The sequence below is a fragment of the Pan paniscus genome, chromosome 1, assembly GCF_029289425.2.
Source record: "Pan paniscus chromosome 1, NHGRI_mPanPan1-v2.0_pri, whole genome shotgun sequence".
In the NCBI taxonomy this organism is placed as follows: Eukaryota; Metazoa; Chordata; class Mammalia; order Primates; family Hominidae; genus Pan; species Pan paniscus.
The window spans coordinates 439,449-511,537 of record NC_073249.2 but is presented as its reverse complement, the minus strand read 5'-3'; the positions used below and the strand labels follow the sequence as shown (position 1 = coordinate 511,537).

General features: G+C 38.3%; 4 protein-coding genes across 4 annotated transcripts; 2 read left to right on the top strand and 2 right to left on the bottom strand.

Annotated features, from left to right (window-relative positions):
• Positions 1-11,848: 11,848 nt before the first annotated feature.
• LOC100970663 (olfactory receptor 2T29) lies at positions 11,849-17,851 on the top strand. The gene is made up of 2 exons (XM_057302858.2): positions 11,849-11,895; positions 15,258-17,851. The coding sequence occupies exon 2, from the start codon at positions 15,268-15,270 to the stop codon at positions 16,213-16,215; it is 948 nt and encodes a 315-aa protein (XP_057158841.2). The 5' UTR covers positions 11,849-11,895; positions 15,258-15,267; the 3' UTR covers positions 16,216-17,851.
• Positions 17,852-37,602: 19,751 nt separating this feature from the next.
• Positions 37,603-39,325, bottom strand: LOC100970998 (small ubiquitin like modifier 3). The gene has a single exon (XM_003815308.6). It carries the CDS (start codon positions 39,240-39,242, stop codon positions 38,931-38,933), a length of 312 nt encoding a protein of 103 aa, XP_003815356.1. The 5' UTR covers positions 39,243-39,325; the 3' UTR covers positions 37,603-38,930.
• A 3,653-nt stretch (positions 39,326-42,978) lies between these two features.
• LOC100971558 (olfactory receptor 2G6) lies at positions 42,979-45,048 on the top strand. Its single transcript, XM_003815310.5, is given in 1 exon segment — positions 42,979-45,048. A coding segment is annotated over 1 exon segment (951 nt). The 5' UTR covers positions 42,979-44,097.
• A 24,388-nt stretch (positions 45,049-69,436) lies between these two features.
• On the bottom strand, positions 69,437-70,384 carry LOC100971901 (olfactory receptor 2T29). Its single transcript, XM_008968261.3, has one exon. It carries the CDS (start codon positions 70,382-70,384, stop codon positions 69,437-69,439), a length of 948 nt encoding a protein of 315 aa, XP_008966509.3.
• Between the last annotated feature and the right edge of the window lie 1,705 nt (positions 70,385-72,089).

Below are 72,089 nucleotides of genomic sequence, written 5' to 3'. Positions count from 1 at the left end.
TCATAACAGTCGTGTGCGATAATGGAGACTTAGGAAAGCTTAACCCCCTCAGCATGTTTCTTCTGAAACTGGGAAAACCAGCAAAATGGTTATAAACTTGTCACTAACCTTTAGTTTGCCAGATGTATATCATGCTACAAAGGCAACTTCTGTAAATCTATGAGCATCAGATCACTATCATTTTCATTAACAAAATAATTCATGGGTCTAGTATTTCTGGAACGTGAGAAATTAGGAAAGAAATACATTTGTTCTAATTAATATGCAAGAAGCTGAATCTCGAGCTGTATCGTGAAGCTGTTAATTTACTTCCCCTTGGCACAGCCCTGAGCTTGCCTGATTTACCGACAATGAATGGAAGCCAGGTGTTCCCATGCCTATCGCATCTTCGAGAGAACTGTCAAGTACTTGCTTTACGTGACACATTGGCTGAACACTTTTGCTTCTCACTGAAAATTATTCCTGCAGTGCATGAAAGGAGTTTGTCTGAGTTTGTGTACAGAGATCTGAATTTGGAAGTAAATCCCACCAAGTGGTGCAGAAATATCACTTGTAAGAGGGGGTTGTTAGAGGTAGGTAAAATTTCGTTTCAGAAATTGCTGTAATTAAATGGGCAAAACTGCTCAAATGGACACCACAGATGACTAACAATGTTCTTATGTTGTCATTATATTATTTAATTATATTATTGACCTCAGGAACGTGTACAGAGAGGGATTGCTGAATTATATAGTAGCTCTATTTTTAATCTTTATAAAACTGTCATACAGCTTTCAACACAGGCTGTTGCAACTTACGTTTCTACCAGCAATGCACATGTACAAGGGATCCATTTTCTACACACACTTGAGAGCCCTTGTTATGTATTGTCTTGTAATAGCCATCCTAGCAGGTGTGAGCTGATAGCTCATTGTGGTTTTGATTTGCATGGCCCTGATGATTAGTGATGTTGAACATCTTTTCATTCACCTGTTGCCTACTTGTATTCCCTCTTTGGAAGAATGTCTATTCACACTGTCTTTACCATTTTTAAGTTGGGTAATTTGATATTTGTTAATGATTTTGTCAGTTTCTTTTATATTTTGGATGCTAACTCCTTATCCAAAATATGGTTTGCAGATATGTTCTCCCATTGCCGAGATTACCTTTTCATTTTGTTGTTTCCTTTTCTGTGCAAAAGTTTTTGTATGTTGATGCAGTCCTACTTGCTTATTTTGCTTTTGTTGCCTTAATTTTTGTGTCATAGCAAAAATATCACGGCCAAGATCAATGTCAAAGAGCTATTTCCCTATGTCATCATCCAGGACTTTTACAAGTCCAGGTCTTACATTTAAGTCTTCGATCCATTTAGATTTGGTTTTGGGGGAATAGTGTAGGATAAGAATCCAATTTCGTTCCTCTGCATGTATGTGTCTGGTTTTCCCAATGCCATTTATTGAACAGACTATCCTTTCTTCATGCTGCATTTTTGGCACCCTCATCAAAGACTAATTGACCATATAAGCATGGCTTTATTTCTATAATTTGTAATATAGTTTGAAATCGGAGTCTGAAGCCTCCAGCTTTGTTCTTTTTATCAATATTGCTTTGGCTATTTGATATTTTTGTGCATTCACAAAATTTCTAGAATGGTTTTATTCTATTTATGTAAAAAATGCCTGTGGAATTTTAGTTGGGGTTATACTGAATCAGACATTTTCTGGAGTAATATGGACATTTAAAGAATATTATTCTAACCCATTAACATGAGATATCTTTCCACTTATTTATCTCCTCTTTAGTGAACAGATCTTTCACTCCCTCAGCTGTATTTATTCCTATGTATTTTATTCTATTGGATGGTATTGGGAATGGTATTCTTTTCTTAATTACATATTTGGATGGTTCCTTTTTGGTGTATAGAAATACAACCCATTTATATATGTTTATTTTGTATCCTGCAAGTTTCTTGAATTCTTTAATTCTGACGGGATTTTGGTGGAGTCTTTAGAGTTTTTTATATGTAAAATCATGTCATCTGCAAACAGATGGCAAGATAATTTAACTTCCTCTGATTTGAAAGCCTTTTCTTTCTTTTTATTGCCTAATTGCTCTGGCTAGTTTCCAGTATTACGTTGAATAGAAGCAGTGAGAGTGAGCACTCTTGTCTTCCTGATCTTAGCTGAAAATCTTTGCTTTTCACCATTGAGTATGATTTAGCTGTGAGATTTATTATGTAAAGGCACATTCCTTCTATAACAAATCTGAGTTTTTATCATGAAAAGATGTTGAATTTTATCCAATGCTTTTTCTATGTCTATTGAGATGCACAATTGTTTTTGTCATTTATTCTGTTAATGTGGCATATCATATTTATTGATTGGTGTATGTTGAACCATCTTTGCATCTGTGGGAAAAAAACTTGGGACCCCAATTTCCTATGCCAAAAGGAAAAAAGATATTAAGCTGAAAGCTGAGTTATGCAAGAAACTGCATTTCCTTTGGTTTTTGTTTTCTTTTTGTTCCTAATCAGTTAACTACAGATAAAAGGTTAGAGTAACAGGCAGTAACTCCACATTCTCCTTACCTGACATAAAGTGATGATCCTTCTACTGAGTGTGAAAGGAATACATAAATGACTATTCACCTACCTGCTTCTTTGCTTCTTTTCTTCTTGCAACCTGTGGATTATCATACTCTCCCTCTTTCCCCTCTAGCCTGCTTTCCCCTTTAAATATTAAAGTCCTCAAAATTATCTTTAAAGAAAAGCACAGACCACAGACTGTTTCTGTAATTCTGTGTTCTTTTTTCCAAACATGTCCTTTACCTTGGTGAAATAAACTTTCAATCTGATTGAGACCTGTCTCACATACTTTTGGTTTATACATCCTAGGAATAATCCCACTTGATTATGGTGAAGTATCCTTTTAATGCACTGCTTAATTTGGTTTGTTAGTATTTTGTTAATTTTTATAAAAAATTATGAAAGCTGTTTATCAGGAATAGTGACCTATAATACTTTGGGAGTTAGTGTGCTTATCTGGCTTTGGTTTAAAGGTGATGTTGTCTTCAGTAAATGAATTTGGAAGTGTTTTTCCTCTTCACTTTTTTGAAAAAATTAGAGGAGGATGTGTTAGTTCTTTAAGTGCTTGGATGAATTCACCATGAAGTCTTCTAGTGTTAGTCTTTTCTTGGGAGATTTATTTATTTATTTATTTTTTTGAGACAAAGTCTCACTCTGTCGCCCATACTCGGAGTGCAGTGGCATGACCTCGGCTCACTGCAACCTCCGCCTCCTGGGTCCAAGTGATCATTTCATGTGCTGAGTACTCTTATACCTACTTTCTTAGCAATTCTCAAGTACATAATTGTTGGAACTGTAGTCAGCATGATGTACCATAAACCTCGTGAACTTATTTCTCCTGCTTAAATAAAATCTTGTATCCTTTGATCCACATCTTATCTTTCCTTCCTTGCTCCAAACTCTGGTAACCACCATTTTACTCTTTGATTCTATGTGTTTGACTATTGAACACTTCACATATAAATGAAATTGTGCAATATTTGTCCTATGCCAGGCTTATTTTATTTAAAATATTGTCCTCTGGGCTTATCCATATTTTTCCAAATTATAGAATTGTCTTTGACTTGACAAACTGATCATAATATGTCTCAGGTATAATGTTTTGGTTTGTTCTTGCTTGGGTTCCTTTGAACTTTATGAATCTGCATGTCTCTATCACTCACAAATTTAGGAAATGTTGTCATTTTAGCTTTCTGTTTTTCTCTCTTCTCCTTCTGTGAATGTCATAATGCACATATATAATTGCTTGATGTTGTCTTATAGTTTCCAGATGCTTCTGCATTTTATTTTTTTGTTCCTCTAACTGTATGATCTAAATTCAAGTTCATTGTTTCCTTTCTCTGTATGATGAAATATGTTATTAAAGTACTCTATTGAACTTCTCACTTCCGTAATTGTATTCAGAATATTTTACAAGTTTTACACTAAAGTTAATGAGATTTACACACCTCCATTACAGTACTGGAGTGTTCCAAATTTGTTTGTTTTTGTTTTTTTTTTTTAATCATTCTTGGGTGTTTCTGGCAGAGGGGGATTTGGCAGGGTCATAGGACAATAGTGGAGGGAAGGTCAGCAGATAAACAAGTGAACAAAGGTCTCTGGCTTTCCTAGGCAGAGGACCCTGTGGCCTTCCGCAGTGTTTGTGTCCCTGGGTACTTGAGATTAGGGAGTGGTGATGACTCTTAACGAGCACGCTGCCTTCAAGCATCTGTTTAACAAAGCACATCTTGCACCGCCCTTAATCCGTTTAACCCTGAGTGGACACAGCACATGTTTCAGAGAGCACAGGGTTGGGGGTAAGGTCATAGATCAACAGCATCCCAAGGCAGAAGAATTTTTCTTACTACAGAACAAAATGAAGTCTCCCATGTCCACTTCTTTCCACACAGACACAGCAACAATCCGATCTCTCTATCTTTTCCCCACCTTTCCCCCTTTTCTATTTCACAAAACCGCCAACGTCATCATGGCCCTTTCTCAATGAGCTGTTGGGTAAACCTCCCGGACGGGGCGGCTGGCCGGGCGGGGGCTGACCCCCCCACCTCCCTCTCGGATGGGGCTGCTGCCAGGCGGAGGGGCTCCTCACTTCTCAGATGGGGCGGTTGCGCAGAGACGCTCCTCACCTCCTAGACGGGATGGCGGCCGGGCAGAGATGCTCCTCACTTCCCAGACGGGGTGGCGGCCGGGCAGAGGCTGCAATCTCGGCACTTTGGGAGGCCAAGGCAGGCTGCTGGGAGGTGGAGGTTGTAGCGAGCCGAGATCACGCCACTGCACTCCAGCCTGGGCACCATTGAGCACTGAGTGAACCAGACTCCGTCTGCAATCCTGGCACTTCCGGAGGCCGAGGCTGGCAGATCACTCGTGGTTAGGAGCTGGAGACCAGCCCGGCCAACACGGCGAAACCCCGTCTCCACCAAAAACACACAGTCAGGTGTGGCGGTGCACGCCTGCAATCACAGGCACTCGGCAGGCTGAGGCAGGAGAATCAGGCAGGGAGGTTGCAGTGAGCCAAGATGGCAGCAGTACAGTCCAGCTTCCGCTCGGCATCAGAGGGAGACCGTGGAAAGAGAGGGAGAGGGAGAGCTAGAGTGTTCCAAATTTGACTACAAATCTTCTCAGCACAAGAATTCTTTCCTTTTATGATTTCAATGTCTTTATTATATTTCTCATTTTGTTTATGCATTTTTTCATTAGCTTTAGATCTCTGTTATTTTGAAGCTCTTTGATCCTATTTAATATGATTTTAAAATTCTTTGTTAGGCAATTCATAGATTTCCTTTCTTTGGGGTTGGTTAATGGAGCTTTATTACTTTGGTGGTATTTATTACTTTGGTGGTATTTATTACTTTGGTGTCACATTTGCCTGATTTTTTGTGACTAAAGTAGCTATGCATTGATGTGTGCACATCTGAAGTTGCAAACAGCTCTTTGGTCTGTATAGACTGGTTTCAGTAGGTAAAGACATTCTCCTGTTGTTTCTCTAGGCTAATAGGAATTACCTCCAGGACTGCAGTTGAGCAGGGTTAGAGCCATGTCATGTGGCTACTGCTCGGTCTCCAGCAGAATTTTCAGTTGGCAAGCTTATAACCAGAGGTTGTTGAGTTGAGTATAAGTCCTGTCTGGTCCCTTGGTAGAGAGGACTGCCTCTAGTACCTTGGTCAATAGGGCTATCACTAGGACACTCTGCTTCAGGGTTCACATTTGGTTCTGTAGATGGCATGCCTGTTACCAGGTACAGAAATGGGTGTGGATTCTATTGAGTCCCTTGAAGGACTCCCATTATATTGGTGGGAAAGTCTCTGGGCAAGAAGGATTGTCCCCAGACCACAGTTGAGAGGACCTGGAACTGAGTCTCAGGGCTGTGTCATGGATCACAGCTGAGTCTGAGGTCTTCTGTCCTGCATGGATGGGTGTACCTCCTGCATAGTCCCTGTAAATGTAAGATATCCCCAAGCTGTGGCTGAATGGAAGCTGGAGCTGGATAAGAGGGCTGATTCAGGATCTCCAGCTGGACTGATGTCAGCAGTCTTGTTTACAGGGGCATCGCTCAATGTGTCACCCAGGAGGTCACTGAGTGGGCAGGACTGCTTTTGAACAATGGAAAAGGGTGCCAAGTAACAGAGCTGCTTCAAGATTGGCAGTCGGATGTAGTTTTGAGAGCCTGCCTCTAGGTGCATGAACAGGGTTGCCTCCTGGCAGGTCTCTGTGCAGGAAGGTCTATTCCCAGACCATGGCTGAGGGGGACTGGAGCTGGGTCATGGACTGCTTCAGGGTTCAGAGCTAGAACTAAGGTTAGCAGGCCTGTTACTTGAGGTACTGGTCAATGTGAGTGCCCCTGGGCCCCTTGGCAGATGGTTCAGGTGGCAGGACCAATGCCAAACAGGGCACTAGCTGAGTCCAGAGGGATGTTATTTCTGTGTCTGTAGCCAGGACCACAGTCAGTGAGCCTGCCACCTGGTGTGGCCCTGCCTTCTCAAAATAGCTCTCTTCAGTGTTGGGATTCACCACAGTTTTGACACTTCCTGTCAAGATCCAGAAGTTCCCACCAAGGGACTTTTGTGCCAGACAGGCTGCTATATTATTGCTGCTTTGAGCGGATACGATTATAGGAGCTCCTCTTCCACCATCTTGCTAATCTTTTTAATCTCTTTGTATTAAGAATATTTCTCTAGCACATTATTCAACTTAGATTTTACTCAGTTAAAACCTGTGAAACCAGACAGCAAGTTATCTGCTGTCAAAATGCAACAGTGACACTCACATATAGGATAGACATTCCTATTCCGAAAAAGAGAAATTGGAAGTTAAATAGAAGTCATGGAGCCAACGCAAGCCTGAAACCTGGCAGGGCAAGTTTCGTTAGATTTCAGGACTTGAGGTCCTCTTTGGCTTGATATCCTGACCTCCAGTCCATAAAGGTGGTGGCCCCTCTTCCTTTGTTCTGTGCATGTATCTTGCATTTCTTTATATCTCTGATGGTGCCTTCAGGATTATTTACAAAATTTTTGACATGTTTTATATCTTTGTGTTTGTTTAATTCTTAAAATTTTATTATATTTGTTGCTTTTATATTTTCTGTTATATATATATATAAAACTGATATCAGAGAAAATGTTTATAAAAGCAACAAAAATAAAATTTTAAGACAAACATAGTATAAACTATAGATATTACTGAGATCAGTTATAATATAACTTACATATATAAAGATAATGCTTTTGCCTAATTTTATTTTTATACTTATCTATTTTTAGGAAAAGCATATGAAATCAACACCCAGTATATTTCTTGATGGTGAAGCACTAGTTAATTAAATGAAAGGGATTTTTTTTTTAATTTTCAGAAGTAAATCTCAGTTTTTAGAAAATAATATACTGTATTAATGCATAAAACAGAACTACATATCTAATAAAACACTCAAATGCAATAGATGTTACTACAATGTTGTAATTAGTAGCAGAGTTTTTAAATGTAGAAAAAGGTAGAACTTAGCCCTAAGCAAGGTTTCCAAAGTAAATATTACTGTCAAAAAAATATATATATATATCAATAGCTTTTCTGTCCCAGTTAATACTTATTAAGTATTTTTAAATGAAAAAATATTCTCTTGAAAAAAGTCTAATTAAAAATATTTCAGAATAATCTCAATAATTATTGTGGAAGAATTTTATTAAAATTATTTTAAAATCCAGACTTGACCTCTAACCATTTGAATACCTGTGAGACCTATCATGCTTGTCTATAAAAATCTGCAACATTTTAACAACATCGATTCTTCCCAAATATATTTTATTGTATTCTAATCAATACAATTAGTTAGATCTTTTGAACTAGATCTTTTGAACCTAGCCAAAATAGATCAACTGAAAGGAAAAACAAACTTAAAAACTTGACTATTTTGAACATGAAAATACAGGAAGACAATTGTTTCACTAGAGGTTTAAAATTATCATGAGGGAACACCCAATAAAACAAGATACTTTAAAGGAATTCAGTGAAAGACCAATGGAAAAGAAGAGATAATGTGGAAACTTAGCCTCCCCTGCACTGGCTTCTGGTATAAGATGTTGACCCTCCTTCCTTGTGTGATCCCGTTGTTTCCTCCACACACACTGGTTCTCAAACCCATGATTTCAGGACTGCCTTCTCTTATGAACTCTGGATTCGTGTATACACTAGCCTTGCATAATCTTCATGTAGATGTGTACTGGGCAACTGGAGTCCCAAATTTCAGTTTCAGCGTTCCATGCCAACCTGCCCAGCCCCAATATTCCTGTGTGTATAAACGACAATCCAACTTCGCCTCCTCCACCACACCCCTTGCCCAGACACCATATGTCTCATCAGGACTAGCTCAAACCCTTTCCTGCATTCTCGCTCAAGCCTTCTCAGTGATAATCATATACCTGTTCCAAATGTCTTTCCTCTCTGTCCGTCCTCCAGTGATATCTCAGAGCGGGATTAACCGAGAAGCAAGGAGAGTCAAAGCTTTGGGGCCCTTCACTCTCTGGAGATTCTCTGAGTGCTGTCTGTTGCTGGGAGTTGTATGGTGCGGTGGGGTGGGGAGGGGAAGCCAGGCTACAGTCAGAACAGACTGTGAGCATGCCTGGTAAACTTCCTGAAGAGTTCTTAGAAGACGGGGGCCAAACATTGGCTGAGACTTCCTTTCTTTTTCTAAGTGCACATGCACTCTCTTGAGTGCCGTGTATACTTTTGTCTTCCCTTTCTTAAACACACCTCTGCCTGTCCCTGGTCCTTCTCAGGACCATCATGATTTTATAGGACCTATTCCTTGGTTCCATTTCTAACCCCATTTTCTGTTTTGCAAACTTTCTCACCTCAGTCTGGGGCCACAGATCTTCTTGCTGCTGTTCAAACGTTGCAAGTTACTTTCAGTCTCCCAGCTTTTAACTTTCTCTGTTTCCTCTGCTTAAAGCATCTCTGCCGTGTTGTTTACGACTGACTCCATTGCTTCATTTATGGATCTGATGAAATTTCACCTTCTAAATAAAGGGCTCCTAACTAGCCTGTGTTAAATCGATTCGCTGATCATTCCCATCTCATCTCTCTGCCTTTTTTATTCACTGTGACTATTAATACTTGACATTTCATTACATATTTATTAGTTTATTGCCTGTATTTACCACTAGTATATAAATGCTGTGTGGGAAGAATCTTTGTTTCAAACATCATAAACCTAGATAGTGCCTGGAACAAACAGTAATTATTTTTGAAATTAATGAATAAAAGAAAATATCATTCAACATTGGAATTTAATTTTTACTTAAAAGCAATAATGTTAGCAATTCACTGCATATCACACCCAAAGAAATTATTTTTGTATTATAACTCAAAGGTACCAAAAAACCTCTGAAACTCATTAAAAGTGTAAAGGTAGATGCTTTACATAATCCCCAAATGCATAAAGACTTTGTAAGCACAAAACAGTTAACGAAATTATTAAAGTTAATATATTAAACAAAATACTTTAAAAAATTCGGATGAAACAAAATATCAGAATGAAAACTGAAATAAAAATATTTTAGTTGATACTATTCACAAAGAGTTACTTTTTTTTTCATTTTTCTTTTCTTTTTGAGACCGAGTTTCACTCTTTTTGCCCAGGCTGGAGTGCAATAGCGTGATCTTGGCTCACTGCAACTTCTGCCTGCTGGGTTCAACTGAGTCTCCTGTCTCAGCCTCCCAAGTAGCTTGGATTACAGGCACGTGCTACCACGCCAGCTAATTTTGTATTTTTAGTAGAGATGGGGTTTCACCATGCTGGCCAGGCTGGTCTCGAACCCCTGACCCCAGGTGATCCACCCACCTCGGCCTCTCAAAGTGCTGGGATTACAGGTGTGAGCCACCGCATCTGGCCAGTTACTATTTTCATAACAAAACCACATTTATATTTATAAAGAAAACAGTTCAATGAAAAAAATGTGAAAAGAAAATACGATTCACAAAAGCAGTAGTTACATGGATAAACATGAAAAGTTATATAAACATATTAATCAAAAAAGACAAGTTAAATAATGATACACCTATGAAATTGACCAAGAAGGAAGAGACACACAATTCGGAGCTGGTGCAAGTGGAGTTTAATTCTGCAGCAAAATTTGAAGAGGCTTTTGGGAATGTAATTCAATGTTGTGTATTAAGTTTGTAACACTGTATACCAAATGGTAGATTGTCTTAGGGAAAAACTTAGAGTGTTTTTTGTATAATTTGTTTTATTTCTGCATAATTTATAATGTTGAAATTTTTAATACAATGTCACTATTCACTCTTAGGAGAAGATTGCAATTGTGATATAATTACTTTGATAGACATGAACTCCAGTAGATACTCTCCAGTCATATACAAACATTACATATTGCAAACTGAAGAGATGTAACACAGAAGATTGGTTAGAGGTGGCAAAGGGCTATAGGGAAGGCTGGAGAGGTGGGCAGGGGAGTGTTGTCATCCAAGGACCAAGAGTCCTCACCACTGGAGCCCCATGTGCCCCTCACTGCTGAGCTGATGGGGACTCTGCACTCCAGGGCTGCTGAGAGAACCCTGCCCTGGTGATGTGCAGCAACCCAGATGCCTGCATCTCACCAATATGACTGAAACTGCCTCTCAGGTGCTGAAGTCTGAGGCCCCCCATGGTCCCTGTTGCTTATAGCTGCTGACCAGCACCCTCATCAGAAACAGGGAAAAAAGTAGGGTTTACTTCTTCCTCTCACCCTGCAGTGTCCACCCACAAGGGCCTGCACTCTCAGAGCCTTACGAAAAGTGAAGTAGCAAAGAAGTCAGGACAAACCACGTGCAGGCTGCAGCACTGTGGGTCAGAGACTCCAGCCCTCAAACGTGCACCTAAAAACAGGACACTGTCTAGACAAAGGTGGTCACGAAAAGACCTCCAAGACGTAGGAAAATGGTCAACGTTTTTGCAGAGCACGCCTTTAGAGAAAAGTTCAGAGGAATTTGGCTGCAAGATCCATGATGGCGCTGCAGTTTCTTCTGTCTTCTTCCCTGTTTTATTCCAACAGCCTAATACATGGTATACACTCAATAAATATTTGTAGTTTAAAGGGAAGATATAACATTTAAAGTATTTTTGTCTGGTTTATTACATTAGAGTCGATTTTAAAATTTTCATTCAACCAGTTTTTTTTAGATTTTTCTATAACTTTAATGTCAGTATTCAAAACAAAAAGATAAAAATCAAATGCAACACTAAAGCAATATAGATTGCAAGTGAGTGAGAGGGAAACAGTCTACAATCAGTCCTAATGAAGAGGGAGAAAGACGAGGAAGTGAAGATGACTTCAGTTTTAGTTTTAATCAAGGTACTGATTTGTGGAGGTAACCCTCTGAGTTTCAGATTCCATACCTGTGAAATGTTAGAAGAAAAATAACAATATCTTACAACATTTACTTGAATGTTAAATGAAGATCACACATATATATGGAATATATTTTGTAACGTGGAAAAGGCTAAAGCTGTATATGAACTAACTCCTATATTTCAGAGATAAGATTTTGATGTTGAGATTTGAGATTATTATTATTAATATTGCTTAAGAGTTTGCATTTAATAACAGAGGTAAAAATTGTAAAAGCTATTAGAAGAAAACCAGAATTGTTCAGGAGAGATACCTACTGACTTCTTTAGCTCTCTTAATTGCATTCTTCTTCAACTCCCAGAGGTGATGTATCAAGAGAAAGCTTTCAACCCCTCCCCTAGCGGACACGGTAAAACCAGGCACGTCACTTTCTTACTCCTGTTAACCTGGCCACACACCACCAGCCCATCTAGGTGAGGTTCAAGACATCATCTGATGGTGAGTTCGGCCAGACAGACAGGAGGTACTAGCAGGAACAAAAGGGTCATCACTGCTCTCGACTTGCTCTGCTTCTGAAACGTTCTATTAGTTCTTCACAGCATTTCCTCATTTTTTCTTTATCTGTTTTTAATGGAGAAAAGCAAATGTTATTCTTTCTTATAACTTCTATACAACACTTATTTACTGTGACATAATGGTAAATGGATTTTTAATTTCCAATTATTTATGGACATAATATATATTCTATATTTTTGGATTTTCATACAATGATGTATTTATTTTCCTGTCACTGAAGTTTTATAGAGGAAAAGTGACTGATTTTCTTTTGAGAGGGGATGATTTCTGAGGGTAACAAAACACTAGAAACAATGTCTCAATCATTTTATGTTTCCTTGATGAAACCCACAGAGGGTGGCCTAAACCCAAAGTGTAGACTGCAGAGGGAGGATGGTGTCCCTGAGTGGAATCAGGCAGAGTTACATGTGCTGGCTCCCACTCTCGGGCTGAGACGTGCGTTCTATCTCAGGTTAGGTGTGTGATATTAGGCAGGTACCCTGAGAACCTGCATTTTTTAATATGTAAAGAGAGAAAATAATAGGAAATAACTCATAGGCTCTTGGGAAAGAAGAAATGTAAAGTATTAATTTTAGTATTAGAACAATTCCTGGGATGCTGTATGCTTCAAATAAAGATTTGACTCCATTTATACTTATAATAAATCCCCAAGTTAAACATGCATTAAGCAATTTACATGAAAGTCAAACAAGCGGATACAGAAGGAGAAGAATGAACAGGGGGCCAGTTCACTGTGTGTGGATAGTGTTCCCTTATCTGTCCCGTGTCCTGGTTGAGCGGTTGATAGTGGCTTAATGATAGTGGCTTAATGACAGTGATGGCCATTTCCTAAAGAGCAGCAGAGATTTCTTAGCAAACCCTGCATCTCCCTGCCCTCCTGTTCCCCCTCAATTTACTGAAGGCAGCAGAGATTTGCTTAGCAAACCCCAAATCTCCCTGCCCTCCTGCTCCCCCTCAATTTACTGAAGCGCAGCAGAGATTTCCTTAGCAAACCCCGCATCTGCCCGCCTTCCTGCTCTGCCTCAATTTACTGAGCAAACACCTTTTAGGTCTTCACATGTGCTGGTCGCTCCTCTGGTCCTTGCTTCACTTTGGCCACAAATAATGGACGAGGTCAGCAGGTGTGTTTTGCAGTTTATTGGAATGTTTTTAAATTGTACACAGACCTCAGCCACCATTTGCCAGTGGGGGCAGTGTTTGATACACATTATCTATCTATCTATCTATCATCATCATCTATTCATATATATACATATGTACATAAAATGTGTCTCAGATTTGTTGGATATTTATATTAAAGCACCGAAGCATCCCAGAATGTTGGAAGTTTTGGTGAGTTGAATGTCTTAAATACTTTTTGTAATTACTACAAGAATACAAAATATATTTGAAACTTGTAAATTCATTCCAAAATGTCCCTGCATCATAATCACAGCTAAAGTCTTCCCAGAAAGAGGAGTTATTATGTCCTTATTCTTGGCAAGGGCTATCAAAATTTAACATTTAATATGTCAGAAGTTGAAAAGTTGGAAAGTTTTAATTTCTCTCAGAGAAAATGTGGAAACAGCTATTATGGATTATTTCAGAACGGCCAGATATATTTTGTGTCTATTGCCCTTATTTATTTTGTAACTATTTAAAAATTCAACTTCAAATCACATTTACATAATAGTTGTTCCCTGAATAGACTGACTGTGACCTCCTTAAGTGCACTCAAGTTCAATTTTTCTTTGATTCATCTTCTGCATATAACACAGAGGCTGTGAGTATCGTGGTAGAGAAGGAAACAGTGAGTTGAAGTCAGAGGCGATTCATCGTCAGCATATAACACAGGCTGTGAGTGTCACGGTAGAGAAAGAAACAGTGAGTGGAAGTCAGAGATGCCTCAGTGTTGTTTGATTTTCCTCCCTGCTTCTCAGTTTGTATGAAAGATTGATTGGCAGGTAATAAAGCACATGAGGTTTGCAAAAACAACTAAAGCCTTGTCTGATAAACAGCAGTGACCCTCCAAATTCTAGTTCTTCCTCCCTGAGATTTAATGAGCTTTAAAATGAGAGGAGCTTTAAGGAGATGAGGTTGGAGGACCACATACTAGACAGGAAGGACATAGGAGTCTCCAAAAAGCTCTGCATAACCAGGGTTAAAATAAGAAATGTATAGTTATATTTATATATTCACCTGTGTATGTTTACATAAATATATTTATATTATATATATTTATATAAAACCAGAGTATTTACACATAAACACACAAATATAAAATCCAAATTGTTTTTTTTAAAAGTGGGTCACATGCTTTATTTATTTTGCAGAACTTCTGCCATTTTTATTTTGAAAGTCAACTTCTTAAATGTATGAATAGGTACTGAATCTGGAGAATGGAAGTAATATATCTTATATAATAATAGTAGCAACAATCTCTTAGGTAGGTTGTGCAGAATAGTTAGCTTAAAGAGTTAACATCTACACTAAGAGTATATGTGTTTATTCATCGGAAACTGAACTATTCTAAGCACTTTCATTACATTTCCTCATTTTACTCTCACCACACCTGAGCTCAAACATGATTTTTATCCTTTTTGATGTAGATTGGAGAAAGGAATGGCAGATAGAGAAAAAGGTGGACCCATAGCTGGAGTCTACTGTGTGTGGGCTCCTTACTTCACGTCTCTCGATGTCTAAAGGGTCAGCTGTGTGTGAGGACCCTTCCCTGCTCATGAGAATGTGAGGCTCGCTCCACGCAATCACAGAGCCTCACAGCATGGCCTGATCCTATGGGAGGAGGAGGTTCAAACATCTGGTATAATTTTTTTTCCAAGTTACGCTTTAGTTACTTGCTAAATCTTTCTTATATCACATATACCTCTGAGTATTTTGAAGATGCCTATTGTTTCTTAAACCAGCGATGTTGATTCAATTCAGCTGTCTATGACAAAAACTCTACAATAAGGAGTTTGCTTTATCTTTCTTTCAATGAGTCACTGTGTTAGCAGAGGAGGGTGCTTCTGCAAATTTTCAGTACTTGTTGATAAATGACGTTATCATCAGGAAAGTTTATGAATTTGAACCGTGACAACCTTACTATCAGTTACCAATTCTTTTGGCCTATAGTTGTGAATTCTTAGTTTGTTTTGTGAATTTGTTATATGTCATTTATATACTCAAATCCCCAGACCCACGGGACTTAGGTTAGCACAATGAGCACACACAAATGTGAGTACTCACTAACACTCATTACAAAGGGACGCGTTACACTGACTCCAAAACTCTCCTTGGTGGCCTAGGTGAAACCTCATGGCCAGCATCACCGGGATGGCCAACCACACTGGAAGGTTGGATTTCATCCTCATGGGACTCTTCAGACAATCCAAACATCCAGCTCTACTTAGTGTGGTCATCTTTGTGGTTTTCCTGATGGCGTTGTCTGAAAATGCTGTCCTGATCCTTCTGATACACTCTGACACCCACCTCCACACCCCCATGTACTTTTTCATCAGTCAATTGTCTCTCATGGACATGGTGTACATTTCTGTCACTGTGCCCAAGATGCTCCTGGACCAGGTCATGGGTGTGAATAAGATCTCAGCCCCTGAGTGTGGGATGCAGATGTTCCTCTATCTGACACTAGTAGGTTCGGAATTTTTCCTTCTAGCCACCATGGCCTATGACCGCTACGTGGCCATCTGCCATCCTCTCCGTTACCCTGTCCTCATGAACCATAGGGTCTGTCTTTTCCTGGCATCGGGCTGCTGGTTCCTGGGCTCAGTGGATGGCTTCATGCTCACTCCCATCACCATGAGCTTCCCCTTCTGCAGATCCTGGGAGATTCATCATTTCTTCTGTGAAGTCCCTGCTGTAACGATCCTGTCCTGCTCAGACACCTCACTCTATAAGACCCTCATGTACTTGTGCTGTGTCCTCATGCTCCTCATCCCTGTGACGATCATTTCAAGCTCCTATTTACTCATCCTCCTCACTATCCACAGGATGAACTCAGCAGAGGGCCGGAAAAAGGCCTTTGCCACCTGCTCCTCCCACCTGACTGTGGTCATCCTCTTCTATGGGGCTGTCGTCTACACCTACATGCTCCCCAGCTCCTACCACACCCCTGAGAAGGACATGATGGCATCTGTCTTCTATACCATCCTCACTCCGGTGCTGAACCCTTTAATCTATAGTCTTAGGAATAAGGATGTCATGGGGGCTCTGAAGAAAATGTTAACTGTGAGATTCGTCCTTTAGGAAATTATAAAGTAGGAAATTTGGATATAAAGATTTAGTTTCCTTTTCTCTGCCCATCAGATACTTAGGATTTTATCCCTGTTATTCCTTAGACTCTCATACAGTGATGTCTCATCTCATATTCATCTCATTTTGAGGAATTCTTTCACTTTGTGGAAACTCTATTTTATAGTCTTTGTCCATCCAAAATTCTTATACAATTGTGTCATACTAATGTAATATTTTTGGAAGTTGATAACTGCTCTCTAATTTTGTGAAAAAATATTCTTAACCTCAGGAAATACTTAATATTTAGAGACAAAAAGGTCATGAGGTGTTCAAATGATGAGAGGGAAAGAGGGAGGGAGATAGAGAGGGGCAACGAAACTGAGTACAATGTTGTTGCCACAGATGAGTATGGGTAAAGGGTATATAGGTATTAATTGTACTATTGTTTTTTAATGATACTTTTTTGTGAAGTTGAAATCATTTACAAATAATTAAATACCAGGCTTTTCTCCCTTTTTGAAAATATTCTCCTTTCTGCTTGGTGGCAGTGTGACATCTTAGAAATCATGCTCATTTCATTATGTCTAATCATTACTGAGAAAATCTAGTCATCGCCCCTTCTTTATTGAGGGCTACCTTTTTCTGCATGGGCCAATTCTGATGGCATCTAGGGGATTTACCTCTCTGAAATAATTAGTGCCATGTGGTGTATTGAGGATGTAGGACCACATAAGGGACTGCAGAAAAAATATGACACCTGAGTGGAAGGAGTTTTAAGGAAGGTTACCTGCCCAGGGTGATTCCTGAGCTGAGATTTCAACCATGTAACTTGTTATACAAACAAGCAGAGGGATGGCATCAACATTCAATCCTTCATTTATTTAACAAGCATTTTGTGCTATTTTATAATTAAAAATAGTTAAATAAGATTAAATTTTGAATAGCACATGGCTTTTACCAAGGAGTTTGAAAAATACATGTAGTTGTTTATGCAAACAAATGTAAGAAAATAAATAAGCTGTTTTGATACTCACGTATGAAGGATACAGCTCATAAGGACACACTAATTCTATCTGTGACATCTGAGTTCAAAGAAGGAGCTGAGAGGAGACTCCGGGGCTCAGTGCTGAATAGTGACGAAAAGTTACCCTCAGATGAGTGTGTGATGTTGGAGCCAGGGGAACTTGCTCAGAGACACGCTGCAAGAGAAAAGGCACAGCATGAGCAAAGACAGGGCTGAGCAAGCGAGAGAAATCAATGCCCAGTAGATCTTTCTTATTTCATGTTAGGCTTATTTCTTGCCCTTGTGTGGCCCAGGGTTTTACAAACAATAGTGAAATGATCAGAATTGTATTTTAGAAATGTTATTTGTGTGGTGATCAATTGGAGATGTGCAAGACCAAAAACATAGAGACCAGGTAAATGAGAATGGTGATCTAAATGATATTGATCTAAGTGGAGTCGACCATGCCTTTACCCCAGAATAGGCTGATAGGAGGACATTTGAGGTGGGGCCTGCTGAACCTGTTACCTAAAAGCATACATATGGTAGCTGCATGCTATAATTTCCTAATTGGCTATGTACAACTTACGAATAATCAGGTGTTTTCAACAGTACAGATTCTTCTTTTCTGTCACCACACTCAATTATTTTATGACTATAATATAAAGATTCTGTAGTGCTTTGGAAAAATATGAGAGAACTAGTTTTTAATATTTTTCCTGAACTCAGACAATATAAAATGCATACTCTAACTTTGTATGAATTAAAGAGCATTTGTCAACTCTCAATTTGCTGGATTATAATTATAGACACATTTGATGGTTATATTTAAAACATCCTTGTGAAAGGAAATGTAGCAAAATTTCATGAAAAATGATTTTTGTAGAGTTTTATTGTGCTAAAAATTGTTAGCCGCCTAAAATAACCTGTTATAATATGTTGGTAAATCTCGTGGTAACTACAAAGCAAAAACCCGTAGTAGACATACAAAAATTTTTAAAAAACAAGGAATCAATGCATACCACTAGAAAAAACATCACTTAACCATAAAAGAAGACAGTAAGAATGGAAGAAAAGAACAAAGTCTCCAGAAAACAACTGGAAAACTAACAAAATTGTAGCATTAAGTCCCTATGTATCAAAAATTATCTTAAATGTGAATGTATTAAATTATCCAATTAAAAGATATCTGGTGGCAGAATGTATAAAAAATGCCACCTACAACAGGTTACTTTAACCTGCAAGGACATATGCAGACGAAGTGAAGTGGTTGAAAAGGATATCCCATGCAAGTCGTAACCAGAAAAGAGCAGGAGTAGCTATGCTTATATCAGATAAAATAGACTGAAGTCCAGAACTATAGAAAGAGACAAAGAAGATCATATATAATGATTAAAAAGTCAATTCAACAAAAAGTGTATAATAATTGTGACTATGCATGAAACATTAGATAACCTAAATATATAAAGTATTAATAGATCTAAGGGGATAGATAGCAATAAAATAATACTAAGAAACTTCAACACCCCTCTTTCAGCCATGGAAAGACTATCCAGACAGGAAGTAAACAATGAAATAACAGCTTTAAGTTGCACTCTAGGGCAATGGACCTAAAAAGCCTATGCAAAACATTTTATTCAGTAGCTGCAGAATACACATTATATTCAATTGCGCATGTAACATTTTCTAGGTTAGATCGTATGTTTGACCACAAAAAAGTCTTAAAGATAAGAAGTTCAAAATAATATCAATCATCTTTTCTGATCACAGCAGTTTATAAACGAATGCAAGAATTCTCAGAAAGTTTACAAATAAATGGTGATTAAATAATATGCTCCTAAACAATAGATGGGTCAATGAAAAAATTAAAAGGGAAAATAAAAAGTTGTTTGAGACAAATAAAAATGGAAAACTCAACATACCAAAACCTACAGGACACAGCAAAAGCAGTTCAAAGAGGAAGTTTATAGCAATGAATGGCTACATCAATAAAGAAGAAAGGCTTCAAATAAGGAAAGGTAATATTGTACCTTAATTAACTAGAAAAACAAGAATAAACTAAACTCAAAATTAGTAGATACATTAATATTGATTAGAGGAGAAATAAAAAAATGATAAAAACAATGCAACACATCAGATAAGAGTTGTTTTGTGAAAAAACAAAATAAACTAGACTAAGAAGGTTCAAAAAAATCAGAAATTTACAAAGGAAATATTACAACTGAGGCCACAGAAATACAAAAGATTATGAAAGTATAATGAATAATTGCATGCCAAAAATTAGATAAGCTGGAAGACATAAACTGACTGATACATAAATCCTACGATAGTAAATCTAAGCAAACCAATAATGAATAATGCAGTGAAGTAGTAATAAAAGTCTCCCACCAGAAAAAAAAAAAAAAGCCCAGGACAATATGGACTCATTGCAAAATTCTATCAAAAATTTAAAGAACTAATACCAATTATTCTCAAACACTTCCAAAAAATTGAAGAAGTGGGAATACTTCCAAATTCATTATACAAGGCCAGAATTATCCCAATACCAAAGCCAGAGAAGGACATGGGAACAAAAAAGGAACTACAGGTCAATATCATTTGGGAACATAGATGTAAAATTCCTCAAAAAATGCTAGCAAACTGAATTTAAAAGCACATTTCAGAAAGCATTCACCATGATGAAATGGGATTCATCCCAGGGATGCAAGGATGCTTCAACAGATGCCAATTAATAAACATCACACAGCACATTAACAGAATGAATGATACAATTATATGATTATTTAGGTGGAGAGAAGCATTTGACAAAATTCCAAAACTCTCAACAAATTAGGTATACAAGGAATGTATCTCACCATAACAAAGGCCATATATGATAAGCCTACAGCTGACATAATACTTAATGATGAAATGTTGAAAGCTTTTTCTCTAAGATCCAGCAAAAGACCAGAACGGTCGCTCTTGCCACTTTTATGTAACATAGCACTGAAAGTCCCAGCTAAAGCAATTAGGGAAGAAAAATAAATAGAAATGTAAATAGGAAAGGAAGAAGTGACATGTTTCTGTTTGTTAATAAAGTAATATTACATATAAAAAAACATAAAGCCTTCAACAAAAACTATTCCCTCACAAATTCAGGGAAGTTTCAGGAAATCAACAAACAGAAATTGGAGTTTCTATACTCTAACAGCAAACTGTATCCTTAAAAAGTTAAGAAAGACTCATAGAGAGGAGTTATAGCATCAAGATAGATGAATAGAAGATCCTCCGGCATCATTCATCCACACCCACAAAAATAGAACTAGAAACTATTCAAAAACAATAACATCCTGAATTCCCATGAATTCAGGAGAGAAAAAAGAGAAGCTGTGTCTGGTCTTAGAGCAATTAGGTAAAAGAAGGAAACAAAGGCCTCCAAATTGGAAAGAAGGAACTGAAATTTTCCCTGTTTACAGATGACATGGTCATATATTAAAAAAATCCTAATGACACCAGCAAAAACTGTTAGAACTGATAAATGAATTCAGTAAATTTGCAAGATACAAAATCAACATACAAAATTAGCATTTATATATGCCAACAGTGAGCAATCTGAAAGAGAAATAAATAAGGCAATCCCATTTACAAAAACTAAATACAAAATAACTAGGAATAAATTTAGCCAAAGTAAAAGATCTCTTCAAGAAAAACTATACAACTCTAATGAAAGAAATTGAAGAGATCACAAATAAATGGAAAGATTCCCCATGTTCGTGGATTAGAAGAATTGATATCATTAAAATGTCCATCTACCAAAAGAGAGCTACAGAATTAAAGCAATCACTATCCGAATACAAAAGATATTCTTCAGAGATAGAAAAAACAATCCTAAAGTTCATATGGAAGCAAAAAAGACTCCAAATAGCCAATGCAATTCTGAGCAAAATGAATGAATATGTAGGCATCATACTACCCGATATACTACAAAGCTATTAAACATCAAAAGAGAATGGTACTGGCATAAAAGCAGACACATAGACAAACAGAACAGAACCCCTGAGAGCCCAGATATAAATTCACTCATTTATATTCAACTGATGTTTGACCAAGTTGAAAAGAACATACACCAAGAAAAGCACTACTTCCTCAATAAATGGTGCTGCAAAAAAATGAATATCCAAATAAAGAATGAAACTAGACACTTATTTCACTATTTTAAACTCAAATTGGATTAAAGACTTTAATATCAGATCTTAAACTATAAAACTTCTGGTAGAAAACACAGGCAAAATGCATCACTACATTGATCTGGGCAAGAATTTTTAAAGTAGAACCTCAAAATCACAGGCAAAAAATAAAAAATTAAAAAATGAGATTACATCATACTAAAAGGTTCTGCACAATAACGAAAACAATTCAGAGTGAATAGATAACATACGAGTGGGAGAAAAGATTTGCCAACAATGCATTTGACAAGGGGTTCATATCCAGAATATATAAAGAACACAAGCAACTGAGTACCAAAATTATCCCACAAATAATTTGATTTAAAAAATGGGCAAAAGACATCGAAAAACATATTTCAAAAGAAGACATACAAATGACTAGCACGTATATGACAAAGTGCTCAACATCACTAATCATCAGGGAAAGGCAAACTGCAATGTCTTGGATGGGCATGGTATCTTTCACTTTGAAACTGGAGTCCTGCAGGCCATTTTGAATATTGTTCATGTTTCCTAACACACCCAAGTTGGCAGAAGACCCCCTATTTAGGGCTAATACCTGCTATTTATGCTCAAATAGGCCCAGGCAATACAAGTTTTGGCTATGACTCCAGTTATGTATATTTGTGGAAGAAACAATAGATGGGTATAAAATAAAGTATGGTACAGTGAAATCATCATACCTGTACAGGAATGTAAATTTGGAGGTCATTTTTCTTATCAGGACAAATCACACAGGGAATGTGTTTCTTTAGTAAATGTTGTGTACTCCTTTAGGTATATTTATAACAAACCAATGATGCATGGCATCAAACAATTACTAAATGAGATTCCATAGGGCAGAGACGAGAAATTAGATTTTGCCTATGTTCAAGTGGGAGAATACCCATTTCAAATACCCAAGATTATAGAAGAAGGAATGAAAAAGTTTCAACTTTAAGCTGCTGAGGGAAGCTTGAAAAGAATTTAGTCTGACATTTGATATTCTTTATAACCATGTGACTAATTACTCAGATGGTACTTAGGAATTAAGAAAAGTCATTAACCTACAAAAAGCCCGAAGTATAAGAAAACACAGTTACAGGTGTGTTTTTTAATTGTCTTTGCTGGGTTCGGTTAGTTCAATAGCCTTGTCTTCAAGCTCTGAACTTCTTTCTTCTACTTGTTTGATTCTATTTCTGAGATTTTCCAGTGTATTTTGCATTTTTCTAGTGTGTTCTTCATTTCCAGCAGTTGTGATTGTTTTTTATTTATGCTATCTGTTTCTCCGGAGGTTTTTCCATTCATGTCCTGTAACACATTTTTAAATTTAAGTTGGTATTCACCTTTCTCTGGTACTTTGTTGAGTAGCTTAATAATTGACCTTCTTAATTCTTTTTCTGGCAATTCAGAAATTTCTCCTTTGTTTGAATCCATTGCTGGTGAGCTAGTGTGATCTTTTGGGGGTGTCAGAAAACCTTGTTTTGTCATATTTTCAGAATGGTTTTCCTGGATTTTTCTCATTTGGGTAGACTATGTGAGAGGGAAGTGCTGGGGCTAAAGGGCTGCTGTTGAGATTCTTTTGTCCCATGGGGTGCTCCCTTGATGTGGTCCTCTACCCCTTCTTCTAGGGATGGGGGTTCCTGAGAAACAAAGTGCAGAGATTGTTATTTCTCTTCCACATCTAACCACCCAGCGAAGCTACTGTGCTCTGGTACTGGCTGGTACCGGAGAGTGTCTGCAAAGAGCCTTGTGGTATGATCTGTCTTCAGGTCTCTCAGCCATGGATACCAGCACATGCTGTGGTGGAGGGAGCAGGGGAGTGAAGTGGACTCTGTGAGGGTCCTTGGCTGTATTTTTGATAAGTGTGCTGGTTGGTCTTCAGCCAGCAGTTGATTCTTTCAAGAGTGCATCAGCTGCAGTGGTGTAGGGAAGATACGAGCTTGCCTTAGGGTTACCTGGATAAGTATCTAGATTTCTCAGGCAATGGGTGGGGCCTCAGAGCTCCCATGAGATTATGTCCTTTGTCTTTGGCTCCCAGGGTGGGTAGAGAAAGGCCAAGAGGTGGGGGCAGTGTTAGGCATGTCTGAGCTGAGACTCTCCTTGGGCGGGGCTTGCTGTGTGGCTGCTGTGTGGGAATGGGGTGTGGTCCTCAGACTGATGGAGTTATGTTTCCAGGGGGATTATGACTGCCTCTGCTGGGTCATGCAGGTCACCAGAGAAGGAGGGGAACGGGCAGTTACAGGCTTCACTCAGCTCCCAGGCAGCCCAAAAGGCCAGTCTCACTCCCACCTTGTGCCCCCAGGAGCACTGAGTTTTTTCCAGGCAGCTGTTGAGCAGGGCTGAGAACTTGCCCCAGGCTACGAGCCCCTCATGAAGAAAGCAAGCAGGGCTTTTAGGTCTTATGCCTCTCTGCCTGCCTCAGCTTCTGAGCTTGTATCTGCACTCCCAGTTTGCCCCGTCCCCCAATTTCTGTCCAGGAAGCTTCACGTTAGTCAAGATTATTACAAAATTCATCTGAAAGCTTGCTTCTCCTTGTGGTCTTTCCCCAATTCCACTGGCAGCCCTCCCAAAGGACCCCTGCAAGACAAAGTCAGAAATGGCTTCCCACAGGGCTCTTCTTGTTGCTTCCTCTACTCGAATATTTTGCTTGGCTCTCTAAATTCCTCTTAGCTCCACGTAAGATTAAATCCTTTTCCCACCATGTGGACCTTCAGGTTCCCCAGTGAGGATGTGTGTTTGGGGGTGGAGCATCCCCCTTTTACACTTTCACACATTTTGGCACTCAGTTTTTGGCACGGAGCCTACAGTGGCCGCCGCCTCCTTCAAAGGGTCTTTGGATTCTCTTGGCTTTCCTGGTATGTCCTATGGTAGTTCTTGGAGCAAAAGTTCACAGCGTGAATCTCCACATGCTGCTCTGTCCATCCAAGTGGGAGCTGCAAGTTAGTCCTGCCTCCTATCTGCCGTCTTCCTCTTCTGGAGTCCACGAAAAGGATTATAAACAAACTACTTTGTTGGGACTAATAATCTGGTCCTGGCTTAGTGTGAAGTGAAGCTCACTCCAGGCCACTTCTCTCAAGCTGTGTTAATTTGTACCCTTCAGCAGTTTATGAGAGGTTCATTTCCATAGGCCCCCACATCTACAACTAGGGGATTTCATATATCTAATCTGAGCAGGGACATTGGTTCTACATGGAGACAGTGCAGAGATGAGCTGTGCTGGAGGCCTCACCTGTAGGTAGGGTCTAGACCGGGAGACAGGCATTGGCCAACAGAAAGTAAAGGACACAAAGTGATGTCCTTCTCCACTCACTTCATCTTTTCTTCAACACTATTTCAGATGCTTCCTTCCTGGCTTAGCTCTTCATTCAGGGTAAGATATGGGAACAGGATTGCGGGGGCAGGTGGCCCCAGGTGTGGAGACCAAGGGGAGGTGTACATGGCAAGAGAGAAGCCAGAATATGGGGATGAGAAAGGAACAAGTTGTCTGTGGTGGTCATCCATGATTGAGATGATGCGTGGACCCTGAGTCAGACTACCTGGTTCAAATGCAGGCTCTCTGCTTTTTACCCATTTGATCTTGGCCTCTGGCTCTCTACTTCTTATCCATTTCATCTTGGACTTGTGGCCTCTCATACCTCATCTTCCTAACAGTCCTTCATATGAAATCCCCCTAAAGTAGGAACAAAGCTTTGGCCAACTGCTCCTCCCATCTTTCAGTGGTTTTAATTAGGAACTGTGTGTTAAATATACATGACACAGGGTTTCTCCCACATCCCTGAGTAGAAACAAGCTGTGTCTGTATTTTGCACTGTACTCACCCCCATGCTAAACCCCCTCATCTACATCCTGAGAAACAAGGATGTGGTGGGGCTCTTCAGAAAGTTCTGGGAACACATCAAGTCTCTAAACAGAACACATAAATATCATTGTGGAAAACAACGGTAGAGGGCCAAGATGCAAAGACTTCAGGAGCATCTCATTTTCCAGCATGAGGAATGTTGCTCCATCTTATGAGAAAACCATTTGGTTCAATTTAATTTGAAATATTAATTTGCTCATAAAAAGCTTAAGGGCTGGGTGTGGCGGCTCATGCCTGTAATCCCAGCACTTTGAGAGGCCTAGGCTGGCAGATCATTTAAGGTCAGGAGTTTGAAACCAGCCTGGCCAACATCATGAAGCCCTTTCTCTACTAAAAATAGAAAACTTAGCCAGGCACGATGGTAGGTACCTGTAACCCCAGCTCCTTGGGAGGCTGATGTGGGAGAATCACTTGAGGCCGGGAGGCGGAGGTTGCAGTGACCAGAGATCTCACCACAGCACTCCAGCCTGGGACACAGAGCAAGACTCTGTCTCAAAAATAAATAAATAAATAAATAAATAAATAAATAATGAAAAGCTTAAGAACTTTTTATTTAGTTTCTAACCATTGTTTCAAAATGGCTGAACTCAACTGTGTTTCTCCTTGAAGCTAGATGATAAGCATAGACAAAGTTCCAGTCTTCTCTCTTTTTACCTGCTTTAGCCATTTCTCAGTGTCCTTTGAAGCTCAACTCTGTCCAGGTATTGCTAATCTCCATTGTTGTAAGCATCAGCTTCCTAGGAAAGACAAAAGTATGATTTCTCAGGGGCAATAATAACACAATAGATTTCCTTTTCTCTTGATTGCTCTGGAAATCCCAACATGTTGGCTCTATTCTCTTATCCTGTCTTGGGTGGAAACTTCTGGTGATTCTCAGATAAGCAATAACTCAGCTGATATATAATACAAGAAGACTTTCTCTTCTGTAATAAATACAGCAAGCCTTGAGTAATAGTACGTAATCTGTGGGTGAGCAAGGAACAATAGGCTTCTCTCTTGACTTTGTAAGCTCCTCCCATTCTCACTAGCTCTAGATGCTTACTCTTCCTTGAGTCAGTGCAGGTGGAACTCAGGGGATAGAGTGGAAGTAGGGGCTAGAAAAGCCTTACCTACCTGCCACCAATACAGAGAAGCTTCTCTTCAATTTTTGGTGGTTTGATTATAATATGTCTTAGGGGTAGTTTTGTTTGGATTGAATCTGATTGGTTACTTTTTACCTCACTGTACCTGGTTATTTATATCTTTTTCCAGGTTTGAAAAGTTTTCTATTATTTCTTTATATAAGCTTTCTACTCCTTTATCATTTCACCTCCCTTATCTCCAATGACTCAAAAATTTGCTGTTTTGTTGCTGTCCCGTAAATCTCGTTTCCTTTATTATTTTTCATTCTTTTCTCTGTTTTCATATAACCTGTATCTGAGTTCACAGATTCATTGGCTTGATCCATTCTGCTGTTGATGGTCTCAACTGCAGTTTACATTTTGTTCATTATATTTTGCAGTTTTAGAATTTGTTTGATTTCTAAGTTATTTCAATATTTGCTAAGTTTATCATTCTGGTCATACTGTTTTCATCGTTTGTTTGAATAGTTTCTGTGTATTTTCTTGAAGTTTGCTGAGCTTCCCTAAGACTGTTATTTCAAATTCTTTGTCAGGTAGTTTATGCATCTCCATTTGTTTGCTTGGTGATGTATGCTTTCTTGATTTTTCTTGCGTCTGCAGTCATGCATCTAATATAATAGGTACTTATTCCAGTCTTTGCAGACTTGTTTTATCCTGAAACATTCTTCAATAGTAAGCCTATCTAGAGATTCTGAGCAGGTTGTCTGGTGTGGTCCCTAAGCTCTAGTTTGCTGTGGTGGGGGCAGCACTAGGTGGTGCCCTAAGCCTGGGACTGCCACGACTGGTGCAGTGCAGTGCTGTAATCCCATGGCCACTGGAACTGGTGTGGGTCCCAGATGATATCCTGTGGCCACTGGGGCTGGTGCAGCACTGATGCATGTCTGAAGCCCATGTTCACTGAGGCCTGCCTGCCAGTGGATACTTTCCAGAGCTTAAGGCCACTCTGGGTGGGTGGCAGTGATGATGACTGCAAATTAATTCTGCTTTGCATGGGCTGCAGGTTTCTGCCTAGTGTTGGTGTAGATTGGGAGGCTTAGTCTTTGTGGACTGGCCTGGAGTCAGTGGTTGTGGGGGCTGCCTGGTTTTCAGTTTTTCTGTAGTGGGCCTAGTGTTGGGCACCAAGACCAAGTCCCACACTTACTTCCCTTTTTATTCCCCAGGTGTTTGGTATCTCTCCCTGCACTGTGCTGTCTGAGGTTGGGGATAAGAAATGCAGGAAATGAAAACTCTCCTTCCTGCCCTCTTCAGTGTTTCTTATCTTATTATTTTATCACAAGAAGAAAATAGTATAACTAGGTACAATGATCTCTCACATGGCTTTACTAGCTTTTGTGAAGGTATGTTGTATAAGAATAGTTATTAAAATTGATGTTTCTATGGGGATACATCTCATTGTTAATGAGTTCTGTTCTGCCAGCTTTCTCACTCTCCTCTCTTTTTACTTTTTTGATTGAGACCTTTGAAGCACAAAAATTTTGACGTTAGATGAGGTCCAATTATTTATTTTCTTGTTGCTCGTGCTTTCGGTATCATGCTTAAAAAAATGCTAAACTTAAGGTCTTGAATATTTAACCTTATCTTTTCTCATATTTTTGTAATTTTACTTATGTTTAGGTCCCTGATCAATTTGAGTTTAAGTATGATTTGTAATCCCACTTCATTCTTTTGCTTGTGGATATCTTCTTGTCTGAGCACAATTTGTTAAGTGAGTATTCTTTTCCCATTGAATAGATGTGGCACACTTGTCAGATGATTATTGACCATAGACATATGGGTGTATTTCTCATTAGATTCTCAATTGTATTCTATTTATTTATGCATATATCCTTATTCTATTATCAGGCTTCTAAAATTAGTGTATCTTTTTGGCAAATTTTGTACTCAGGAAGTGTAAAATCCTCCAACTTTGTTTTTCTATTCAAGGTTGTTTTGGCTTTTTGGAGTCACTCGTAATTTCGTATGATTTTTAGTGTTTTCTACTCTTGCAAAAAAAAAAAAAAAAGTCATGGAATTTTTATAGGCATTGTATTGAACCTCTGGATATATTTTGGTTGTATTATCTTAACCACAAGTCTCCCAATCCATTAACATGCGATGTTGTTTCATCAGTTTATGTTTTATTTGCTATTAGCAGTGCTTTGTAATTTTCAATGTGTTAGTTGTTTAACACTACTTTAAGTTTCTTCTTAAGTGTTGGTAGTTTCTGTGTTTCCAGGATTTGGTTTTCATATCACTGAAGGTATCTAGTTAGTATTCAATTATTTGTAATATTCTCTTATAATTGCTTGTATTTCTGAAAGGCAGTTGTTATGTACCCATGTTATATTCATATTTATGTATTCATGATGTAAGACTTCTCTCTTTCTCTCTTTGGTAAGTTTACCTAAAGTTTTGTAAATTTTGTTGATCTTTTGAAAGCCCGAAATAGTCAAATTGTTTTTTCTATTCTGCATTTTATTAATCTCTATTCCAATACTTTTTTTTCTTCTGTTTGCTTTGTATTGAGTCTGCTCTTCTTTTTCTAGTTCCTTAAGGTGTAAAAATATATTATTGTTTTTAGATGTTTCTTCTTTTTTTGAGTATAGGCAATCTAGCTAAAATTTTCCTTCTAAGAATTGCTTTAGCTGCATCCTATATGTTTTGTTATGTTTTTAAGTCATCTGAATATATTTTCTAACTTCATTTACAATTTCTTTTTTGACCCACCGGTGCTTCACAGTGTGGTGTTTAATCCCCACATATGTGTAACTTTTGTAGTTCTCCCTCTATTTCAGATTTCCAGTTTTATTTCATTGATTAGAAAAGATACTTTGAATTAAATCTTTTAAAATTTAGTCTCATTTGTTTTTGGCAATTTATCCTGGAGAATGTGTTATTAGTACTTGAGAAGCATCTATACTCTATTTCAGTATTCTCCACATATATATTAGGTCATTTGGTTTATAGTGCTGTTCTAGTCACTTACTACTATATTAACATTCTGTCTAAGTGCACTATGCATTATTGAAAATGGACATTTAAGTATTGAACTCTAAGTATAGAACTGTTTATTTCTTCCTTTAATTCTGTCCACCTTTGCTTCATATACTTTGGGTCTCTATTACATTCATTCATGTTTGCAATTTTTATATCTAAAGATCTATATTACATTCTCCAAGGAAGATACACAAATGATCCCAAACAGTATACGATTTTTTTTTTTTACTTACAAAAATTTTTGTCATAAACTCACTTTGTCTCACATTAACATAGCCACTCTAGCTATCTTTCGGTTACCAACTGCACGAAGTATCTGTTTATCTTCATGTATAGTATATGATAAAATGTTATATTCACAGATAAAACAATTTAAAGTATAAAATTCTGATTCAATATGCTTTTTAATTTCCTTGAACACTTTCTTTTCTTCTAAATCTATTTTCTTTATTCCTTTATAGTTTATTATTTTCATATGCTTAATAAATTCAGGAATGACAAAGTTGTAATACAACCAACTACATAGAAGTACAAAAAACCCTAAGGGACTATTATGAACACCTCTCGGCAGACAAACTAGAAAACCTAGAAGAAATATATAAATCCCTCGAAACAAGGAATTTATCTATTTCTCCACCCAAGATTATTTAACCTCCTGACATTAAGCCAGGAAGAAATTGAAATCCTGAACAGACCAATAATGGGTTCTGAAATTAAGTCAGTGATTAAAAAAAACCTACCAACAAAAACAAGCCCTGGACCAGACGGATTAACAACCAACTCCTACCAGACATATAAATAAGAGTTGGTACAAAATCTTCTGAAATTATTTTAAAAATTGAGGAGAAGGGATTACTCTCTAAGTCATTCTGTGAAGCCAGCATCATTCTGATACCAAAACTAGACACAAATATGACAAAAAAAAGTAAAGTTCGGGCCAACATTCCTGATGAACGTAGACACAAAATCCTCCACGAAATACCAGCAAACCAAATCCAGCAGCACATCAAAAAGTGAATTCACCACGATCAAGTAGGCTTTATTTCTGGGATGCAAGGTTGGTTCAACAAGTGCAAATCAGTAAATGTGATTCACCACATAAACATAATTAAATACAAAATCCACATCATCATCTCAATAGATGCAAAAACGATTTCTCATAACATTCAGCATCCTTTCTTGTTAAAAAGCCTCAATATACTGGGCATCAAATGAACTTATCTCAAAAAAATAAGAGCCATCTATGACACACCCACAGCCACCATCATACTAAACAAGTAAAATCTGGAAGCATTCCTCTTGAGAACTGGAACAATTTGAACAATTTCAGTTTTCAATTTCTCATCAAAAATTGTGTTGACATGATTAATTGAAGTATTTTATCTCCCTTTCTCCCAAATACCAGGCCACAGACAGAATGAAATATTTTAAATAAACATTAAAATAAATAAGTCCAGATTGGTCATTAAATCGAGTATTTTATTTTTTATTGTATAAACTCAAGATGTACAACATGTTTTGATGTAGATATCTATAGTGAAATAATTACCACATGCTAGCCATTTAACGCATCCATCACTGTCTGCAGTTTTTTTGTGATAAAAACACATATAATCTAGTTATTCTCTTAGCAAATTTGCAATATATAATAAAATACAACTATAGTCCTTCTGTTGTACATTAGATCTCTAAATATCTTTATCTTATATAACTGTAATTTTGTCTTCTTTTACCTACATTATCCCAATTTGTCTACTTCCCTGACTCTGGCAACTGCCCTTCAACTCCCTATTTATCTTACTCAATTTCCATTTATTTTACACATAAATGAGCTCATGCTGCATTTTTCTTTCTGTGCCTGACTTGTTTCACTTGGCATATTGTACTCCATACTTTAAAATTTATTAAGCTTAAAGAATTAAACAAGTAAGCTCCAGTTGCCTAAGAAGTTAATTACCCAGAAATATAAATCTCTGAACAATCATGGAAAATGTGTTACAACTATATCTTTTTTCAAGTAGGTCTTGTAAATATTTTCTATATTAATACTGACTATGCTCTGGTTTGGTTGTCATTCTATTCTGAGTTTTTAACCCTCTTGTTTATCCCAATCTCTACTCCTCAAAAATGAATAAATGCCTTGACTCAAGAAACATTTATTTTTGAGCGTCTGTTTTGGATTAGGTGCTATATTTTAGGCATTGGAAAGACACTAGTGATAAAAATGGTAAAATGCTTTATCTCCTGGATCTTACATTCTATGGTAGAGAAGAGATAATAATCGCAAAAAAACTATCAGGAATGATAAACATTATAAAGAAGAGTAAAACAGGGTGTGTAGGAGATAATTACTGTTTTATATTCACTGCTCAGAGATGTCTTCTCTGATAATCAAGAGAGCAGAGAAGAGACCTAAATCAGTTGAAGAAATGGGTCACAATATATCGGAAAAGAGACCACCAGGCAGAGAGAATAGTAATCTTTTTTTCTTTATTCAGTGTATTAAATGCATTGTGTTTATTGATATACCCCATTAGTTTAATCATATTCCCTCACACTTTATTACCTTTATTTTAATTGCTATTTTTAAATTTTTGTGATGAACAAATAAAATTGTATATATTTATCATGTACAATGTAATATTTTAAAATATGTATATTGTGTGGAATGGGTAAATTGAGGTAATTAACATATGCATCACCTCACATACTTATAATTCTTTGCAGTAAGGAGACAAAACCTACTCTTTGCCTTTATTTCAAAATTATTTCATTGTGTGGTATTTAATATTTTCTATTTAACAAAATTTGTATATTCTATTATGTACAAATACCTATGCATAAAACATATTTTATAAGACTAAAATACCCTTAATTTCCCTCTCTTTACACAGTATCTACTAGTTTCCTAGCATAAGGAAGAACAAAAAATATTTCAGAAGATATGTCTATTCTCCTTTCCTTCATTCAATTGTAACCAATATTACCCTAGTGCTTATTACTATTTCTTTACACTTTTATATTTTCTCCATCATCTTTATTATTTTACAATCACTCACAAGCCACAGAGCAGCCATTCAGCTTCTTCCCCATCACTCCCTTTAAGTTCTCTCCTGACTCAGGGTGATTCCCATTTCACATCTTTCTGTTGGCCGATTGTCGTCTCTTTTTAATGGGTCATCAGTTCTCTGAACCGTCATATTTCTGTTTTAAAATGTTTTCTCATTTATAAAACTGCTTTATTAAGGATTTGGGGTTGTAGAGTATTTGAAGTTTATATCAGTATTTAGCTCTGATTTAAGGCAATAATTTTGGGGTGGATTTATTTTTTTTCTATAGTATTTTTGGAAAGACGTTGCATTTTCTAATTTCATTTTTCAGAATTTGATTTGCCTTTCCACTTGTTACCAGGTGGATTGCATGGGACTGCAGGCATTGGGGAATATTCTTGTTTCTCAAGCCCTACAGCTTCGTTGTATGCACTCCTGCTGTCTTCTCCATGTTCATTTCTACCACCTCCCTACTCCTGGTTATGCCTGGGATGGCGACCCCCTTAGTTTAGGCAAGATTGTCCTGTTATCTCCACCACTTCTTTCCCAGGTGTACTCTCTGCATCTTTCTCTTCAATAATCCTCAGATTGCTACCTGGCTCCGTGTTCATCAGGCTTGGGTATAGCAGTTTACACTTATGAGAGGACCCTCTCCTTCTTGGGGAATAATATTTCCTGGTATTTTTTGTCATTACCACCACCAGTGACCTTGACTGGGTGTCTTCCCTGCAGGACTTCCTGCTTCCAATATGGAGTTTCTGTACCAATTCTGATGAGTGTCCGTGACTTTCTTCCCCTTCCTTACGTGTAACTTATAGTTGATGGATTGCCTTTGTCTCCTGATTTCAGTGAAGGAATCATTTGTGCTTTTTTCATTTTTTTGGTCTTGGATGTTTATTATATCGTTGGAGAATTAAAGTAGTATAAAAAGATTGGAAGACTATCTAAAAGTTTGTATCAGCAACTAGGACTCCCTTATGTATGTTTGAACAGTTTTGTTCTGTTTGCTTTTGTGAGAAATGAGATGAATTGATGTGCAAAGTGTTATTAGTTAGGGTGCCTCAATATAGGCCCAGGAAACATTGGAACACCAAAATGGATGGAGCAAACATGAGCAGAACAGAAAAAAGAAATAAACAGCAATATGATAATAGTAGGAGATTATAATACCCCACTCTCAACACTCATAAACAACAAATGGATCCAAAAATAAAGAAAATTTCAAAATATCCTGAGACAAACAAAAATGGACAAATAACATACCAAATTATGGGGTACAGCAAAAGTAGTTCTGATAGCTACCGAGACAGAGAAATGATCCCAAATAAGCAACCTAACTTGGCACTCTGGGAATTACAACAGAAGAAAAAAGCCAAAAGTTAGAAGAAGGAAGAAGGTTATAAAGGTTAGAGCAGAATTAAACAGAGATAAGAAAGACAAAAGAAAAGATCAGTAACACGAGGAGTTGGTTCTGTAAAAACGTGAGGAAAATTGGCAAACCTTTAGGTAGACAAACCAAGAAAACTAAGAGAGATGACTTAAATAAAACTATAAGTAACACAGGAGAAATTACAGTCAATACACCAGAATACAAAGGGTCATAAGAGACTACCATGACCAATTATGTCAATAAATTGGGTAACATAGAAGAAATGGATAAATTCTTAGACATGTATGTCCTGAAGAAAGAATAAACCTGAACAAATGAATAACTAGTACAGAGATTGAACCACCAATAATAATAAACTTTCCTTAAAAGTTCAGGACTTGATGCTTTTGCTGGTGATTGCTACCAAATATCTAAAGACAGATTAATGCTATTCTCAAACTTTTCCAAACAATTAAGAAGGGTGCACTTTCCAACGCATTTTTTCATGCATTACCCTAACACCAATGTCAGACAAGGACGGTATAAGAAAATTACAGGCCAATTTATTTTATGATCATGGATGTAAAGATTCTCAACACTAGCAAACTGAATTCAATACGTTCAAAAGATCATTTAGTTGAATGTTTTCTTTCTTCTGAAATTCTTCATTTTGCTTCCAAATGTCATTTTTCCTTATATTTTATTTTTTCATTAATCAAATTTAATTTTAAAATTTCCAACTAAAAAAATCTGTGGGTTTAATAAACATATTTTTAATTAACATTTAAAAAAAGCACAAGTTTGTAAATTGTATATTTTCTGTCCATTAGATTTTGGTTTGAGTATTGGGCCAATTGCATGGTAAGCTTTTTAATTTTTTTCCAGAAGTAATCCCAGGACCTTAAATCTCCACTGAAACTCTCGAAGTTTAATTGGTCAGCTGGGATTGTAGTTCCTGGGGTGTTGAAAGCATAAATAAGCCATACCTTAAGTCTAGACCATTTATCCCTGTAGGGAGTCCCTCTTCTCCTCTATTCTCTTTCAGAACTACTTATTACTTTAGGTTCAGTGTATGTAGCATATAGTGACTTTATGGGTTTCAGTTTTCTGAACCCCAAATATGCAAAAATATAGAAAAAGCAGACCAGGCATCCCACCTTCTGTGTGCCACTAAGGGAGCATCTCTTCCTCTTTCTCCCCTAATAAGTTGTATATTATTTTCTCAGTATTTTAATTTTTTGCTATTTATATTATCTGAGATTTATCATTGGAATCACACAAATATTAAACCAGGAAAGATCACCCAGGAAGAAATTGAGATCACCCACAATATCAGGTATTCTAAAACATGTTATATGAAAATTGTAATAATTTAAAGCATGAATCACAAATCTTGCAGGTAGAAATGTCAACATATTTCTTAATTTTTTTAAGGAAGAGCAACTTGGATGAATATATGGATGTAAACTTGCTGATGAACTACAGCCAAAAATTACATTGTAATTGTAACGTGTCTCTAAACTCGACCCATTACCAATCCTGATAAGTCTGTGCTTAGGATTATGTAGATTTTCAAAGGATTGAAATGTAGTTGCCTTTTCCAAATCTTGACTAGCTTGTCTGACAAGGTAGGATCATGTCAAGTAGATTGGACTGAGGTGATCCCTTTATTTTAAAGAGCAGTCTTTGGCAAACACTGATACTAGAAACTGATATGATTTTGCTCTTGTTGATGAATTTTACTTATTATAAATGTTTTTTAAAAACCAGGGAAGGAAACATAATCTTAAAACCACTCATTTGTGTCCATCCACATTATACTGTAGAGAAGACTGACTTTGTTTTCAGGTGATTATTGCAGCAAAACATTTTAAGTTTTATTGAGATCGTTTATCATGTCTAAATTTGTTCATCATAATATATCCTGAGCTTAGTTCAGTGCCTGGCTCATGATAAATTTTATTTATTTAGTGTGGTGAGAGCACTTAACAGGAAATTTACCCTCTTACACTTTTTCAGTGCACGATTCAGTATTGTGAACTCCAGGCACGGTGCTGCACAGCCAATCTCTAGGACTTCTTCATCTTGTGTCACTGAAACCTTATATCCATTGCACAGTAGATCAAGAGAAGAAATACTTGATACATGGCACAAGACCTATAGAACACACAGGGAAAACTTCTTCTGGCATCAGAAAACCTGTTCATTGCTGAGTTCATTCATTATATTCACCTCCTTACACCACAATGCTAACCCATGAATCTATCTGGCTGTGACAAAACTGTCTTTCATAAACCTACAGACTTTAAGATTTATGGAAAGAGAAAGACCTGTGGCATCCTAGAATTCTAACATCTACTCTTGGATCATCATGACCACTTAGCAGAGCTTTGCATTGAATTCCAGATAAAGAATATCAAACTCAAGGATATAGCAGCTCTTGAATAATGAGAAAGATAAATGAAGTGTTTGGGAAGTAGAAAGATAATCATGAAGTTCAGTCATTAAAGTCTCGCCCTGAACAAATGCCATGGACTTGACATCATAAAAAACATAAAATAGGTATAAGTCAAAAGTGTTTATTTTGGGAAATTATATTTAAATCAAAAACAAAAATATACTCATATGAAAGACAATAGAAAATTCTGTCACCAAGGGAAATAAAACTCTAATTACCAAAATAAAATGTAAACAAAATAAAACTTACATAAACATATACATTCATGCATTCAAAAGAAGTTGCATAGAATTTTATTTAGCCATATCTCAGTATTTTGGAATTTTGCAAACACCAAGAGTCGCAATAATAATACATAATCTTCGTCTCTCACTCTGTTGTTTTTTCCTCAAGCTTGGGAAAGATAATGTGTGAGTGGATAGAGAGAGTGATTTTGGGGATCGGGATGAGACAGTTCTGCTTAAGGCAACTTCTTTTAGGATGGCAGGAGGTAGCAAGAGAAGAAAGGGCAGAATAACCATTACAGTTTACACCATATTTATAGCTATAATGGCTTAATGTAATATGAAGTAATTACTTTCAATTACTTTTTAATAACAGATATATACAATATATGTTCCTTAAAATGTTTATCTAAAAGTTTAAGAAATTAAAAATCTTTAATCTTCTGAGAAATCATCTAGAAATTTAAATTTCTGAATTATAGGTAAATGTACTATAATTTTATCTTTTTTCAAATAAGCCTTACAAATATTTTCAATATTGATACTGTTTCATTTTAAATGTGCCACAAACATGATGCTGTCGTTTCATTGTCATTCTAGCAGTAAGGATTCTGAGTCCTTAGCACTCTGTTTGACCCAGCCCCCTCCTTCCAGGAAATGACTAAATATACTCATTCAGAGCATATTTATTTTTGAGCATCTACTTTGGGGCTACCACTGTGTTAGGCTTTCAGCAGACACCAGTGATAAAAATGAGCAAAATATCTCATCTTATTAATATGATACTATATTGTGGAAAAGAGAGAAACAATTGTAAAAAATATGTTCAAGATTGTTAATTTTATGAGGAAAAATAAGACAGGATAAGGGACAGATCAGTCCTTTTTTTATTAATTGGTCATTGAAATATTTTCTGATAATTGAATAGCAGAGAAGAGACCTAAAAGAACTGAAAAAATGGGTTCTAGCATATCTGGGGAAAAAGACTCAAGGCAGAGGGAACCGTCTTCTTTTTCCTTTAGTTAAGTGTGTTAATCCCATTGATGTTTATTGATATGTCCATTAAGTTTAATTGCATTTTCTCACATTTTGTTTTATGTTATATTCCCTCTTTTTTTATTTTTATTTTTTTATTTTTTATTTTTGACAGAATACCAAACTATATTTACTGTTTACAGTAGTAAAGGACAACAAATAATGTACAAATTGGTGAATAAACACAACAGAGCCAACAAACATCCCACCCGAGCCCATACAGCAAACAGGAAATGAGAACATTTCAGCAAGATTTCAAGCAAGCAAGAGACGATGGGTCATCGTTCAGGTGACTATAAAAAGGCGGAGAATGGCCACCAAGCAGCAATGGAGCCTCAGGGAAGGACAATAGGCAGAACTATGAAAATGTTTAATTGGTATAGATCCCAAAATATTTCACAGAACTGAAATCACCAGACTAATGCATAAATTCAATACATATTTGGAAAGCAGCACGGCACAAACCCACGAGAAGAACATGAAGTCATCATTCCATGGGTTCATTTGTAACCACACTTGGAAGTAGCTCTTATACACGACAATGTAACTGCAAATTCAACAATACTTAGTCTTACTTTTTTATGTATAGACCATAATCATTCACCAGAAGCAAATACTAGAAGAAATCTGAGGCCACAACACCATTACCAAATGAGAAATGTGGGAATTTCTTCAATATTAAGAGGGAGAAAAAGGCCAATTTTGGTTGTGCCAATCCTTGCCTGTGTACCAACGCCAGGTACTGAGCAGGGAGTGGGGTGGGAGGGGTGGCAGGGGGGTGGGTCCTGGGCCTCAGACCCCGAGGTTACATGCTTGAGGGCCAGAGAGCATGTGGGGTCAAATTACCAAAAGACTCGGTTATTTTTTAATCTTTGAAGAAGCATTCCAGTATTTTCCCTTCAACTTTTCCATATACTGACAAAGCTTAAATTTGCAATATTTAGCATTTTAATCACCTGTGCCTGTAACAGCAAGTGACAGTCTGTCCTCCCTACCAACCTTGCCCCCAATACCTGTCCAACAGCTACATCCCCACTGCGGGAAACACCAATTCTCTATGTGACTGGAGTGAGCAGGGGAGAGGCAACCAACTCAGGAGTCAGATCCCTGGCCAGACTAAAAGCGAACATTCAGGCTATAATTTTGGGGTTAAAAAAATGTTGTAGGAGGGGGGGAAAAACACAAATGAGCACACAAAAGTACCCTAAATATCTTGCAACTCATTTTACCTGAACAAAGATAACAATTCTGATTGGCCCAATTTAAGTTACAGATTCATCCCTGCAGATATAGTTTTGAGTTGCACTTGAAGTACATCAAAGAGAGGAAAATCATCGTGGTGAATGTCCTCGAGTTTCCGCAGACGCCTTTGTGGTCGGCATGGTCACGTGCTCACCATTCAACAGCAATGCGAGGATGGACGGCCCGGGCTGGGGACGGGCCCTCTAGAAACTGTGCCCTGCCAGGCTGCTCTCCGGCACACCTCCCGTCTGCTGCTGGAACACGTCGATGGTGTCCTCGTCCTCCATCTCCAGCTGTGCTGGAGTGTCAGTTTCATTGATTGGCTGCCCGTCGAACCTGAATCTGATCTGCCTCATTGACAAGCCCTGCCTCTCGCAGTAGGCCTTCATCAGCTTGCTCAGCGGCGTGTGCCTCTTGATCTTGAACTGCACCACGGAGCCGTCCTGCCCGGCCACCTTCAGGTTGATGTGATCATTCTCTGTCTTCACACCCTCCTTGGGCTTCTCCTCGGACATGGCTGCGCGAGCGGCGCGGGCAGGCGGCGCGGGGGAAGCAGCGCGGAGCGGGCGAGTCACGCTCTCGGCCCCGCCGCTCTCCCCTATTCCCTCTTTTTTTAAAATAAAGGTCTTTTATTAAGTGGTCTATTATTTTTTCCATTTAATAAAATTTTTATATTTTTTCTATTACCTTTATGCCAATACTTTTATAAAGTATAGAAATATTTTTATGAAGACTAAACACTGTCATCTTTCCATTTACACAATGTCTATTGATTCCCCAGCATACGTAAGAATACGATAGCTTTCTCTTCTTTTTTTCCTTTAGCATCCAAATTTAGTCAATATTTTTTGGTTTATTACTATATCTTTATGCTTCATGCTTCACTACTTATCAACTTTAAGTATTATTTTATTGCTACACAAACTATGAAGCAACCATTTGGCTTATTTTTCATCATTTTCTTCAAATTCTTTCCTGGGTCAAGCTAATTTCCATTTCACATATTTGTGTTATCTGACAAATTATGTCAATTATCAAGTCTCTGCTTTCTAGTATCTCTGCCTCATGATGGTCTCTCATTGCTAAAATTGCTTATCAGTGATTTTTTTCTTTGTAAATTAAGTATGGTACTATATCATGAATTCTGCTACATGTCAATAATTTTTGGGTGGATATATTTATTCTGCTAAGAAGTTAGCTACTTATTTTTTTGTGAATATTCTTGGAAGGAAACCGAATTTCCATATCTTATTTTTAAGATTTAATTTGCTTTTTCAGTTATTACTGGGTGAATTCCATGAATTTATAGGCACTGGGGAGTCTTCGCAGGTTTCTCAGGCCTTGTCAGACTCATTCCTGCCGTCTTCTCCCTGTCCTCTTCTGTATCCTACCCCCTCACCATGGGCGGGCCTGGCATGGTGATCAGTGTAGATTAGGCTGCCCTGTTAGCTCCAGCACCTCCTCCCCATGTGGTCTGTCTTTCCATTTGCTCTTTTGATTGCTTCCTGCCTCCTTGTCTGTCATAATTGTGCACAGAAGTTCATGCTGATGCGACGACATTCCTCATCTAGGAAAAGATGTTTCCTGATATTTTTGAGCACTGCCACCACCAGTAACTTTGAATCCCGTTTTTCTTCCCGGCAGGGTCTCCTGGTTCAGATCTTGGTTTTCTGCACCAATTCTGATGTGTCTCTTTCTGCCTTACATGTAATCTGTAGTTGGTGGGTTTTCTTTGCCTGATTTCATTGGAACAGTCACTTGTACATTCTTTTATTATTCATTGTCTTGAAAGCTTAGTATACATTTTAAGAATAAAAGTAGAAAGATTAAGATCAATAGTATAGCTAAAGATATATACCAGCATCAGAAGCTTACTTTTTATATTTGATGAGTTTTGTTTTGTTTGCCTGTGAATAATGGTTTGAGGAAGGCAAAGGTTGCAAGGGGTTATTGGTTAGAAGTCTCTCACAGAGGTCCAGGCAGAAAACGGTGTGTGCTAAGATAAAGAGGTAGTGGAAGAGGCGAGGAGAGACACCAGCAAACACACACACATGCATATGCGTGTAACTGCATACAGTTGATAGGAAATTAGTTAAAATCATACTATTTTCTCAGTACATGATTAGTTAGCTGGTGCATCCATTATTTAGCCTGTGCATTGTAACTGTTGTCTATTCTTAACCTTATTAGCAACAATAGTAACATAGGGAATGAACAAAGTGCTTTGAGAATGAAATTTATTTTTTGTCTTTCCCTGAAATAATTCTAGCTCAAATAATGATGGTTTTACACAATTCCTGATCAGAGGGTTTTTGTATAGTTTCATTCTCTTAAGGAAAAGAAAGTCTTAAATTCCACAACTTCTGACCTCAGAGAAATCTATATGTAGTTACAGAAATAAGGCAATCTCCTAATTGCCTGCTAATTACATCATGTACACAAACACACACACACAAACATGTGTTGGAAAGTTACCAAAAGTCATAATTAGAGTGTAAGTTACCTATTAGCTTAATATTTGTTCAGTTTCTCTTTCTCCTCTGCTACTAAACTTACAACTAAAACACCTGATTTGGCATCTTCTTTTGTGATCAGAAGGTAGGGAAGCACTTTGTGCTCCACACGCAGCTATGTGTGATTTTCCTTAGTCTTCTTTTTCACTTACTTTTAAACACTAATTTTGCAAAAGCGTTCCTGTATCTCCACATCCTCTCCAGCATCTGTTGTTTCCTGACTTTTTAATGATCGCCGTTCTAACTGGTGTGAGACGGTATCTCATTGTGGTTTTCATTTGCATTTCTCTGATGATGACCAGTGATGATGTGCTTTTCTTCATGTTTGTTAGCTGCATGGATGTCTTCTTTTGAGAAGTGTCTGTTCATATCCTTCACCCAATTTTTAAGGGGGTTGTTTTTTTCTTGTAAATTTAAGTTCTTTGTAGATTCTGGATATTAGACCTTTGTCAGACAGACAGATTGCAAAATTTTTCTCCCATTCTATAGCTTGCCTGTTCACTATGATGATAGTTTCCTTTGCTGCACAGAAGCTCTTTAATTAGATCCCATTTGTCAATTTTGGCTTTTGTTGCCATTGCTTTTGGTGTTTTAGTCATGAAGTCTTTACCCACGTCTATGTCCTGAATGGTATTGCCTAGGTTTTCTTCTAGGGTTTTTATTGTTTTAGGTCTAACATTTAAGTCTTTAATCTATCTTGAGTTAATTTTTTATAAGATGTAAGGAAGAGGTCCAGTTTCAGTTTTCTGCATATGGCTAGCCAGTTTTCCCAGCACAATTTATTAAACAGGGAATTTTTTTTCCCATTGCTTGTTTTTGTCAGTGTTGTCAAAGATCAGATGGTTGTAGATGTGTGGTGTTATTTCTGAGGCCTCTGTTCTGTTCCATTGGTCTATATATCTGTTTTGGTACAGGTACCATGCTGTTTTGGTTACTGTAGCCTTGTAGTATAGTTTGAAGTCAGGTAGTGTGATGCCTCCAGCTTTGTCCTTTTTGCTTAGGATTGTCTTGGCTATATGGCCTTTTTTTGGTTCCATATGAAATTTAAAGTAGTTTTTCCTAATTCTGTGAAGGTCAAGCTAGCTTGACGGGGATAGCATTGAATCTATAACTTACTTTGGGCAGTGTGGCATATATATCCAAAGGATTATAAATCATTCTATAAAGTCACATGGACACATATGTTTATTGTGGCACTATTCACAACAGCAAAGACTTGGAATCAACCTAAATGCCCATCAATAATAGACTGGATAAAGAAAGTGTGGCACATATACACCATAGAATACTATGCAGCCATAGAAAAGGATGCATTCATGTCCTTTGCAGGGACATGGATGAAGGTGGAAACCATCATTTTCAGCAAACTAACACAAGAACAGAAAAGCAAACATCGCATGTTCTCATTCATAAATGGGAGTTGAACAATAAGAACACATGGACACAGGGAGGGGAACATCACACACCAGGGCCTGTTGGTGGGTTGGGGGGCTAGGAAGGAGGGATAGCATTAGGAGAAATACCTAACGTAGATGACAATTTGATGGCTGCAGGAAACCACCATGGCATGTGTATACCTATGTAATGTGCACGTTCTGCACATGTACCCTAGAACTTAAAGTATAATTTAAAAAAAAGTTTGCTTTGGCTTTCGATATAATTCTACTTAGACAACTCTTATAGAGTAACATGTACACACATTTCATTTTACAAATTCTCCCTTTTATTTTGACTTGGCATTTGACAATATCACTTTGATAGTAGCTTGTGAATATTAGTCAAGATTTGTATAGAGGTCGGGCACAGTGACTCATGCCTGTAACCCCAGCACTTTGGGAGGCTGAGTCAGGTGGATCACTTGAGGTCAGTTGTTCAAGAGCACCCTAGCCAACATGGTGAAACACCATTTGTACTAAAATTACAAAAATTAGGCCGGGCACAGTGGCTCACACCTGTAATCCCAGCACTTTGGGAGGCCGAGGTAGGTAGGTCACCTGAGGTCAGGAGTTCCAGACCAGCCTGGCCAACATGGTGAAACCCCATCTCTACTAAAAAATATATATATATATATATATATATAAAATATATATATATACACACAAAAATTAGCTGGGCATGGGGCCTGTGCCTGTAATCCCAGCTACTTGGGAGGCTAAGGCAGGACAATTGCTTAAACGCGGGAGGTGGAGTTTGCAGTGAGCAGAGATTGTGCCACTGCACTCCACCCTGGGAGACAGAGTGAAATTCCATCTAAAAAAAAAAAAAAAAAGAAAATACAACAATTAGCTGGGAGTGGTGGCACATGCCTGTAGTCTCAGCTACTCTTGAGGCTGAGGCAAGAGAATTACTTGAACCCGGGAAGCAGAGGTTGAAGGGAACAGAGATCACGGCACTGCACTCTAGTCCAGGCGACAGAACGAGACTCCATCTCAAAAAATATATATATTTGTATACATATAACAAAATATTTGCATCAAAAGGACATTGGGTCAGTTGCTTTACCTGCATAAATACATCATTTGAACATATAAATATATCGGTGTAAAAATGGGCAAAGTACAAGAATAAGCAAAGCGTGAATAAATACAAATATCAAATAAAACAAATGTTAATACAATACTTTTGTTGTTTGAGTAAAACTTTATTCAATAAAAATAGAAGGAAGTGGCATTTCCCGCCCATGGATTTACGTTGAGGAAAGTTCTATAGGTCTTCACAACATGTTTTAGGTGATATATAAGGAAGATAATTATACTGTAAACGACTGTGGATTACCATTCTTGACCTCATTACTTTCTATCCCCAAATATTAATCACTTAGTATTTGAAGCTGAAGAGTCCTGAAGCTGCAGGAAAAATGGAGGAAACCAACAACAGCTCTGAAAAGGGATTTCTTCTCCTGGGATTTTGAGATCAGCCTCAGCTAGAGAGGTTTCTTTTTGCCATCATTTTGTACTTCTACGTCTTGAGCCTTCTGGGGAACACTGCCATCATACTAGTATGTCGTCTGGACTCCAGACTCCACACTCCAATGTACTTCTTCCTCAGCAACCTCTCGTGTGTGGACATCTGCTTTACCACCAGTGTTGCCCCACAGTTGCTGGTTACCATGAATAAGAAAGACAAAACCATGAGCTACGGTGGCTGTGTAGCCCAGCTCTACGTGGCCATGGGGTTGGGCTCGTCTGAGTGTATTCTCTTGGCCGTCATGGCTTATGACCGCTATGCTGCTGTCTGCCGGCCACTGCACTACACAGCCATTATGCACCCCAGGTTCTGTGCGTCTCTGGCCGGTGGAGCATGGCTCAGTGGCCTCCTCACCTCCCTAACTCAGTGCTCCCTCACTGTGCAGCTGCCCCTCTGTGGTCATCGCACACTGGATCATATTTTCTGTGAGGTGCCAGTGCTCATCAAACTGGCCTGTGTGGATACGACTTTCAACGAGGCAGAACTCTTTGTGGCCAGTGTAGTCTTTCTAATTGTCCCGGTGTTACTCATCTTAGTCTCCTATGGCTTTATCACCCAAGCTGTGTTAAGGATAAAATCAGCTGCGGGCCGCCAAAAGGCCTTTGGGACCTGTTCGTCTCACCTGGTTGTGGTCATCATTTTCTATGGGACCATCATATTCATGTACCTTCAACCGGCCAATAGTAGATCCAAAAACCAGGGAAAGTTTGTTTCTCTTTTCTATACCATAGTCACCCCACTTTTAAACCCCATTATCTACACTCTGAGAAACAAAGATGTGAAAGGGGCCTTGAGGACCCTGATACTGGGAAGTGCTGCTGGACAAAGCCACAAGGACTAGGAAACACCTGGAATTCTAAACAAGGGAAACACCTCAAGGCAGCGTGAGGGTTCATCCTCCCCAGACATTCCTCTTGTCAATCCCAAGACCACAGGGACTAGGAAACACCTGGAATTCTAAAGGGAAACACCTCAAGGCAGTGTGAGGGTTCATCCTCCCCAGACATTCCTCTTGTCAATCCCAAGACCACAGGGACTAGGAAACACCTGGAATTCTAAAGAAGGGAAACACCTCAAGGCAGAGTGAGGGTTCATCCTCCCCAGACATTCCTCTTGTCAATCCCAAGACCACAGGGACTAGGAAACACCTGGAATTCTAAAGAAGGGAAACACCTCAAGGCAGTGTGAGGGTTCATCCTCCCCAGACATTCCTCTTGTCAATCCCAAGACCACAGGGACTAGGAAACACCTGGAATTCTAAAGGAGGGAAACACTTCAAGGCAGAGTGAGGGTTCATCCTCCCCAGACATTCCTCTTGTCAATCCCAAGACCACAGGGACTGGGAAACACCTGGAATTCTAAAGAAGAGAACCACACCAAGGCAGCATGAGGGTTCATCCTCCCAGACATTCCTCCTGTCAATCCAAGACCCTATGTTATATCTGGAAAAAAATGTTTGTCCTTCGTCCACCTGCCATCAAGGTTCATGTATCCATTATTTCCTTCTAATGTGCCAGCCCATCTGATAGACTTCTACTAATGCTTCACAACTCAGCTGAAATGTCACCTGCACTCACTAGCTGTCCTGAAACACCATCCTTCTCATCCTTGTGCAGAATTGTTTCATATGTTTCCATAGCACTTGATCCACACTACCATTTCTACATTTCACATTTGAGATATATGTATACATATATCTCTAACTAGGCAAAGCAATGTATATAACAGACTGAAAAAATACATGACCATTTTCCCAGAATATGTCACTTTTAACCAGAGAATGGAACCATCCCACTCTATTGGCTTATTTACAACACGAGAAACACAAATATTAACAGTTGTGATGCTTTGGTTCCACAGAATTGTGGGATGCAAATAATGACTAATATTTTATTAAAGGAATCAAATAAGCAAACTTGCATTAAGGAGATTGATTCATATATGGTTAATTCCCTTTTTTATTGAAGTGTTTAAAAGTTGAGTAAAATTGCCATATACTAAAATGTGTTTTAACATATTTATACAAAATTCATAAAATAAGTTATTGTTTTTGGCCTTAAACTCTGGAAAACAAAGTTACTTATGTAATTTTATACTTCAAAAATTTGAAATATGAATCCCACACACTGTCTCATGTTAATGATCATAGTTATATGTTTGTTTGGTTTCCAAAACAGCAAAAAAAATATTTAGAAGCATTTTAATAAATGTATTCTTATATTTGACCAAACTTTCACTTTCTGATTTAATTCTCTGTCTCTACCTCTCTGTGTATCTTTGTCTGTCTCAGCCTCTTTCTCGCTTTCTTTTCCCAAAACGATTGAACTTCATCAATTCGTCAACCTCAAGTATTTTAAGAAAACTGTGCAATTATAGAAAAAAGTGATTTAATCTGTGGTTATAATTTTACTTCATATTCTCATTATGATACACATGAAAAAAGCATGAAAACATCAATGCAAATGAAGAGTAAAATGCAGGCAGAATCTGGGGTGGAAGTGGAATTTTCAAGTGATTTAGACTTTTCTTTTTTGGCCAGGGTCTTGCTCTGTTGCCCAGGCTGGAGTGCAGTGGCTCAATCATGGCTCACTGCAGCCTCGACCTCCTGGGTTAAAGTGATCCCTCTGCCTCAGCCTTCCAACATTCAGATTTATAATAATTCATCCTGGTGTGAGAATATTGTAGCCTGTCTACAAATGTTAAGGATAACGTTTGGACCTGCCTCTCCTACCAAAGCCTGGACTAAAGGCAAAATGGCTGCACACACAAGAACAAAACAGCATCAGGAGAATTCACTAATGACTCAGGCTGCCTCTTCACAAATACCATGTCCAGCTGGCACCTCTTCAATATACTTTTAGCAAACAAAATAATGAATATCCAATTTAACAAAAACAAGAGGGAAATATTGTCTTCTAGGATATTCTTATGTGATTTTCCTCCTTCAGTAATGGAAAGGAGAGTTGGGAACTGAGCAGAACATGCTGAGGAGCACATGCTTTTATTTACAATATGCAAGTAGAGAAGAAGTTCTACAGGAAGCCTCACATGTACAAATGCATTATTCCTGAGAACCCGAGCAACACAGCATAGGGAAGAATGTACCTGTGTCAGAGTCTCAATCAATTTACATAGAATATGGCCCCAGGGCAAAAGATGTGGCATTTAAAGGAAAGAAATAGCTCCAAGTGAAAAGACAACCAGGTGTAAAGCAATGATATGAACACAATATGTAGAAAAAACTACATATGAAGCAACCATTTTCAAAGACAAACTCACATCCATTTAAGGTAATATGGAATAAAAATCCCACCGAAAATAAAATCAAATTGTTACTGTATACAATAAATTCAAACATAATTCAGAATAAAAATATAGAATAATATAGCTAAAGATGCTAATTTCAGCAATAAGCAGATAATAGTTATTTGCACCCAAAAGGAAACCAGAAAATAATAGATGATATAACATATGCAAAGCAACCTAAAAAAACTACTTAACTGCAGATGAAAACGGGAACACATTTGAAAATAAAATGCTGTTACTACTTTCTTGAATTTAGAGCTTTCCTATTGTATGGATATGTTTATACTGCTTTTATAATCATCATACATGTATAATTTCATACTATTTTTATTTATAATGTGAGCATTTTTCTGATTAATCTATAAACATATCCACCATTTATTAAAAATCTTCCCTATAATTGAATAACATGAGTAGTTTCTCTTTTTTAAATACCTACATTGAGCATACTTTTGTTTGTGAATATGTTTATAATTATGTACTTATAATGTATTTTATAAATACAATTAGTAAATCTAAAACAGGAACACATCAGTCAATTTGCACACATTGCTAGCTTGATCTGCAGAACACGTTTTCAAAGGATGCGCCAAGAAAAAAACTATCACTTAGTTAAATGACCATTCAGTATTGCAATTATTTAAAAACTATACAATGAGAATGCTGTAATAAGTGTATGGTTCCACCACTCCAAACACCATGAATTTTTTTTAAAAGATATATTTTTAAGAAAAAATAAAATGATTTTACATAACATAAATATTAACGAATTCATGAAAAACAAAAACCATATAGGACCAGAGCTCAGAGAAGAAAAATGGGAGGCACTTACTGTTTAAACCCTAACCCAAATGGTCAGTAAAAAGACAGGTACCAGCTACTACAAAAAAACACCAAAATATAAAGACCAATGATACTATGAAGAAACTGCATTACCTAATGTGCAAAATAACCAGCTAGCATCACGATGACAAGATCAAATTCACACATAAAAATATTAACCTTAGGCAGGGCACAGTGGCTCACACCTGTAATCATAGCACTTTGGGAGGCTGAGTCGGGTGGATCATGAGGTCAGGAGTTCAAGATCAGCCTGGCCAGCATGGTGAAACCCCATGTCTCCTAAAAAAAATACAAAAAATTAGCCAGGCATGGTGGTGCGTGCCTATAATCCCAGTTACTCAGGAGGCTGAGGCAGGAGAATTGCTTGAACCTAGGAGGCAGAGGTTGCAGTGAGCCAAGATCGCGCCACTGTACTCCAGCCTGGGCAACAGAGCAAGACTCCATCTCAAAAAAAAAAAAAGAAAAAAATGTATATGTTATCACTTTGGTCTCATTTGAGTATGAATGATCAGACAGGGAAAATAAACGTACCAAGAAAAATAAACAAGGGTCTTATAATAAAAGCAACACAGAATGGCCAAAGCTATCCTGAGCAAAAAGAGGAAAAAAGCTGGAGCCATCACATTACTAGACTTCAAAATATACTACAAAGTTATAGTTACCAAAACAACCTGGTATTGGCATAAAAACAGACACATGGGCCAATAGAACAGAATGGAGAACCTAGAAATAGATTCATGTATTTACAGCCAACGGATTTTTGACAAAAGGTGCCAAGAACATACACTGGGGAAAGGAGAGTTTCTTCAGTAAATGTCCTGGAACAGTAATCAGCAGCAGGGGCTGGTACCATAGGGACACTTAAAGTTGAATTTATCAATTGCTGGAAGCTCGTGTGAACTAACTTGACAAATAAAAACAATGTTGAGCCCCAGTCTTAGGAAATCCTCCCTATACTCATGATTCTTACCTTCAGGATTCTCAACAGCTTCTCACTGTGGAAAGTAGAGAGAAATTCCCTTTTGCTTTGGGAGAGAGAGGAGAAAATAAACATTTGAAATATGCCCAGAGCTCTCTGTTCACCTTAACCTGATCTCAATAGAAACTATTTAATGATCACCATTCTAACTGGTGTGAGATGATATCTCATTGTGGTTTTGATTTGCATTTCTCTGATGGCCAGTGATGAGCATTTTTTCATGTGTCTGTTGGCTGCATAAATACCTTCTTTTGAGAAGTGTCTGTTCATATCCTTTGCCCACTTTTTGATGGGGTTTTTTTTCTTGTAAATTTGTTTGAGTTCTTTGTAGATTCTGGATATTATCCCTTTGTCAGATGAGTAGATTGCAAAAATTTTCTCCCATTCTGTAGGTTGCCTGTACACTCTGATGGTAGTTTCTTTTGCTGTGCAGAAGCTCTTTAGTTTAATTAGATCCCATTTGTCAATTTTGGCTTTTGTTGCCATTGCTTTGTTGTTTTAGACATGAAGTCCTTATCCATGCCTATGTCCTGAATGGTATTGCCTAGGTTTTCTTCTAGGGTTTTTATGGTTTTAGGTCTAACATTTAAGTCTTTAATCCATCTTGAATTAATTTTTGTATAAGATGTAAGGAAGGTCTCCAGTTTCAGCTTTCTACATATGGCTAGCCAGTTTTCCCAGCACCATTTGTTAAATAGGGAATCCTTTCCCCCTTTCTTGTTTTGTCAGGTTTGTCAAAGATCACATAGTTGAAGATGTGTGGTATTATTTCTGAGGGCTCTGTTCTGTTCCATTGATCTATCTCTCTGTTTTGGTACCAGTGCCATGCTGTTTTGGTTACTGTAGCCTTGTAGTATAGTTTGAAGTCAGGTAGCGTGATGCCTCCAGCTTTGTTCTTTTGGCTTAGGAATGACTTGGCAATGCAGGCTCTTTTTTGGTTCCATATGAACTTTAAAGTAGTTTTTTCCAATTCTGTGAAGAAAGTCATTGGTAGCTTGATGGGGATGGCATTGAATCTATAAATTACCTTGGGCAGTATGGCCATTTTCACGATATTTCTTCCTCCTATCCATGAGCATGGAATGTTCTTCCATTTGTTTGTATCCTCTTTTATTTCATTGAGCAAACAGGTGCTGGAGAGGAAGTGGAGAAATAGGAACATTTTTACACTGTTGGTGGGACTGTAAACTGGTTCAACCATTGTGGAAAACAGTGTGGTGATTCCTCAGGGATCTAGAACTAGAAATACCATTTGACCCAGCCATCCCATTACTGGGTATATACCCAAAGGATTATAAATCATGCTGCTATAAAGACACATGCACATGTATGTTTATTGCAGCACTATTCACAATAGCAAAGCCCTGGAACCAACCCAAATGTCCAGCAATGATAAAGTGGATTAAGAAAATGTGGCAAAGATGGCCGAATAGGAACAGCTCTGGTCTACAGCTCCCAGTGTGAGCGACGCAGAAGACGGGTGATTTCTGCATTTCCATCTGAGGTACCGGGTTCATCTCACTAGGGAGTGCCAGACAGTGGGCACAGGTCAGTGGGTGCGAGCACCATGCACGAGCCAAAGCAGGGTGAGGCATTGCCTCACTGGGGAAGCACAAGGGGTCAGGGAGTTCCCTTTCCTAGTCAAAGAAAGGAGTGATGGACGGTACCTGGAAAATCGGGTCACTCCCACCCAAATACCGCACTTTTCCGACGGGCTTAAAAAACGGCATACCACGAGATTATATCCTGCACCTGGCTCGGAGGGTCTTACGCCCACGGAGTCTCACTGATTGCTAGCACAGCAGTCTGAGATCAAACTGCAAGGCGGCAGCGAGGCTGGGGGAGGGGTGCCCGCCATTGCCCAGGCTTGCTCAGGTAAACAAAGCAGCCACAAAGCTCAAACTGGGTGGAGCCCACCACAGCTCAAGGAGGCCTGCCTGCCTCTGTAGGCTCCACCTCTGAGGGCAGGGCACAGACAAACAAAAAGACAGCAGTAACCTCTGCAGACTTAAATGTCCCTGTCTGACAGCTTTGAAGAGAGCAGTGGTTCTCCCAGTACACAGCTGGAGATCTGAGAAGGGGCAGACTGCCTCCTCAAGTGGGTGCCTGACCCCTGACCCCTGAGCAGCCTAACTGGGAGGCACCCCCCAGCAGGGGCACACTGACACCTCACACGGCAGGGTACTCCAACAGACCTGCAGCTGAGGGTCCTGTCTGTTAGAAGGAAAACTAACAAACAGAAAGGACATCCACACCAAAAACCCATCTGTACATCACCATCATCAAAGACCAAAAGTAGATAAAACCACAAAGATGGGGAAAAAACAACAGAAAAACTGGAAACTCTAAAAAGCAGAGCGCCTCTCCTCCTCCAAAGGAACGCAGTTCCTCACCAGCAACGGAACAAAGCTGGATGGAGAATGACCTTGACGAGCTGAGAGAAGGCGTCAGACGATCAAATTACTCTGAGCTACAGGAGGACATTCAAACCAAAGGCAAAGAAGTTGAAAACTTTGAAAAAAATTTAGAAGAATGTACAACTAGAATAAGCAATACAGAGAAGTGCTTAAAGGAGCTGATGGAGCTGAAAACCAAGGCTCGAGAACTACGTGAAGAATGCAGAAGCCTCAGGAGCCGATGCGATCAACTGGAAGAAAGGGTATCAGTGATGGAAGATGAAATGAATGAAATGAAGGAAGAAGGGAAGTTTAGAGAAAAAAGAATAAAAAGAAATGAGAAAAGCCTCCAAGAAATATGGGACTATGTGAAAAGACCAAATCTACGTCTGATTGGTGTACCTGAAAGTGATGGGGAGAATGGAACCAAGTTGGAAAACACTCTGCAGGTTATTATCCAGGAGAACTTCCCCAATCTAGCAAGGCAGGCCAACATTCAGATTTAGGAAATATAGAGAATGCCACAAAGATACTCCTCGAGAAGAGCAACTCCAAGACACCTAATTGTCAGATTCACCAAAGTTGAAATGAAGGAAAAAATGTTAAGGGCAGCCAGAGAGAAAGGTCCAGTTACCCTCAAAGGGAAGCCCATCAGACTAACAGCAGATCTCTCGGCAGAAACCCTACAAACCAGAAGAGAGTGGGGGCCAATATTCAACATTCTTAAAGAAAAGAATTTTCAACCCAGAATTTCATATCCAGCCAAACTAAGCTTCATAAGTGAAGGAGAAATAAAATACTTTACAGACAAGCAAATGCTGAGAGATTTTGTCACCACCAGGCCTGACCTAAAAGAGCTCCTGAAGGAAGCACTAAACATGGAAAGGAACAACCGGTACCAGGTGCTGCAAAATCATGCCAAAATGTAAAGACCATCGAGACTAGGAAGAAACTGCATCAACTAATGAGCAAAATAACCAGCTGACACCATAATGACAGGATCAAATTCACACATAAAAATATTAACTTTAAATATAAATGGACTAAATGTTCCAATTAAAAGACACAGACTGGCAAATTGGATAAAGAGTCAAGACCCATCAGTATGCTGTATTCAGGAAACCCATCTCATGTACAGAGACACACATAGGCTCAAAATAAAAGGATGGAGGAAGATCTACCAAGCAAATGGAAAACAAAAAAAGGCAGGGGTTGCAATCCTAGTCTCTGATAAAACAGACTTTAAACCAACAAAGATCAAAAGAGACAAAGAAGGCCATTACATAATGGTAAAGGGATCAATTCAACAAGAAGAACTAACTATCCTAAATATATATGCACCCAATACAGGAGCACCCAGATTCATAAAGCAAGTCCTGAGTGACCTACAAAGAGACTTAGACTCCCACACATTAATAATGGGAGACTTTAACACCCCATTGTCAACATTAGACAGATCAACGAGACAGAAAGTCAACAAGGATACCCAGGAATTGAACTCAGCTCTGCACCAAGCAGACCTAATAGACATCTACAGAACTCTCCACCCCAAATCAACAGAATATACATTTTTTTCAGCACCACACTACACCTATTCCAAAATTGACCATATACTAGGAAGTAAAGTTCTCCTCAGCAAATGTAAAAGCACAGAAATTATAACAAACTATCTCTCAGACCACAGTGCAATCAAACTAGAACTAAGGATTAAGAATCTCACTCAAAACCACACAACTACATGGAAACTGAACAACCTGCTCCTGAATGACTACTGGGTATATAACGAAATGAAGGCAGAAATAAAGATGTTCTTTGAAACCAACGAGAACAAAGACACAACATACCAGAATCTCTGGGACGCATTCAAAGCAGTGTGTAGAGGGAAATTTATAGCACTAAATGCCCACAAGAGAAAGCAGGAAAGATTCAAAATTGACACCCTAACATCACAATTAGAAGAACTAGAGAAGCAAGAGCAAACACATTCAAAAGCTAGCAGAAGGCAAGAAATAACTAAAATCAGAGCAGAACTGAAGGAAATAGAGACACAAAAAACCCTTCAAAAAATTAATGAATCCAGGAGCTGGTTTTTTGAAAGGATCAACAAAATAGACCACTAGCAAGACTAATAAAGAAAAAAAGAGAGAAGAATCAAATAGAAGCAATAAAAAATGATAAAGGGGATATCACCACCAATCCCACAGCAATACAAACTACCATCAGAGAATACTACAAACACCTCTATGCAAATAAACTAGAAAATCTAGAAGAAATGGATACATTCCTCGACACATACACCCTCCCAAGACTAAACCAGGAAGAAGTTGAATCTCTGAATAGACCAATAACAGGATCTGAAATTGTGGCAATAATCAATAGCTTACCAACAAAAAAGAGTCCAGGACCAGATGGATTCACAGCCGAATTCTACCAGAGGTACAAGGAGGAACTGGTACCATTCCTTCTGAAACTATTCCAATCAATAGAAAAAGAGGGAATCCTCCCTAACTCATTTTATGAGGCCAGCATCATTCTGATACCAAAGCCGAGCAGAGACACAACCAAAAAAGAGAATTTTAGACCAATATCCTTGATGAACATTGATGCAAAAATCCTCAATAAAATACCGGCAAAACAAATCCAGCAGCACATCAAAAAGCTTATCCACCATGATCAAGTGGGCTTCATCTCTGGGATGCAAGGCTTGTTCAATATATGCAAATCAATAAATGTAATCCAGCATATAAACAGAGCCAAAGATAAAAACCACATGATTATCTCAATAGATGCAGAAAAGGCCTTTGACAAAATTCAACAACCCTTCATGCTAAAAACTCTCAATAAATTAGGTATTGATGGGACATATCTCAAAATAATAAGAGCTATCTATGACAAACCCACAGCCAATATCATACTGAATGGGCAAAAACTGGAAGCATTCCCTTTGAAAACTGGCACAAGACAGGGATGCCCTCTCTCACCACTCCTATTCAACATAGTGTTGGAAGTTCTGGCCAGGGCAATTAGGCAGGGCAAGGAAATAAAGGGTATTCAATTAGGAAAAGAGGAAGTCAAATTGTCCCTGTTTGCAGATGACATGATTGTATATCTAGAAAACCCCATTGTCTCAGCCCAAAATCTCCTTAAGCTGATAAGCAACTTCAGCAAAGTCTCAGGATACAAAATCAACGTACAAAAATCACAAGCATTCTTATACACCAACAACAGACAAACAGAGAGCCAAATCATGAGTGAACTCCCATTCACAATTGCTTCAAAGAGAATAAAATACCTAGGAATCCAACTTACAAGGGATGTGAAGGACCTCTTCAAGGAGAACTACAAACCACTGCTCAATGAAATAAAAGAGGATACAAACAAATGGAAGAACATTCCATGCTCATGGGTAGGAAGAATCAATATCGTGAAAATGGCCATACTGCCCAAGGTAATTTATAGATTCAATGCCATCCCCATCAAGCTACCAATGACTTTCTTCACAGAATTGGAAAAAACTACTTCAAAGTTCATATGGAACCAAAAGAGAGCCCGCATCGCCAAGTCAATCCTAAGCCAAAAGAACAAAGCTGGAGGCATCACACTACCTGACTTCAAACTATACTACAAGGCTACAGTAACCAAAACAGCATGGTACTGGTACCAAAACAGAAATATAGATCAATGGAACAGAACAGAGCCCTCAGAAATAACGCCGCTTACCTACAACTATCTGATCTTTGACAAACCTGAGAAAAACAAGCAATGGGGAAAGGATTCCCTATTTAATAAATGGTGCTGGGAAAACTGGCTAGCCATATGTAGAAAGCTGAAACTGGATCCCTTCCTTACACCTTATACAAAAATCAATTCAAGATGGATTAAAGATTTAAATGTTAGACCTAAAACCATAAAAACCCTAGAAGAAAACCTAGGCATTACCATTCAGGACATAGGCATGGGCAAGGACTTCATGTCCAAAACACCAAAAGCAATGGCAACAAAAGCCAAAATTGACAAATGGGATCTAATTAAACTAAAGAGCTTCTGCACAGCAAAAGAAACTACCATCAGAGTGAATAGGCAACCTACAACATGGGAGAAAATTTTCGCAACCTACTCATCTGACAAAGGGCTAATATCCAGAATCTACAGTGAACTCAAACAAATTTACAAGAAAAAAACAAACAACCCCATCAAAAAGTGGGCGAAGGACATGAACAGGCACTTCTCAAAAGAAGACATTTATGCAGCCAAAAAACACATGAAAAAATGCTCATCATCACTGGCCATCAGAGAAATGCAAATCAAAACCACTATGAGATATCATCTCACACCAGTTAGAATGGCAATCATTAAAAAGTCAGGAAACAACAGGTGCTGGAGAGGATGTGGAGAAATAGGAACACTTTTACACTGTTGGTGGGACTGTAAACTAGTTCAACCATTGTGGAAGTCAGTGTGGCGATTCCTCAGGGATCTAGAACTAGAAATACCATTTGACCCAGCCATCCCATTACTGGGTATATACCCAAATGACTATAAATCATGCTGCTATAAAGACACATGCACACGTATGTTTATTGCGGCATTATTCACAATAGCAAAGACTTGGAACCAACCCAAATGTCCAACAATGATAGACTGGATTAAGAAAATGTGGCACATATACACCATGGAATACTATGCAGCCATAAAAAATGATGAGTTCATATCCTTTGTAGGGACATGGATGAAATTGGAAACCATCATTCTCAGTAAACTATCGCAAGAACAAAAAACCAAACACCGCATATTCTCACTCATAGGTGGGAATTGAACAATGAGATCACATGGACACAGGAAGGGGAACATCATACTCTGGGGACTGTGGTGGGGAGGGGGGAGGGGGGAGGGATAGCATTGGGAGATATACCTAATGCTAGATGACGAGTTAGTGGGTGCAGCGCACCAGCATGGCACATGTATACATATGTAACTAACCTGCACAATGTGCACATGTACCCTAAAACTTAAAGTATAATAAAAAAAAAATCGTATACTGTTTGGGATCATTTGTGTATCTTCCTTGGAGAATGTAATATAGATCTTTAGATATAAAAATTGTAAACATAAATGAATGTAACAGAGACCCAAAATATATGAAGCCAAGGTGGACAGAATTAAAGGAAGAAATAAACAGTTCTATACTTAGAGTTCAATACTTAAATGTCCATTTTCAATAATGCATAGTGCACTTAGACAGAATGTTAATATAGTAGTAAGTGACTAGAACAGCACTATAAACCAAATGACCTAATATATATGTGGAGAATACTGAAATAGCAGAATATAGATGATTCTCAAGTACTAATAACACATTCTCCAGGATAAATTGCCACAAAACAAATGAGACTAAATTTTAAAAGATTTAATTCAAAGTATCTTTTCCAATCAATGAAATAAAACTGGAAATCTGAAATAGAGGGAGAACTACAAAAGTTACACATATGTGGGGATTAAACACCACACTGTGAAGCACCGGTGGGTCAAAAAAGAAATTGTAAATGAAGTTAGAAAATATATTCAGATGACTTAAAACATAACAAAACATATAGGATGCAGCTAAAGCAATTCTCAGAAGGAAAATTTTAGCTAGATTGCCTTTCCTCAAAAAAAGAAGAAACATCTAAAAACAATAATATATTTTTACACCTTAAGGAACTAGAAAAAGAAGAGCAGACTCAATACAAAGCAAACAGAAGGAAAAAAAATATTGGAATAGAGATTAATAAAATGCAGAATAGAAAAAACAATTTGACTATTTCGAGCTTTCAAAAGATCAACAAAATATACAAAACTTTAGGTAAACTTACCAAAGAGAGAAAGAGAGAAGTCTTACATCATGAATACATAAATATGAATATAACACGGGTACATAACAACTGCCTTTCAGAAATACAAGCAATTATAAGAGAATATTACAAATAATTGAATACTAACTAGATACCTTCAGTGAGATGAAAACCAAATCCTGGAAACACAGAAACTACCAACACTTACTCAAGAAGAAACTTAAAGTAGTGTTAAACAACTAACACACTGAAAATTACAAAGCACTGCTAATAGCAAATAAAACATAAACTGATGAAACAACATCGCATGTTAATGGATTGGGAGACTTGTGGTTAAGATAATACAACCAAAATATATCCACAGGTTCAACACAATGCCTATAAAAATTCCATGCCTTTTTTTTTTTTTGCAAGAGTAGAAAACACTAAAGATCATATGAAATTATGAGAGACTCCAAAAAGCCAAAACAACCATGAATAGAAAAACAAAGTTGGAGGATTTACACTTCCTGAGTACAAAATTTGCCAAAAAGATACACTAATTTTAGAAGCCTGATAATAGAATAAGGATATATGCATAAATAGAAGACAATTGAGAATCTAATGAGAAATACACGCATGTGTCTATGGTCAATAATCATCTGACAAGTGTGCCACGTCCATTCAATGGGAAAATAATACTCACTTTAACAAGTTGTGCTCAGACAAGAAGATATCCACAAGCAAAAGAATGAAGTGGGATTACAAATCATACTTAAACTCAATTGATCAGGGACCTAAACATAAGTAAAATTACAAAAATATGAGAAAAGATAAGGTTAAATATTCAAGACCTTAAGTTTAGCATTTTTTTTAGCATGATACCGAAAGCACGAGCAATAAGAAAATAAATAATTGGACCTCATCTAACGTCAAAATTTTTGTGCTTCAAAGGTCTCAATCAAAAGAGTAAAAAGAGAGGAGAGTGGGAAAGCTGGCAGAACAGAACTCATTAACAATTGTATCCCCATAGAAACATCAATTTTAATAACTATTCTTACACAACATACCTTCACAAAAGCTAGTAAAGCCATGTGAGAGATCATTGTACCTGGTTATACTATTTTCTTCTTGTTATAAAATAATAAGATAAGAAACATTGAAGAGGGCAGGAAGGAGAGTTTTCATTACCTGCATTTCTTATCCCCAACCTCAGACAGCACAGTGCAGGGAGAGATACCAAACACCTGGGGAATAAAAAGGGAAGTAAGTGTGGGACTTGGTCTTGGTGCCCAACACTAGGCCCACTACAGAAAAACTGAAAACCAGGCAGCCCCCACAACCACTGACTCCAGGCCAGTCCACAAAGACTAAGCCTCCAGATCTACACCAACACTAGGCAGAAATCTGCAGCCCATGCAAAGCAGAATTAATTTGCAGTCATCATCACTGCCACCCACCCAGAGTGGCCTTAAGCTCTGGAAAGTATCCACTGGCAGGCAGGCCTCAGTGAACATGGGCTTCAGACATGCATCAGTGCTGCACCAGCCCCAGTGGCCACAGGATATCATCTGGGACCCACACCAGTTCCAGTGGCCATGGGATTACAGCACTGCACTGCACCAGTCGTGGCAGTCCCAGGCTTAGGGCACCACCTAGTGCTGCCCCCACCACAGCAAACTAGAGCTTAGGGACCACACCAGACAACCTGCTCAGAATCTCTAGACAGGCTTACTATTGAAGAATGTTTCAGGATAAAACAAATCTGCAAAGACTGGAATAAGTACCTATTATATTAGATGCATGACTGCAGACGCAAGAAAAATCAAGAAAGCATACATCACCAAGCAAACAAATGGAGACGCATAAACTACCTGACAAAGAATTTGAAATAACAGTCTTAGGGAAGCTCAGCAAACTTCAAGAAAATACACAGAAACTATTCAAACAAATGACGAAAACAATATGACCACAATGATAACCTTAGCAAATATTGGAATAACTTAAAAATCAAACAAATTCTAAAGCTGCAAAATATAATGAACAAAATGTAAACTGCAGTTGAGACCATCAACAGCAGAATGGATCAAGCCAATGAATCTGTGAATTCAGATACAGGTTATATGAAAATAGAGAAGAGGAAAGAATGAAAAATAATAAAGGAAACTTATGAGATTTATGGGATAACAACAAAACAGCAAATTTTTGAGTTATTGGAGATAAGGGAGATGAAATGTAAAGGAGTAGAAAGCTTATATAAAGAAATAGAAGAAAACTTTTCAAACCTGGAAAAAGATGTAAATAACCAGGTACAGTGAGGTAAAAAGTAACCAATCAGATTCAATCCAAACAAAACTACCCCTAAGACATATTATAATCAAACCATCAAAAATTGGAGGGAAGCTTCTCTGTATTGGTGGCAGGTAGGTAAGGCTTTTCTAGCCCCTTACTTCCACTCTATCCCCTGAGTTCCACCTGCACTGACTCAAGGAAGAGTAAGCATCTAGAGCTAGTGAGAATGGGATGAGCTCACAAAGTCAAGAGAGAAGCCTATTATTCCTTACTCACCCACAGATTACGTACTGTTACTCAAGGCTGGCTGTATTTATTACAGAAGAGAAAGTCTTCTTGTATTATAAATGAGCTGAGTTATTGGTTATCTGAGAATTACCAGAAGTTTCCACCCAAGACAGGAAAAGAGAATAGATCCAACATGTTGAGATTTCCAGAGCAATGAAGAGAAAAGAAAATCTATTGTGTTAGTATTGCCCCTGAGAAACCATACTTTTGTCTTTCCTAGGAAGCTGATACTTACAGCAGTGGAGATTAGCAATACCTGGACAGAGTTGAGCTTCAAAGGACACTGAGAAATGGCTAAAGCAGGTATAAAGAGAGAAGACTGGAACTTTGTCTATGCTTATCATCTAGCTTCAAGGAGAAACACAGTTGGGTTCAGCCATTTTGAAACAATGGTTAGAAACTACTTAATAAAAAGTTCTTAAGCTTTTCATTATTTATGTATTTATTTATTTTTGAGACAGAGTTTGCTCTGTGTCCCAGGCTGGAGTGCAGTGGTGTGATCTCTAGTCACTGCAACCTCCACCTCCCGGGCTAAAATGATTCTCCCACATCAGCCTCCCAAGTAGCTGGGTTTACAGGTACTTACCACCATGCCTGGCTAAGTTTTGTATCTTTAGGAGAGAAAGGGCTTCACCATGTTGGCCAGGCTGGTTTCAAACTCCTGACCTCAAATGATCCACCAGCCTAGGCCTCTCAAAGTGCTGGGATTACAGGCATGAGCCGCCGCACCCAGCCCTTAAGCTTTTTATGAGCAAATTAATATTTCAAATTAAATTGAACCAAATGGTTGTCTCATACGATGGAACAACATTGCTCATGCTGGAAAATGAGATGCTCCTGAAGTCTTTGCATCTTGGCCCTCTACCATTGTTTTCCACATTGATATTTATGCGTTCTGTTTAGAGACTTGATGTGTTCCCAGAACTTTCTGAAGAGCCCCACCACATCCTTGTTTCTCAGGATGTAGATGAGGGGGTTTAGCATGGGGGTGAGTACAGTGCAAAATACAGACACAGCTTGTTTCTACTCAGGGATGTGGGAGAAACCCTGTGTCACGTATATTAAACACACAGTTCCTAAGTAAAGACCACGGAAAGATGGGAGGAGCAGTTGGCCAAAGCTTTGTTCCTACTTTAGGGGGATTTCATATGGAGGACTGTAAGGAAGATGAGGTATGAGAGGCCACAAGTCCAAGATGAAATGGATAAGAAGTAGAGAGCCAGAGGCCAAGATCAAATGGGTAAAAAGCAGAGAGCCTGCATTTGAACCAGGTAGTCTGACTCAGGGTCCACACATCATCTCAATCATGGATGACTACCACAGACAGCTTGTTCCTTTCTTATCCCCATATTCTGGCTTCTCTCTTGCCATGTACACCTCCCCTTAGTCTCCACACCTGGGGTCACCTGCCTCCACAATCCTGTTCCCATATCTCACCTTGAATGAAGAGCTAAGCCAGGAAGGAAGCATCTGAAATAGTGTCGAAGAAAAGCTGAAGTGAGTGGAGAAGGACATCACTTTGTGTCCTTTACTTTCTGTGGGCCAATGCCTGTCTCCCAGTCTAGACCCTACCTACAGGTGAGGCCTCCAGCACAGCTCATCTCTGCACTGTCTCCATGTAGAACCAATGTCCCTGCTCAGATTAGATATATGAAATACCCTAGTTGTAGATTTCGGGGTCTGTGGAAATGAGTCTCTCATAAACTGCTGAAGGGTACAAATTAACACAGCTTGAGAGAAGTGGCCTGGAGTGAGCTTCACTTCACACTAAGCCAGGACCAGATTATTAGTCCCAACAAAGTAGTTTGTTTATAATCCCTCTTGTGGACTCCAGAAGAGGAAGATGGCAGATAGGAGGCAGGACTAACTTGCAGCTCCCACTTGGATGGACAGAGTAGCATGTGGAGATTCACACTGTGAACTTTTGCTCCAAGAACTACCATAGGACATACCAGGAAAGCCAAGAGAATCCAAAGACCCTTTGAAGGAGGCGGCGGCCACTGTAGGCTCCGTGCCAAAAACTGAGTGCCAAAATGTGTGAAAGTGTAAAAAGGGGATGCTCCACCCCCAAACACACATCCTCACTGGGGAACCTGAAGGTCCACATGGTGGGAAAAGGATTTAATCTTACGTGGAGCTGAGATGGATTTAGAGAGCTGAGCAAAATATACGAGTAGAGGAAGCAACAAGAAGAGCCCTGTGGGAAGCCATTTCTGACTTTGTCTTGCAGGGGTCCTTTGGGAGGGCTGCCAGTGGAATTGGGGAAAGCCTACAAGGAGAAGGAAGCTTTCAGATCAATTTTGTGATAATCTTGACTAATGTGAAGCTTCCTGGACAGAACCTAGGGGAGGGGGCAAACTGGGAGTGCAGATACAAGCTCAGAAGCTGAGGCAGACAGAGAGGCATGAAACCTAAAAGCCCTGCTTGCTTTCTTCATAAAGGGCTTGTAGCCTGGGGCAAGTTTTCAGCCCTGCTCACCAGCTGCCTGGAAATAAACTCAGTGCTACTGGGGGTGCAAGGTGGGAGTGAGACCAGCTTTTTGGGCTGTGTGGGAGCTGGGTGAAGCCTGTAACTGCCGGTTTCCCCCACTTCCCTGGTGACCTGCATGACACAGCAGAGGCAGTCATAATCCCCCTGGAAACATAACTCCATCAGTCTGAGGACCACACTCCAAATCCACACAGCAGCCACAGCAAGCCCTGATCAATGAGAATCTCAGCTCAGACACCCCAATTCCGCACAGCAGCCATACAGCAAGCCCTGCCCAAGGACAGTCTGAGCTCAGACACGCCTAACTCTGCCCCCACCTCCTGGCCTTTCTCTACCCACCCTGGGAGCCAAAGACAAAGGACATAATCTCATGGGAGCTCTGAGATCCGGCCCATTGCCTGAGAAATCTGGATACTTATCCAGGTAACCCTAAGGCAAGCTCGTATCTTCCCTACACCACTGCAGCTGATGCACTCTTGAAAGAATCAACTGCTGGCTGGAGACCAACCAGCACACTTATCAAAAATACAGCCAAGGACCCTCACAGAGTCCACTTCACTCCCCTGCTCCCTCCACCACAGCATGTGCTGGTATCCATGGCTGAGAGACTGGAAGACAGATAACACCATAAGGCTCTTTGCAGACACTCTCCAGTACCAGCCCAGAGCACAATAGCTTTGCTGCATGGTTAGATGCGGAAGAGAAATAACAATCTCTGCACTTTGGTTCTCAGGAAGCCCCATCCCTAGAAGAAGGGGTAGAGCACATCAACGGAGCACCCCATGGGACAAAAGAATCTCAACAGCAGCCCTTTAGCCCCAGAACTTCCCTCTCACATAGTCTACCCAAATGAGAAAGACCCAGAAAAACCATTCTGAAAATATGACAAAACAAGGTTTTCTGACACCCCCAAAAGATCACACTAGCTCACCAGCAATGGATTCAAACCAAGGAGAAATCCCTGAATTGCCAGAGAAGGGATTCATAAGGTCAGTTATTAAACTGTTCAAAGAAGCACCTGAGAAAGGTGAATACCAACTTAAAGAAAATTTTAAAAATGTCACAAGACATGGATGGAAAAATCTCCAGAGAAATAAAATAAATAAAACACAATCACAACTTCTGGAAATCAACAACATGCTGAGAAAAATGCAAAAATGTGTGTACTTCTTTAGATGTATTTATAACAATCCAATGATGCATGGCATCAGGGTAAATTCAGAAATAATTACTAAACAAGATTCCATATGGTAGAGATGAGAAATTAGATTTTGCCTATGTTCAAGTGGGAGAATACCCATTTCAAACCCGCAAGATTATAGAAGAAATGAAAAATTTTAACTTTAAGTTGCTGAGGGAAGCTCGAAAAGAATTAAGTCTGACATTTAATATTCTTTATAACCATATTATTAATTACTCAGATGGTACTTAGGAATGAAGGCAAGTCGCTAATCTACAAAAACCCGAAGTACAAGGAAACAGTTAAAACAAAAAACAAAAAACAAAAAAAAAGCCTTTAAGACTGAGTCTCACTGTCGTCCAGGCTGGAGTGCAGTGGAACGATCTCATTGCAACCTCCACCTCCCTGGTTCAAGCGATTCTCCTGCCTCAGCCTCCCGAGTAGCTGGGACTACAGATGCGCACCTCCACGCCATTAATTTTTGTATTTTTAGTAGAGACAGGGTTTCACCATGTTGGCCAGGCTGGTGTGGAACTCCTGACCTCAAGTGATCTGCCTGCCATGTCCTCCCAAAGTGTTGGGATTACAGCCGTGAGCCACCGTTCCCCACTGATTGGGTTAATTCAATTGCTTTGTTTTCAAGCTCTGAACTTTTTTGTTTTAATGCCAGTACCATCCTGTTTCAATGTTTAATAGCTTTGTAGTATATCAGGTAGTATGATGCCTACAGATCCATTCATTTTTCTCAGAATTACTTTGGATATTTGGAGTCTTTTTTGCTTCCATATGAACTTTAGGATTGTTTTATTCTATTTCTGGGAAGAATGTCTTTTGTATTTGGATAGTGATTGCTTGAATTCTGTAGCTCTCTTTTGGTAGATGGACATTTTAAAGATATCAGTTCTTCTAATCTATGAACATGGGGAATCTTTCCATTTGTTTGCGATCTCTTCAATTTCTTTCATTAGAATTCTACAGTTTTTCTTGTAGAGATCTTTCACTTCTTTGGCTAAATTTATTCCTAATTATTTTATATTTAGTTTTGTAAATGGGATTGACTTCTCTTTCAGACTGTACACTGGCATATATAAATACATAGGCATATATAAATACTACTTATTTTGTATGTTGATTTTGTATCTTGCAAATTTACTGAATTCATTTATCAATTCTAACAGTTTTTGCTGGTGTCTTTAGGATTTTTTATATATGACCATGTCATCTGTAAACAGGGAAAATTTGACTTCCTTCTTTCTAATTTGGAGGCTTTTGTTTCTTTCTTTTACCTAATTGCTCTAAGACCAGACACAGCTTCTTTCTCTCCTGAATTCATGGGAATTCAGGATGTTATTCTTGTTTTTGAATAGTCTCTAGTTGTACTTTTGTGGGTGTGGATGAATGATGCCGGAGGATCTTCTATTCATCTATCTTGTTGCTGCAACTCCTCTGAGTCTTTCTTGACTTTAAAAATACAGTTTGCTGTTAGAGTATAGAAACGGTAATTTGTGTACATTGATTTTATATACTGAAACTTTCCTGAATTAGGGAATAGTTTTTGTTGAAGTCTTTAGGTTTTCTATATGTAATATTACTTTATTAGCAAACAGAAACCATGTCACTTCTTCCTTTCCTATTTACATTTTTATTTATTTTTCTCCCCTAATTGTTTTATCTGGGACTTCCAGTACTATGTTACATAAAAGTGGCAAGAGTGACCGTTCTGGTCTTTTGCTGGATCTTAGAGAAAAAGCTTTCCACCTTTCATCGTTAAGTATTATGTCAACTGTAGGTTTATCATATATGGCCTTTATTATGTTGAGATACATTTCTTGTATACCTAATTTGTTGAGCGTTTTGGAATTTTGTCAAATGCTTTTCTTCATCTACTTAAATAATCATACAATTGTATCATTCTGTTAATGTGCTATGTGATGTTTATTAATTTGCCTCTGTTGAAGCATCCTTGCATCCCTGGGATGAATCCCATTTCATCATGGTGAATTCTTTTTGAAATGTGCTTTTAAATTCAGTTTGCTAGCATTTTTTGAGGAATTTTAGATTCATGTTCCCAAAGGATATTGACCTGCGGTTCCTTTTTTGTTCCTGTGTCCTTCTCTGGCTTTGATATTAGGGTAACTCTAGCCTTGTAAAATGAATTTGGAAGTATTCCCACTTCGATTTTTTGGAAGTGTTTGAGGAGAATTGGTATTAGTTCTTTAAATTTTTAATAGAATTTTGCATATTGTCCTGGGCTGCTTTTTATCTTTTTGGCGGGAGACTTTTATTACTACTTCATTGCATTATTCATTATTATTGGTTTGGTTATATTTACTATTTATAATTCAATCTTGATAGGTTTTACATATCAATGAATTTATATCTTCCAGTTTATCTAATTTTTGGCATGCAATTATTCATTATACTTTCATAATCTTTTGTATTTCTGTAGCATCAGTTGTAATGTTTCCTTTTAAAATTTCTAATTTACTTGAAACTTCTCTTAGTCTAGTTAATTTTGTTTTTTCACAACACAACTCTTATCTGATGTTTCGCATTGTTTTTATCATTTATTTTGTTTCTTCTCTGATCATTATTATCTACTAATTTTGGGTTTATTCTTTTTTTCTAGTTAATTGAGGTACAGTATTACACCTTTTCTTATTTGAGGTCTTTACTGATGTAGCCCTTCATTGCTATAAACTTCCTCTTTGAACTGCTTTTGCCGTGTCCTGTAGGTTTTGCTATGTTGAGTTTTCCATTTTCATTTGTCTCAAGCAACTTTTTATTTTCCCTTTTAATTTTTCATTGACCCACCTATTGTTTAGGAGCATATAGTTTAATCACCATTTATTTGTAAACTATCAGAGAATTCTTTCATTCATTTACAGCTTAAACTGCTGTGGTCAGAAAAGATGCTTGATATTTTGATCTTAAGTCTTTTCTACAGTCAAACATGTGATCTAACCTAGAAAATGTTTCATGTGCAATCGAGTATAATGTGTATTCTCCAGCTACTGAATAAAATGTTTTGCATATGCTTTTTAGGTCCATTGCCCTAGAGTGCAATTTCAAGCTGTTATTTCATTGTTGACTTCCTGTCTGGATAATCTTTCCATTGCTGAAAGTGGGGTGTTAAAGTTTCTTAGTATTATTTTGTTGCTATCTCTCCCCTTAGATCTATTAATAGGTACTTTATATATTTAGGTGCTCTAATGTTTAGTGCATATATAGTCACAATTATTATACACTTTTGGTTGAATTTTTTAAAATTATTATATTTGATCTTCTTTGTTTCTTTCTACAGTTCTGGACTTAAGTCTATTTTATCTGATATAAGCATAGCCACTCCTGCTCTTTTCTGGTTACGACTTGCATGGGATATCCTTTTCAACCACTTCACTTTGTCTGCATATGTCCTTGCAGGTTAAAGTAACCTGTTGTAGGTGGCATTTTTAATTCATTCTGCCACCAGATGTCTCTTGATTGGATAATTTAATACATTCACATTCAAGATAATTTTCGATACATAGGGACTTAATACTACAATTTTGTTAATTGTATTCCAGTTGTTTTATAGAGGTTCATTGTTTTCTTCCATTCTTACTATCTTCTTTTATGGATAAGTGATGTTTTTTCTAGTGGTATGTGTTGATTCTTTTTTAAAAATTTTGTATATCTACTATAGGTTTTTGCTTTGTAGTTACCATGAGACTTACCAAAAATATTATAACAGGTTATTTTAGGTGGCTAACAACTTAGAGCACAATAAAACTATACAAAAATCATTTTTCATGAAATTTTGCTATATTTTATTTCCTGTTACAAAGATGTTTTAAAGATAACCATCAAATATGTCTAATTATAATCCAGCAAACTGAGAGTTGACACATGCTTTTTAATTCATACAAAGTTAGAGTATGCATTTTATATTGTCTGAGTTCAGAAAAAATATTAAAAACTAGTTATCTCATGTTTTTTTCCAAAACACTACAGAATCTTTATGTTAGAGTCATAAAATCATTGGGTGTGATGAGAGAAAAGAGAAATCTGGACTTTTGAAACCACCCGATTATTCACAAGTTGGACATAGCCAATTAGGAAATTATAGGCATGCAGTTACCACATTTGTGCTTTTATGTAACAGGTTCAGCAGGCCCCACCTCAAATGTCCTCCTAATCAGCCTATTCTGGGGTAAAGGCATGGTTGACTCCACTTAGATCAATATCATTTAGGTCACCATTCTCATTTGCCTGGTCTCTATGTTTTTGGTCTTGCACATCTCCAACTGCTTACCACACAAATAACATTTCTAAAATACAAATCTGATTTCACTATTGTTTGTAAAACCCTGGGCCACACAATGACAAGAAATAAGCCTAAGATGAAATAAGAAAGAAGGGTCTACTGGGCATTGATCTCTCTTGCTTAGTCAGCCTTGTCTTTGCTCATGCTGTGCCTTTTCTCTTGCAGCGTGTCTCTGAGCAAGTTCCCCTGGCTCCACTATCACACACTCATCTGAGGGTAACTTTTCGTCACCATTCAGCACTGAGGCCCAGAGTCTCCTCTAAGCTCCTTGTTTGAACTCAGATGTCACAGATAGAATTAGTGTGTCCTTATGAGCTGTATCCTTCATACGTGAGTATCAAAACAATTTATTTTGTTACATTTGTTTGCATAAACAACTACATGTATTTTTCAAATTCCTTGGGAAAAGTAGCCATGTGCTATTCCGAATTTAATCTTATTCAGCTATTTTTAATATTACAATATAGCACAAAATGTTTGTTGAATAAATGAAGGATTGAATGATGTCATCCCTCTGCTTGTTTAAGTTACACGTTTGAAATCTCAGCTCAGGAATCACCCTGGGCAGGTAACCTTCCTTAAAACTCCTTCCACTCAGGTGTCATATTTTTTCTGCAGTCCCTTATGTGGTCCTACATCCTCAATACACCACATGGCACTAATTATTTCAGAGAGGTAAATCCACTAGACGCCATCAGAATTGGACCATGCAGAAAAAGGTAGCCCTCAATAAAGAAGGGGCGATGACTAGATTTTCTCAGTAATGATTAGACATAATGAAATGAGCATGATTTCTAAGATGTCACACTGCCACCAAGCAGAAAGGAGAACATTTTCAAAAAGGGAGAAAAGCCTGGTATTTAATTATTTGTAAATGATTTCAACTTCACAAAAAAGTATCATTAAAAGAGAATAGTACAATTAATACCTATATACCCTTTGCCCATACTCACCTGTGGCAGCAACATTGTACTCAGTTTGTTTCATTGCCCCTCTCTATCTACCTCCCTCTTTTGCTCTCATCATTTGAACACCTCATGACCTTTTTGTCTCTATTATTTCCTAAGGTTAGGAATATTTTTTCACAAAATTAGAGAGCAGTTATTAACTTCCAAAAATGTTACATTAGTATGACACAATTGTATAAGAATTTTGGGTGGACAAGGACTGTAAAATAGAGTTTCCACACAGTGAAAGAATTCCTCAAAATGAGATGAATATGAGATGAGACATCACTGTATGAGAGTCTAAGGAATAACAGGGATAAAATCCTAAGTATCTGATGGGCAGAGAAAAGGAAACTAAATCTTTATATCCAAATTTCCTACTTTATAATTTCCTAAAGGACGAATCTCACAGTTAACATTTTCTTCAGAGCCCCCATGACATCCTTATTCCTAAGACTATAGATTAAAGGGTTCAGCACTGGAGTGAGGATGGTATAGAAGACAGATACCATCATGTCCTTCTCAGGGGTGTGGTAGGAGCTGGGGAGCATGTAGGTGTAGATGGCAGCCCCATAGAAGAGGATGACCACAGTCAGGTGGGAGGAACAGGTGGCAAAGGCCTTTTTCCGGCCCTCTGCTGAGTTCATCCTGTGTATGGTGAGGAGGATGAGTAAATAGGAGCTTGAAATGATCGTCACAGGGATGAGGAGCATGAGGACACAGCACAAGTACATGAGGGTCTTATAGAGTGAGGTGTCTGAGCAGGACAGGATCGTTACAGCAGGGACTTCACAGAAGAAATGATGAATCTCCCAGGATCTGCAGAAGGGGAAGCTCATGGTGATGGGAGTGAGCATGAAGCCATCCACTGAGCCCAGGAACCAGCAGCCCGATGCCAGGAAAAGACAGACCCTATGGTTCATGAGGACAGGGTAACGGAGAGGATGGCAGATGGCCACGTAGCGGTCATAGGCCATGGCAGCTAGAAGGAAAAATTCCGAACCTACTAGTGTCAGATAGAGGAACATCTGCATCCCACACTCAGGGGCTGAGATCTTATTCACACCCATGACCTGGTCCAGGAGCATCTTGGGCACAGTGACAGAAATGTACACCATGTCCATGAGAGACAATTGACTGATGAAAAAGTACATGGGGGTGTGGAGGTGGGTGTCAGAGTGTATCAGAAGGATCAGGAAAGCATTTTCAGACAACGCCATCAGGAAAACCACAAAGATGACCACACTAAGTAGAGCTGGATGTTTGGATTGTCTGAAGAGTCCCATGAGGATGAAATCCAACCTTCCAGTGTGGTTGGCCATCCCGGTGATGTTGGCCATGAGGTTTCACCTAGGCCACCAAGGAGAGTTTTGGAGTCAGTGTAACGCGTCCCTTTGTAATGAGTGTTTAGTGAGTACTCACATTTGTGTGTGCTCATTGTGCTAACCTAAGTCCCGTGGGTCTGGGGATTTGAGTATATAAATGACGTATAACAAATTCACAAAACAAACTAAGAATTCACAACTATAGGCCAAAAGAATTGGTAACTGATAGTAAGGTTGTCACGGTTCAAATTCATAAACTTTCCTGATGATAACGTCATTTATCAACAAGTACTGAAAATTTGCAGAAGCACCCTCCTCTGCTAACACAAACAGTGACTCAGTGAAAGAAAGATAAAGCAAACTCCTTATTGTAGAGTTTTTGTCATAGACAGCTGAATTGAATCAACATCGCTGGTTTAAGAAACAATAGGCATCTTCAAAATACTCAGAGGTATATGTGATATAAGAAAGATTTAGCAAGTAACTAAAGCGTAACTTGGAAAAAAAATTATACCAGATGTTTGAACCTCCTCCTCGCATAGGATCAGGCCATGCTGTGAGGCTCTGTGATTGCGTGGAGCGAGCCTCACATTCTCATGAGCAGGGAAGGGTCCTCACACACAGCTGACCCTTTAGACATCGAGAGACGTGAAGTAAGGAGCCCACACACAGTAGACTCGAGCTATGGGTCCACCTTTTTCTCTATCTATCTGCCATTCCTTTCTCCAATCTACATCAAAAAGGATAAAAATCATGTTTGAGCTCAGGTGTGGTGAGAGTAAAATGAGGAAATGTAATGAAAGTGCTTAGAATAGTTCAGTTTCCGATGAATAAACACATATACTCTTAGTGTAGATGTTAACTCTTTAAGCTAACTATTCTGCACAACCTACCTAAGAGATTGTTGCTACTATTATTATATAAGATATATTACTTCCATTCTCCAGATTCAGTACCTATTCATACATTTAAGAAGTTGACTTTCAAAATAAAAATGGCAGAAGTTCTGCAAAATAAATAAAGCATGTGACCCACTTTAAAAAAAAACAATTTGGATTTTATATTTGTGTGTTTATGTGTAAATACTCTGGTTTTATATAAATATATATATAATATAAATATATTTATGTAAACATACACAGGTGAATATATAAATATAACTATACATTTCTTATTTTAACCCTGGTTATGCAGAGCTTTTTGGAGACTCCTATGTCCTTCCTGTCTAGTATGTGGTCCTCCAACCTCATCTCCTTAAAGCTCCTCTCATTTTAAAGCTCATTAAATCTCAGGGAGGAAGAACTAGAATTTGGAGGGTCACTGCTGTTATCAGACAAGGCTTTAGTTGTTTTTGCAAACCTCATGTGCTTTATTACCTGCCAATCAATCTTTCATACAAACTGAGAAGCAGGGAGGAAAATCAAACAACACTGAGGCATCTCTGACTTCCGCTCACTGTTTCTTTCTCTACCGTGACACTCACAGCCTGTGTTATATGCTGATGATGAATCGCCTCTGACCAACTCACTGTTTCCTTCTCTACCACGATACTCACAGCCTCTGTGTTATATGCAGAAGATGAATCAAAGAAAAATTGAACTTGAGTGCACTTAAGGAGGTCACAGTCAGTCTATTCAGGGAACAACTATTAGGTAAATGTGATTTGAAGTTGAATTTTTAAATAGTTACAAAATAAGGGCAATAGACACAAAATATATCT

What these genes read in the sequence shown, in the direction of transcription:
- LOC100970663 (XM_057302858.2), top strand. Translation starts at nt 15,268, where the DNA reads ATGGCCAGCATCACCGGGATGGCCAACCACACTGGAAGGTTGGATTTC.
- LOC100970998 (XM_003815308.6), bottom strand. Translation starts at nt 39,242, where the DNA reads ATGTCCGAGGAGAAGCCCAAGGAGGGTGTGAAGACAGAGAATGATCAC.
- LOC100971901 (XM_008968261.3), bottom strand. Translation starts at nt 70,384, where the DNA reads ATGGCCAACATCACCGGGATGGCCAACCACACTGGAAGGTTGGATTTC.